This window comes from Ambystoma mexicanum, chromosome 5p (assembly GCF_040938575.1).
Source record: "Ambystoma mexicanum isolate Mex_15411 chromosome 5p, UKY_AmexF1_1, whole genome shotgun sequence".
In the NCBI taxonomy this organism is placed as follows: Eukaryota; Metazoa; Chordata; class Amphibia; order Caudata; family Ambystomatidae; genus Ambystoma; species Ambystoma mexicanum.
Window position 1 is genome coordinate 1,184,112,529 of NC_090930.1, and position 72,089 is coordinate 1,184,184,617.

Here is a 72,089-nt window from a genome sequence, read left to right on the forward strand (position 1 = left end):
TAGAAGGTAGCAGAGGACTGTAGAGAGCTGCTAGGCCGAGAACCCAGCGGAAAAGGTAGGTAGTAGGCAGCGAAGCGGGATAAGCTGCAAAGTAGGAAGGCCCAGAGGACAAGGGCTGTAGGTTGCCAGAGAGAGGTAGGCTGCAGAGCAGGGAGCCCCAGAGGACAATGGCTGAAGGCAGCCGGAGTGAGGCAGGCTGCAGGACAGGGAGCCCAGAGGACAAGGGCTGAGGCAGGAAAGCTGCAGAGCGTGATCAGCTGCAATGTAGAGGGTACGCAGGGCAAGGGCGGAGGCTGGAAGGCAGCAGAGCGTGATCGGCTGCAATGTGGAGAGCCCGGCAGGGCAAGGGCGAAGGCTGGAAGGCAGCAGAGCGTGATCCGCTGCAATGTGGAGAGCCCGGCAGGGCAAGGGCGGAGACTGGAAGGCAGCAGAGCGTGATCGGCTGCAATATGGAGAGCCCGGCAGGGCAAGGGCGAAGGCTGGAAGGCAGCAGAGCGTGATCCGCTGTAATGTGGAGAGCCCGGCAGGGCAAGGGCGGAGACTGGAAGACAGCAGAGCGTGATCCGCTGTAGTGTGGAGAGCCCGGCAGGGCAAGGGCGAAGGCTGGAAGGCAGCAGAGCGTGATCCGCTGCAGTGTGGAGAGCCCGGCAGGGCAAGGGCGAAGACTGGAAGGCAGCAGAGCGTGATCGGCTGCAATGTGGAGAGCCCGGCAGGGCAAGGGCGAAGACTGGAAGGCAGCAGAGCGTGATCCGCTGTAATGTGGAGAGCCCGGCAGGGCAAGGGCGGAGACTGGAAGACAGCAGAGCGTGATCCGCTGTAATGTGGAGAGCCCGGCAGGGCAAGGGCGAAGGCTGGAAGGAAGCAGAGCGTGATCCGCTGCAGTGTGGAGAGCCCGGCAGGGCAAGGGCGAAGACTGGAAGGCAGCAGAGCGTGATCAGCTGCAGTGTGGAGAGCCCAGAGGAGCAGGGCTGTGAGGCAGGGAGCCTGGAAGGCTATGGCTGGAGGCAGCAGGTTGGAGCAAGGAACAAGGCAGGGTCCAAGCAGGAGTGAAGGTAAACAGCATACAAGATCCGTAGGAAGACGCAAAAGGTGGAGGAAGGACTCTCAGATGCAAGAGGCTGAGCCACTGCAGGCAGCAGCCTTTATACTGCCTAGCCCAGCACAGAGGCAGGCTAATTGGTTGCACCTGGCTAAGCACACCTGCAGGCAATCGGCCACCTCCCTTTCTGTTCCTGGGCTGGTGGAAGCAGGGCAAGTCTCTAGGGCTTCTGGGGGGTGTAGTTCCATTGATAACCAATAGGAACAGCCAGGAATCGATGCTTGTAGCCAGGTGCATTATGGTATGCGTAGTTTGTTGAAAATAATAATTAAGCAGCAAAGTCTCGCAAATGGGAAATAAAGTTTCCAAAGTAAATATAGATAGATCCAAGAGTCTGTTGTAAATAAATGATAAACATATAGTCCAAATTGAGCGTAAATGGATGCGCCCATGGCGCAGGCATGACAGGTTGTTGATGTGAACTGACCACCGTGTCTGGGATGACATCTTCATCCACTGCTGCCAGTGCGTCATCACCTGCAACATAAACAAAAGAAACATGATCACGCATGTCAGTAGCACATACCACACACATAGGATCACAACATTGACAGCCAACTAATGAAGCAGCCATGTCACAGGCAACTCAAACCCCAACATGCATCCAGTGGAATTGCAATGCAAAGGTATCCCAAAGGCAGAAAAGGATGTGTGAAAAATGTGAAGGCAACACATGCATTGCATGTTGCACATCACCTGCATCACACACAACCTCTAGCAGGCGCATATCCAGGGCAGAAATGAGAGATGGCAACAAAAAGATGGCATGTAGCATAAGCATGGGGGAACACACAAATAGCCACAGCGTTCAATCAAACCAAACACACCATGACACATGTAACATTCATGTTCACGTGCAGCACTCAACTACCATCAACTATGCAGAGTACATGTGTCACAGGAGGCACCTACGCTAGTGCGTTTCTATACAGTGAAAGGAGGGACATGGGTACATAAATGGCAGGTCACTATCACACAGACGCATTGTGTTGGCATGTTGAAGGGCTGAACTTGGCACAGGAGTGGATGTGTGCAGTGCAGTGCATGTGTAGCCCCACAACTTCCAACATCAACACATACATAGTGATGTCAATCTCCAAACATGACGGCAGTGTAAGGGCAATTGCAGCCATCATGTGCAAATGGCATGCACCATGTAGCTTGGATGCCGTGAAACACCCGCCCTCTAGGCAATAGCAGGGAGGCACTGCCTGGCAATGAAAGGTTCCCCCCAGAACTGTGCATCGGCAGACAGTGTTGGCATGCATCTATTGCATGTCATCAGTCAAATGTCACTACAGCCGATGAGAAGTGGACATGATGCAGGACAGATGAGGAACCATCAATAGTACAACCATGCATGCAGAAGACACAGCACCAGTTGAAAAGAGGCAGTGGGCCTGTAACAGGGGGAGACATGTGCATGACACAGATGTGGATACCCTAAAGTCGTGCGTGATGACACACAGACCCACAGTGAGCATGAAATGGCTGTCCAAATAACATGACACTTGGATCATCCTGGAGACATACTACAATGAGCAGGCGGTCAAGGACACCTAGGGGCACACATGGAATGCACATGGAACATGAATGTGCACACATGTGCATGGGGAGCCACTGCCATCAGCACAGTCAGAGTGAGACACACTGCACCAAGGACAAAGGATGTATATGACATGATATGACATCTCATCAAGTTGCACTCGTACACAAGTGGCTCAGAGCGCAAACAAGCAAAGGGAGGGGCACAAGGGAGAAAAGGAAATGAAAACTATCGTACTGGGCACAGTGACATTTCAAACATGCAAGTGCATAAAGAAGGATAAAGGGATGAAGACCCTGTAAGAGGGAGAAGTGGAACATGCCAAACAGAGGAGACCAAAGAAGGAAAATGAAGTCCAATGATAGAATAGGCATTCAAAATGTGGTAGCGCAGCCAGCAAGTGGCAAGTGCAAGATCATTTGGATAGGGCAAATCTGATGAGTGCAGAAGAAGAGTGGGGGACTGTATGGGTACACATACAGGACCCATTTCAATTGGAGGCCTGGAGGAAGTGAAGCATAGAGGCAGGGTGAGCAGGTACCTGGGCCCGAAGGACGGAGGGTTTGCAGTTGCACAGTGCCAACAGAGGAAACTGTTCAGCTGGGGATAAGAGGGGCTAATGCAGGAGCAAATAGGAAGGTCTTGAGGTGCTCCCGGAAGTAGAGATGTTTCTCCTCAAGCTTCAACGTGGCCGGTAGGCTGTTCCAAAGGGAGCTCCTAGCCGTAGACACAGATCTGCCCCTAGCTTATTTCTTCAATTAACGACTGACCTGGAGGGAGTGTGAGGTAGAGGAGCAAAGACCCGAGTATTGGCAGAGGGATAGTTGAAGGTATTTTGGACCCAGACCCCAAAAATCCTTGTGAACAATGCAGAGGGTCTGAAGTATCATCCTTGCATCCACTGGTAAACAAAGAAGGGATTTCAGAGCTGGAAAGATAGGATCCCAGGGATTGAGGTCAAGGACAAGTCTTGCAGTCCTGTACTGGATTAGTGGTAGAGGGCGGAGTGTGCAGGCAGGTAGAATATTGAAAGAGCCTGTCACAGTAGTCCAACCTTGAGACAACCAGAGCTTGAGAGACTGTGAGCATGTAGGTGAACGATAGGATAGGCACAGTACCCCTGAGGAGGTTAGGCAAGAAGTTAAAATAGCTCAAGAAACGTCAGAAATGTGTGTGGAAACGGAATGTGTGGAGTAGAAGGTGACCCTGAGGTTGTTGGCCTTGCAGGTGGTGGTAGGAAGAGGGCCAAGGGGGGCTGGCCATAGAGTGATGGGATAGGATGGTGAAGGTATACCGATGAGGAGGATGTCAGTCTTGCTGGCATTTAGACAGAGATCGTTGGCAGTACACCAATTTCAAATGTCAATTAGGCTATCAAAAATGAGGGAGGGAGAAGAGGTGGCCAAGGGCAGCCTGGAAATGAGTTAAGTGTCATCAGCATAGCACTGGAAGTCGTAGCAGAAAATTAAAATGTAGTTGGCGAGAGCTGCCAGGTGCTGTTTGTAAAGTCAGGCCGAGAGGTCAGACCCTTGGTGAACACCACAGGTAGAGAGGGAGATTGATGAAAGGAAGGACCCAAGTTGTAGCTGGGAGGGTCACACATGCCAAACACACATGTCATTAAGTAACACGCATCAATACTCACCGGACAATGTATCATGGGCCCACAAGCATATCGCGTTGGTGTTCCAACACGTGGTCCAAAAGGAAGTCCAGTTCCTGCTTGCCAAAAGGCTTCTTCTTCAACATGCCGGAGGCCGAAGCCATGTCTGGGGTCCCAGCTTCTTGCACAGGAGCACGCTTCCTCCTTTTGGGCGTTGGTACTGACCCTGAGTGGCCAATGTGGCCCGGATCAGTAGGGGCAGTGGCGCTGGTGGACTGGACCAAGGCAGTGGGTGTTGGAATGAGGACAGAAGGTCTGACTTGGGTCTGACTCACTGCCGGGGTGGTTTTGGCTGCAGCTGCCCATGCAGTTACCACCAGCTGGCTGCTTGGGGCAGCAGATGTCATAACTGCCCCAGATACGTGTGCCCCAGTCACAGCTACACTGGACCAACATGACCCGCACCTCCGGACAAGATGGAAATCGTCCTGGGAGTCCTCGTCATGCAATGCAACATGTGCTGCCTGACCCTGAGCCCGGGTGATGGTCCCCACAGCTGCACCTGCAGCTACTACCACCGGTGGGCCTGGGACAGCAGATGTAAGTTGCTGTTGGGTCATATGGGCACCAGGTTGTGATGCAACAGCTGCATCTCCAGGAGCCACAGGGTGTGGTGGCATGTCTGCACCAGCACGTGGCTGGGCATCCCACCCCAGTGGGGCACCCCTGCCTCTTCCCCCTCTGTAGCCATCCTGGCCACCCTGCCCCCCCTGGTCTCTGCGCCCACGTGCCCAACCACACACTCCCCTGGGAGCACGCCCAGCTTTGCCCCCCCTTACCCTTTGGTGGCTTCCCAACCATGGCACAGATGGTAAATAGCCAATGGGAGGTGCACTCAACAATTGTGCTGGGCAATTGGGTAGAAGGGGGCAGGGCACTGGATGGAATAGGTACCCCTGTGCTTCTGCAAGGCTGTTTGTGACCCCTGGGAAAAAATGATGAGTCTCTGTGGGATGATTCACCCCACTTGTTGCTCTGCCATGCGGCATCACTGTGTTCTGATGGTGCCAGAAACATCAAAATGGCCGCAAAACCCTTGTGCGTGCCAAAACCACTGAAAATCTCGCTTTGCCAAACACAAAAAGATGGCTGCCCAATCTGCCATGCATGTTGTCAGTGGTGGAACAGAGATCTCACTTCTGAAACATGTCACTGGGCTCCATAACATGTGACAATGGAGTACAGAGGGAAAGGCAGTGCTCTGCCAAAGGAAACCCCAAAATCTAGCTTTAAATCCTTATTGGTTCCTTGGTTGCTGAAACTACAGAATGCCGGTACAAAACACCCTCAAACATCCATAATTCATGCTGGGTGCTACAATTCACTTAGTATAAGAAATCATTGTGAACATACAATGTCCTGAAAAGCTGAAAGCATCAAAGAAACATCCACAGCAAAAGTTGCCTGCGGAATCTGTCAAAATCTGGGCGCAGTACCCTCGGCTGCCTGAATGACAGCTGTCAGAAGCCTGCATGATAAACTTTAAAACATATACATAAACTGAAGCCAAATGATTGAAATCAAAGTGGCCTGTTCCTGAGAATAACCTATGTTGTAATCTTTTGAGCCAATGGTTTAGAATCTGAAATAAGTGTTCTAGCTGCTAGTTTGAAATCACAAGTTTGTTTTTAAGCTAAGGAAAAATGCAACAGAATTAACATTTAAATTTAAGCCTGGCTAAAAGCCACCCAAACTAGAATAACAGCTTTCCTCACAGAAACAACGCCTCTCCCCCCAGCTCTCTCCAGCAGGAAATCACACCTAAGTGATGATTATAGGGTGGGGGAAGAATTTGGTTTGCAATGGGGAAGAAGACAATGGACATGCTCCAGCTAAAGGAAATGAGAAGTGTGAAGGGTTGTAAATGGCCTCTGCCCAGAAGAAACAGGGAGGAGATGCTCCTGGGTCCCATGGGGAGACCAAAGGGGTGGAGCTAAGCAACCATTTGTTGCTTAACAAGGACAAAAGATACCTTTTAAAAAGACTGATAACTTACTATGTACAATTGGCAAAATATACAAATAACAGCATTGTTAATGTAATTTCTGGATGCACGGTTGAAAAGGCGCCAGAACTCTGTGACATGTTCTGGGAAGAAATGGCAGAAAATGTGATATTACACAAAATGTATTTCTGATAGAAGTATGAAACTTTATACACGTATGCCCATGTTCAACGCACACATTTGTAGAAATGTGCTCTTAAATTGGACATTGTGTTCTGGATGAAAAGGGCAAAATTCCGTGAAAAGCGGACACAAGATCCTACTGCGACGGGTTTTGATAGAGTATCTGCTACACAAAATATGTAATCTGTATATAGGATTTTTATAGAGGTTGCACATGTGGAAATATGTATTGTACCAAAAGTAGATTTTGTGTTCAAGGAGCTCGGGGGGGATTCTAAGCCTCATAAACCCACACCATAAAGGTGACACCCTGTTTTTCTCCTACTATCAAGGAAGAGGGGAGACCTTCACCAATCCCTGTGAAAGGGGTGAGCTTAGGATAAACCAGCACACATACCCCTTTATCATAAGCATAAATAGAGACATCACAGCACTCAAAAACACAGACAGATTAACCCACTATCTGAATGCTGGCGGAGCACCCTGCTGCAGAATTACCCATCTTACTTGCTCCAGACCATTTTCAGCTAGGCCTTAAACTTCCAGAACCAAGCCCAGAAATCTAAGTGGAGCATCACAAAAGACACCCGGGCTGTGCTGTACTGCTTGCCTGCTGAACTAATTATCATCAGAACCAAAAGATCCAATCCAGTCCTGTGCCATGCTGTGAACAGACCCAGTCCGATCCGGTGTGCCCAGCAGTCTGTTCTGACCAGAATCCCTGACCAGAATCCTGACGGTTCCATTGGAAACACATCTAGTGAGTATCTATAGATAGAACTGTGTCACTAGCCTATGTACCTTGCTTAGTCCAATCCTTACCCTAAATCCATCCTATCTTGTCTTCAGAACCTGATATTCTTAGGAGTATTTTTGAATCATCTAAACTCGCTATCCTATCCCTCCTATCTTCCTCCTGTGTTAGTTTTGTTAAAACTATCTCTGCGCTGATCTTTTCTCATCTGAAGAAGGTGGGACCACTGCAGGAAGTCGCCCTGATCAAGTGGCTGTGTTCTTGTGTGGTATCCGTTTATTCATAGTCATCCTCTAGTGTAAGAAATCCTTTTTGCCACTTTAAAAGCACATTCCTGTTTTCCCATTCTTGCGTCTATCTCGAAAAAACGACCTCCACTAAAACGTCCATAACTTCCTCCATTTTTTGCTAGAAACAGAATTTCAACTTCTGCTTATTGCTAACATCCACAGCTTTAATTTGGATCTAAAACCATATCCCAAATCCATGCGGTTCTCCCGTAATCGCGATTTGCCGCAAATTTCATTTTAGGGAAATTCTGACACGTGTAAAACAGCTTTTGATTGTTTTCGACCTTAATTTCAAGATTTCACATCATTCCTTAGTATCAAATCATTGCTAGCGTTTGTGTGCAACTATCCAAAGCGGCTCCCATGAGAATGGAAACAATTTCAGCAATTTAAACCATATTTAGTGCTTTTACCCAATCCATTCTCAAGATAACTTTAAAACCATTCTGACCGCTTGCCAATCAATTCTGTTTTTCTCTTGTGTTGCTGGGGGGAAATTGGGATTGATATTTTGTTTTTGTTTGCCATTCCTGAATACCTGCTCTCTCCTCCTATCTCTCTACATTGCCTGTTGGGGGTTGAGGGGTGTGCAGAGGGAACTAGTAACCACACTGCTATTTGATCTGAACTCACATAAAAGTATTATTTCTGTGCTGAATTGTTTTGCTCACTATTACTCCTTGTGTATTAAAGAGATTATTTAGTGTTATATCACCCCCTTGGAGATCATTGTGTACCCATTAAAACATAGTGTGATTGAATTGTAACTACATAAATAAATAGTTTAACTTTGCAAACCAGCCTGATTACTGGTTCAGTGTGACCGGGGGGGTTCCAGGAGAGGGGCGTGATATGAGTGGTACATCGTTCAGAATAAAATAACTTTTAGACATAAATAAATAAGGATTTCAGTTGCGCATTACACGCTAGGCATTGACTTGGGTGTGTGCCGGATTGAAATCACTTTCATCACGCAACACGCAGGTCCCCCCAAAAATAAAAAAATAAAAAATTGACAAAAAATGAATACAAAAAATAGTAAAATTAATAAAGAAAAATGTGCATGTGACCCCGGCAGCCCACGTGCGTGGATTTAACCTCCAGCAGTACGGTGTGGCACCCAGGGACACAAAAAACATGTACGCATGGAACACACGGGCCACTATGACCTCGAAAACGGTACGCGATGCACAGGGGGAACCACAGTGGGAAAAATAGCGTGCGTGACTCACCGCCTGCCTTGCATGGAAAAGAAAAAGAAAAACACACGCGCTTGTGCACGTAGGCAACACCCAGCCAAAAGAAGAGGTACGAAGTTCAAACGCTGTGAAGTAATTGCGTGTGATTCCAGACCAGTAAACACATGCGTCAGTCTCCACAAACAGCACGTACAAAGGACTGCTGGCCCGTGCTCACCTTTAACTCGTGCTGAAGGAAACACCCACGCACGTAACATCACTGGCGTGCTTACGCACTAAGGCCCTTTCCTTACACGCTGACGTGCTGTTTTTTCATGTGCCAATTCACTCTGCATCAAGCTGGCCACGCAACAACACACAGAAGACCACGCTCCTGCCCAGAAGGCCATTTTCCTGCCCCCCAGACCTCCGGGGAGCCTCCTACAAGCCATCTGCTGCTGCCTGCCTGCTGCCAACAGTGCCTTGCCATTTGGTGCCTGCACATAAGCCATCTGCAGGGGTCCAGTTGCTGTGACCACCCCTGCTGGAACAGAAGACTCCCGACTGATATCCCATCGCTCCACAGCCCTGCCCCAGGACCCAGTTGCCCACCCACACCTGCCTCGGGGGTTGCCAAGTCTGACACAACACCATCCGGCACCAGTGGCAACCCCCCAGCAGGGAGGCAGAGGGCTGCCAGCTTCAGTGCTAATGAAGTTGGCATCTTGGTGGAGCAAGTCCTGGGGCATTATGATGCCCTCTTCACACCATTGTGCGCCAACAAGGAAGGACGGAAGAGGATCTGGAAGGACATAGTGGGTGCCATCAATGCGGAGGGGGTGGCACCCCGCAACATCACACACGTCCAGAAGCGCTGGGAGGACTACAAGTCCATTACCCTCAAGAAGGCCGGCACCTCTTGGACACAGCGGATGCAGTGGGACGCTGGGTCCACCTTACCACCCAGCAGATGAGGGTCCTGGAGCGCATTCGCCCAGTGCTTCATCACCAGATCCTCAGGATGCAGGCCCGTCTGGAGTCGAGCGGTAAGTGCCCATGCATTCCCGTTTTGAACAGTGCATGTTGCAGTGTGCTAGTAGTTAGCTACTTGGCTGTATTTGTGACATGGGTCATGTATGGATGTGTATGTGCAGGAACATGATGGTGCTGCATGTGAGTCCAGTCAGGCATGACCCACATGGATGATGTATGTGTTACAATGCATCATGCGGAGCAGCATGCGGAATGCACACATGTATGCATGCCTGTGTGGGGGTGTGAGAGATGGGTGATGCTGTCATGGACATGCATGGTGTACATGTCCATGTATCTGAGTAGTGTGTGAGTGACTGGTCAACGCCATGGATGCATGACACATGTCCGTGATAATGTGTTGATTCACTGGTACAGCCTAGTCATCCTTGTATCCACTGTGTCTGGGGGTATACTGGGCCAGATGTAAGACCCTCCGGTGATGTGTGTGCATGCGATCAGCATGTCCTATGATGCATGTGAGTTTCAGGCCACCATTGGATGTTGGACATGGATGCAAATGTTTGTTGCATGTGCCATGCCTGTTCCTGCATGTGTGTTGCATGCACTGACCCATGTGTTGTGGAGGGACATGATGGAAGTGATGTTTGACAGTGCCACTCATGTGCTATTGCTTTGTGTCTAGGGGACTATTGTACAGTACCCTGATGCTTGTGTTCAATGTCTCCCTTTACACAGCGGCGAGTGAAGAAGAGGGCGGAGATGGCGCTGTGGAGGAAAGCGGGAGGGATGCCTCCACCGGCCGGCGATGCAAGGCCCAGACATCTTCCCGGGAAATTCATTCATCCAGTAGCGAGGGGACTGGTGCTGTGTCTGCCACTACGGCTGCAGCGGAAGGGGTGGGTGAGCCCCACAGAGGCTAGCAATGGCGGAAGACGGTGCAGAGACATCCAGGTTGGTGGTGTGTACAGAGGAGGAGGAGGCCGCATCCAAGCTGCACATGGGGCCTGGCGGAGTGATACCACTGGTGCAAGTGGTGCAGTTCAGGGGCAGGAGGCAGCACAGGTCACCGCAGAGGGGCCTGTGCATGTCATTGTCCCTGACACTGTGACTGCATCACCATGCACCAGCAGGGATGCCCCATCCCAGGCCCGTCCGCAGGTAGGGGGGAGGTCCACATCATCTGGCACTCCTCTACCTGTAGACGTGGGGACACGTGACAGGATCAAGTCCGTCCTCATTGGTGTCGCATTGCGCACCCGTGTAATTCGTGATGACGTGCGTGCTTCGTGGGAGACCACGCAAGTCATCACGAAGAGATGTGTGCCAGCGTGAACCAGTTGAGAGGGCTCATGGTCGGGGGTTTCCTCCATGTGTCGCTCTGTCTTGCGGCCCTCTCCTCCTCTGTGCACACTATACGCCAGTCGTTCTCTGTGCCATCTTCCGGCCCAGATGCCATCAGGGCCCCCTGTGGACCTGCCCCAACCAATGCAGCCAGCCTGGTGGAGATCCCATCCCTGCCACAGTCGGGAGTCGGAAGTCCAGCAGGGGTGGCCACCACACCAACTGGACCCCAGCAGATGGAGAATGTGCCGGCATCATCGGGCAGGGCACGTGCATGACGGCGCCCGGGGATTCCATCGGCCTGGAGGTCATTGTGGTGGCAGAGGCAGTTGCGTCGGAGGAAGCAGCAGGCTCAGCTGGGAGGCATCATGGTTCGGGGCCATCAACACTGCGGGGGCAGGCATAGGCCGAGGGGCAGGAGGACCCCGGACTGGGAGTGTCTTTTGTGTTGCAGCGGTTGGGCTAGCAAATAGATGCAGAGAGGTGGCGGGCGGAGAGGGCATGGCTCAGGATGGTCAGAGCGGAGAACTCCATGCACAGGGCTTTGAGGCGGGTGGAGGGCCTCGAGGAAACTCGCAGGGAATTGAGGGATTCCATGGCTGCATCCCTGCGAGATCTCGAGGCCAGGCAACAGGCCCGCCTCCGGAACATCGACGTGGAGTTCGATGATGCCCTGGCACGGAACATCGCAAAATGAGCCATGGGACTGGCCCGCCGCCTTTGTTAATAGTTATGTATGTGTAGGTTTCCTTTCTTTTTTCTTTTTCTTTGGGGTGCATGGACTATGCCCCGTCTTTTTGTAAATAGTTATTCATTAGGTAGGTTTTTGGTTAGGTTTCCTTTGGATTGTTGGGCTCATAGACCCTTGAATATTCATTTGTATATAGTTATGGACCTGGATTTACTTTATTTTTTGACCCATATAGGAATGCTTTGCTTTTTTTGGAACTTTGGATTTTGTTTTATAGACTGATGCTTTAGAGCCATTTTACTTTGGATTTTATTGTTTTCAGCCTTCATTTTTGTTGCTTAATTTTGGACATCCAGACTTGGATTTATTTTTTGTTTTCTTGTGTGCTTTCATTTTATTCATTCAGTTTGGTATTTAATACATTTTTATTTTCTACTTTATTTGTGTGGTCTTCTCTCATTGGTTTCGTGCATGTCACAATGTGGGTTTTTTCAGACATGTGTCGCCATTGTGTGGGTCTGACGGACATGCATTCATGGGCATGCTGATTATTTGGTATCTATCATGACATGGGGAATTATCCTCAACTTTCTTAAGTCAGCTTTTATGAGATGCGGGCATTACCTCTTGGGCATATAGGATCCCTGGGATGATACATTTACAGTAAACATCCAACATCCCTTCTGTAGAATAACCACATTCATAGATGGCACACTTGATTGCCTGTCATTTGCGAACTGCTTTAGGGGGGAGCACATCTGCCTAAACGGCTGATGAAGGAAGGTTTCTCAGTGGTAGGCCCAAATAATTGTAGGCGTTCACAACTTTTAATATAGCACCACTAATGAGCCAGTGGTAGGCCCAAATAATTGTAGGCGTTTACAACTTTTAATAGAGCACCACTAATGAGCTAGTGGTAGGCCCAAATAATTGTAGGCGTTCACAACTTTTAATAGAGCACCACTAATAAGCCAGGAGTATAATGATTTGCGGGACTTTGTCTTTCTAACTACCCTTACATTTACCATTGAGTCGGGGCCTGCTGGCAGGGGCCCGTCACTGGGGGAGGGGTGGAGGACATGAGTCGGGGCCTGCTGGCAGGTTGCCGTCACTTGGGGTGGGGTGGGGGACATGAGTCAGGGCCTGCTGGCAGGTGCCAGTCACTGGAGGTGGGGTGGGGGACATGATCGGGGCCTGCTGGCAGGTTGCCGTCACTGGGGGTGTGGTGGGAGACATGAGTCGGGGCCTGCTGGCAGGTTTCCGTCACTGGGGTGGGGTGGGGGACATGAGTCGGGGCTGCTGGCAGGTGCCCATCACCCAGGTTGGGGTGGGGGACATGAGTCGGGGCCTGCTGGCAGGTGCCCATCACTGGAGGTGGGGACATGTGTTTGGGCTCATGTGGGCTGCCTGCGGGGCATGCCCAGGAGTGATGGCCTGGGTGAGGGGCATGCCCAGGGGTGTAGGGTGGTCCGCTGTGGTCTGGGCTGCCTGTGGGGCATGAGGAGGAGGGGAGGGCACACCTGGGAGGGCCCGCACTGCCAATTCGCATGTAAAGCACACTCGTGTACCCCGGAATCCACGTACCCCGCTCGCGCAATGCCAATTGCGTGTAAAACTCCCCGTACACCCCTCGGAATACACTTAACCCACTCGCGCCAGGCTAATCACGTGTAAAGTGCACTCGCATATCCCCATATTTGCGCACCCGTGTGGTGAGGAGCCACATGCACCCCCTGCAGGCAGCCCACACCAGAGGTCAGCCACCTACAACCCTGGACATGCCCCACAGGCAGACATCCACCCTCCCCATACCCCATAGGCAGCCCATCATCCCTGGACATGCCCCGCAGACAGCCCATGAACCCTCCCCATGCCCCACAGGCAGCCCATCCACCCTCCCCATGCCCCACAGACAGCCCATCACCCCTGGACATGCCCTGCAGACAGCCCATCAACTCTCCCCATGACCCGCAGGCAGCTCATCCACCCTCCCCATGCCCTGCAGGCAGCCCATCCACCCTGCCCATTCCCCACAGGCAGCCCATCACCCCTGTACATGTCCCGCAGACAGCCCATCAACCCACCCCATGACCCGCAGGCAGCCCATCCACCCTCCTCATGCCCCACAGGCAGCCCATCACCCCAGGACATGCCCCGCAGACAGCCCATCCACCCTCCCCATGACCCGCAGGCAGCCCATCCACCCTCCCCATGCCCCACAGGCAGCCCACACCACAGGGGGGACTTTTTCCATGCAGTTTACCTGGCACGAGCGGGGTACGCATATTCCAACGGGTGCGCAGGGAGTTTTACATGCAATTTACCTGACACGAGCGGAGTACGCATATTCTGAGGGGTGCGCAGGGAGTTGCACACGCGATTGGCCTGGCGCGAGCGGGGTATGCGTATTCCGAGGGGTGCGCAGTGAGTTTTACATGAGGAGTTTTACACGCGATTCCTCTGGCGTGAGAGGGGTATGCGTATTCCGGGGGGGACGGGGAATTTTACATGCGATTTCGCTGGCGCGAGCATGGTACACATATTCTGAGGGGCGTGAGGGCTGAGTGGCGTTTTTAGCGCATTTTTGTGGTTGGGGGGCTGTATGCTGGTCCACTGGCCTTTGCGCCATGTAGGTGATTTGTGTGATGTTTTTGGCGCATGGGGCGGTGTTATGGGCGTAACTGGCGCTGCTGCAGGGTCGCTGTGCCACTCTGCGCCACGGCTGGTTATGGATGTAAGTATCCATGAATACCCTGTGTGTGTAAATGGGTTTTGGCGCACGCAGCTAGTGCACGCTGGCGCACGCTCCCTCTCTGCGCTGCCCGCATGTGCTGCTTTTGCGCTAAATTCTATGAATTACCCCCTTTATTAAGTGCATATAACTTGTAACACAAGCCTTTTACACTGTATAAACACATATATAACACAACAAATATACATAAATAAGATGCAGTTAAAAAGTTATCAGTTTTGAAACATATATCTCAACCTTGCAACATGTTACTATTAACACAACATGACCTATGTACTATTCCATCATTTTAGTGAAATTTACCCATACATGGTAAGCAGTGATGACTAATGACTCTGCCCCAAAGATTGCAGACCATAATTGATCCGAGCCAGGATTCAAAAACCTTTCATACGCTCTAGGATGTTCCTCAGCAAGACATGAGCATTCGTTAGTCTATCTGGCTGTTTCAATGTCATGCATACAGAGTCTACAAAGTCTGGCCAATATAGGAATACCCTTCCAAGCACCAGTGTAATCCACCACTGGTAGAATGTTGAAACGCAGGCATGTAACAAATCGTAGCAATGTTTTTTTTTTTTTGTTAAAGGTCATTAAATAACCATGAGAACATTCAGAAAAGAACCCTGACTAACATATTGCGAGTACCGGGTCTTACCAGCTGGTTTGCTGGGAGATTGTGTATGATGCCAAAAAAGTGTCTTATCTTTCAACCTAATCAAGAAGGAAGCATCTTCAGAATGACTAGGGAGGGCCAGCCCTACGTCCTTAGGTGGGTATACACAATAACTAATCATTTGCTTTGGGACATGTTACTGGACTTAATTTATGCATGCACAGTCGCAAGGCCCAGTAGTGATGAAACAGAATGGACAGAAAACAGAATTTTAAGAACAGCTTGCCCCTTGACACTTTCCATAAAGAAAGAAGAGAGGGCAGGCCTAATTCCAGCCACGGTGCCTCCACTTGGGTTGCAACCGGTAAGCCTAACAAGGACCGAAGTGCCTTATCCTCAACTTTCTTAAGTCAGTTTATATGAGATGCGGGCATTACCTCTTGGGCATATAGGATCCCTGGGATGATACATTTACAGTAAACATCCAACATCCCTTCTGTAGAGTAGCCTCACTCATAAATTGCACACTTGATTGTCATTTGCGAACTGACTTAGGGGGGAGCACATCTGCCTAAACGGCCGATAAAGGAAGGGTTCTCAGTGGTAGGCCCAAATAATAGTAGGCGTTCACAACTTTTAATATAGCACCACTAATGAGCCAGTGGTAGGCCCAAATAATTGTAGGCGTTCACAACTTTTAATAGAGCACCACTAATGAGCCAGCGGTAGGCCCAAATAATTGTAGGCATTCACAACTTTTAACAGAGCACCAGGAGTATAATGATTTGCGGGACTTTGTCTTTCGAACTACCCTTACGTTTGTTTTGTTTAGATTCATTTTTAGCTGGTTGGAAGATGCTTACAGGTATAAAGCATCCAAAGAATACTGCAGACCGATAGGTGTTTGGTTTAAGAGGACCGTCATCGTACGAGAGCCAACTGATGCTCTCGTAAACGAGTTTAGGTGGATATTTACAAACAGCCTGCAAAGCGTTGTCCATATTGGCAACAGAGAGATTGAAGAGGAGGGGTGCTAATACGCCGCCTTGTTTTAGGCAAACGTTTTTTATCAAAAGACTTCATGTAGCACCCTCCTGCTTCAATCTAATCGTTACCGATTTGTCGGAATATAGAGCTTGATGAAATGCCACAAAAAGGGATCAAGCCCCCAACGCTAGACTGTCAAACGCTGCCTTGTAATCTACGTAACAAAGATATAACCGGCCATCCGTACCGTGAAGGGAATCTGACATATGAAGCCTGAAACTTTGTTTCTGGCTGTTCAGACTTCATGGGGATGGGAGGAATGCTGGAGAAGACTTGTGAAGGACGGTGATCCTACAAATGAAATTAAACATATGAATGCCGAATGCTCTCTCAAGCTAAATCACACAGATCATTGGGCGAGGGTGTTATACGATAGAATGTGCACCTACAGGAATTAAAAACACCATTGATAATTTAAATCATGCAGTCTATTGATGACTTCAGAATTTACAGCGGTGCTAATGGAGGTGAAGTACTTAATAAAATAAATATCTATAGTGAGCTAATTTTGAAGAAATGCCATGCCGTTAAATTCTTTTTTTTTTTAACCACTTTATTTGTTGTTTTGAGCAACACACAAAAGACAGAAAAGCAAAGACATCTTACAATCTTAACAATGGAACCAGATTGCAAAAATCATAACATTTTCAAGAGATATACAGTACTATACTCAACTTCATGAACACAAAGAAATTAATAGCAATCACAAAGTACCAATTTACAACCTGTTTATCAACTTTTGACGCTTAACAAGACAAGACAAGACAACATCGACGTGCACAACAGACAACTCCGAATAACCATTAAACCAACCCCCCAAATGATGTAACCAGACTAATATAAGTGGTACTGGACCTTCAACTGTACAATTCATCAAAAGACCCCCAAAGTCGATGCTGTTAAATTCCAATTCAATAAAAAACCTGTGTAAAACCTCAGATTAGAAATGGACATTTTTAGTAGGCCTCAAAGCCTGCTGGAGTTCAACCTTCAGGCCTCTTAGACTAGCCTTGAACGGTGAATTATCCATCAGGAGATTACAGATATGTTGCTCTGGTTCAATAGCAAGCAGTATTTGCACTAGGGCAAATTGTGCCCTAGTGAACAAAAAAACTATTCTTTTAATGCATTTTTCCACCAGGGCAAAGGCTGCCCTTGTCCTACTAGTGCAAATTTGCATTGAACGTGTATGTTTTTTGCACTCTGAACGTGTTTGCACTAGTGCTTATACTTTGCAAAACTGCACCTGCTCAGATGCAGAGTTTCTTTAAAACGTCCCATTATGTTACCACACTATGGGAGATGTATCATTCCCACATACAGTGTTAGTTGCCAGCCTGACAAGGAGCTTGCATCGAATGTGTCACGTGGAAGAAAACAAAATACGTATTCTTCTGTGCAACACTAATGCCATGAGAAGCTATGAATGGGCAGATCACTGTATAATAAATGTAGAAATTGTGAAAAGAGGAGTCCAAACATTGAATTGCGCATTTCATAGAAATTCATTCTCGTTACAATGCTTATAAGGACACTCAGGCCAAGAAGTGAAGAAGGGGCTTAGATTTGTAAGAGGAAGAGGGCGTGGTGGGCTGGTAATGAGAGTTCATTGCAAAATAAACATGGGAAAGAATGGATTTATTGGGGGTGTTCAAGGAATCAGCTGCTGCTGATTCTAACATGCTGACATGTCGACTTCCCATGTGGCTTGTGAATGGTCAAGCAGAAAGAAGGCTGAGTTTGTTGGGAATACCTGACACTCTTCCTGTCCCGACCCTCCCTAAAATTCAAAGCTCAATAACTGGAGTTGAGTTGTCATTTTCCTATGACCTGCATACTGCCTGCATTAGCTACTGCTCAAAAGGGACCTGCAGTTAGGAAAGCAAGAAGCCGATGAAAACCAGAAACACCTGAATAAAGTGGGGGTTCTGCAATCTCTAGTGACAGCCAGAGTCTGGTACTGTGCATCCAGCCTCCACCTACAGTGGTACTATTCAGAAGCAGTGACAATTCACAGATATAATAGATTAAAGGGTGTGTCTGGAATAGTGCAGTAGAAACAATACAATACCGACATGGTTACCATTGCCAGTACTGGCATTGTCAACACTCCGTATGAGAAAAAGTTGGATGAACACATCCAGCTAAGTCCGGCGCTCTCCGTTGGAGCTCTTCTGGAGCTCACTGTTCAGATTGTGTTTGTTTTAATGTTTAATAAGCTTAGAGTTCATCGCTCATGGATATCTAAAATTGTATTTAGAGCCACTTTAGAAAAATTTCAAGAGTATAATCCTGAATCTGAGGAGCATCAACAGCTGGGTGTTTTGCTAAATAAGAAGCAGACTTGTTTCATTTTGTGTACAGTTGTTTTAATGCCAATGCATTTCGGAGCGTATCTCCTTCTTCAGGGGGTTAACCATACCACTTATTGTAAATTCTTACATAATTATAATACGAGAATAAATGAAACTGTTTCAATCCACATCATGTGAAAATTCCAAATCAAAACAAGATTATAATTCCAATCAATAGTTTGACAGTTCAGCTGTGATGCCTTGATATTTGAAGAGCTAGGCAGTCACACAGGATAATGTTAGGTCAGCAGGACCCACTACTACTCCATCCCTCTCCCGGAAGGCATCCTGTACCTGCTGCTGCCTTACTTCTTCTAATCTCATCATCCATACCCTCATACTTCATGCCCACAGACAACCCTGGTCCTGGTAGAATGACATAGAAAAAACTGATTTGTTGATAAAAAGTATGTATTGATGCTGGATAGAATAAAAACAAAATATAACTAGAAAACAAGTAGCAATAGCAAAAGGAAAAGAGCAAAGGAATTGACCCAAAATATCCAATAGATCCAACACACTAATTTCCCCTAGCCTATTTGAACTGATGTGACATGTGTCCTCTGACTGTACGCAGACTGTGTCTAAGCTACCAATATCACAAACATTGAAACAGGCGATCTGGGTCCTGGGCTCTTGATGGTTGTTTTGGATGACCTAAGAGGTAGAAGCAATCACTTAAGTGCAGTATTCCCATCTTGCTTAGGGAAATGCCACAATCCATAAAGGCAAACCATATAACCCAGTACAATTACCAAAATACTTAAGAAAGATGTACGTGAAAAAGAAACATTAAAATTAGTAATCAAAGTGTTGATTGAAAAAGAGGAGTAAGCCACAGTCCTGAGTTGAACCCATGCCTGGAGGTATAAGAGTGGACATTATGATTGTGAAAACATTAAACAATCCAGAAAGTCAGTTGAAAGATCTATCAGACATACCTGATGGCAAACAAGATACATATGCACAATCACACCCATTGGCTGCCCACTGGCATCCTAGGGAATAGGTGATGAAATTAACCAAAAGTAAAATATACACATTTTATTGAGACAACAGCCACCTCTACGGAAAATGCACAGGTCAACATAGGATATATGCTTACTCCTGTAATCCTTTCAAAGAGGCCTAATAACAATTTTAAGGCCCCCCGCCTTGCCACCTGAAGTTAGTAGAAATGTGCACAGGGGCAAATTCGGAAATAGGCAGCCAGATAAACTGTACTTACAAGTCTCCCCCCCCCCCCTTCATTGGTAGGTAGATCCACCCAATGTGCAACCCTCACAAATTAAAGGAAAAAACAACCATTTGCTTTATTAATAAAGCCTGGCAATGGATGAATGTGCGGCTAAACCAAAATACCATTAAGCCCTTAGATATACTGATGACAGGAAATTAGAATGGGGTTGGGCTTGACAAGAACATCATACAGGGAGGTTGTGTTTCTATCAATTTTAGACAAACAGAGTTGGTATCCCCATTATTGAATTCTGACAGGTCTTCCACATGGAGAAAAAGAGTATATCTATGTTGCCAAGAGGGCTATGTTTTCCCCACACCCACCAACAGCTATACATAGGACTCTGGTATACATTTAAGCCATGCTCGAGAACATTGCCTTCACTCCAGCATCTCCCTCGAAGATGTATCTGTTTCTCATTTGCTGACTTGAATTTGGGTCAGAATCCTGTTTCTACCTTAGGAGGCCTGATTGTAATGACTGAATACAAAAGCAGATTGAAGTAGGGATTATCAACCAATGCAGCAAGAGATAGCCTGTCTGAGCACTTAAACACTTGTGTATTGGCATGCTATATATGCTATATCATATCATAGCAGGGGCAATAAGATGTATGGATGCATTTCATGGAATATTGTAGGCCCTGCAGCCAGGAATAGTGAGTAAAAGACAGTACTGGACATGCGGCCATTTGATGGAATAATATTATAAGTAGTGGGCTGTAGAACCATTTCCTATGGGTGGATATGAAGCTTTTTGTGCGAATGCCACTAATGCAACCACAGGTAGAAGCTCTGGAAGCCTAGCCGTCTTTACCACTCTGACTCCAGGGCCTACGGACCGATATCTAAAATACTAACTCAAGGACCTTAATGATATCAACCTGCCCCTTCATTGACCTAAGAAATTGATGGTAATGAGCTACCATGATGTCACCCTGGGGAGGGGTGGGGCCATAGGACCATGCTCTGAAGGAACTAAAGGGAGCCCCGAGTAAATGGTGGCACAAGGTTATCTTTTAATTCCAACCCTTCTCACTGAGGGCTATTTTAACTGAAGATCCGTAGAGGCACCATATCGGGCAACTGAAAGGATAAAGATGTGTTTGCATGTAATATCTCTCCCAACTGATAAGGACCTGAGTGCTAACTCCGAAGGTGAACAGTTTTTGTCATGTTTGCATTAACACTGTTTGATATTACTCAATGGAGAGCTACTCGGGGATAAGTTATGGAAGATAACGTTTTTAGGAAATTGGGGGTCCAGCACTATTGCTTATATTTTAATAAGGAGTTGGGATGGGGGCTGCTTCAGGACTCTTGTTATCCATGATAGAGGTGAGAGTGATAATTTCGTGTAAACAATAACCCTCTGTTGTAAGTCACGGCAGACTAATATAATCCAGGTTAAGAAAATCAACATGGGATCTCCCTCAATAAAAGGAGAACAAATAAATGGTCAGGCTGAAGTGTCAACAACAGTTTTGCAACATGAAATGTGCTTCGCCGGAGAAAGCTCCTCTGTGGCAAATTTCAGTGCCTTGGAATCGTTGATTAATAAAGCAAATCCACATCTGACAGCCCCCTGAAGGGAATTTTGTAGCACTAAAAACAGGTGTTTTTAACAATCAGCTAAGACAGCTAAAAAAAGTGAAGTTGAATATTCAATCCAAAAGGCATTAGTATAAGACTGCCTTAAAATCAAGTTACATATTGGGAACAGCTGTATTCAGCAAAGACAAAGACGGATGACTGATTTACAATTTAGTGGCCACATGTAGTAGAGGTAAGACTAATGGTAATGTGATCATTAATGGTGTTAATGGGGATCTGTGGGTGCAACATTCCTTTGATATAAGCTACACTAATGTGACTGATGAAAAGGGGAGTGTTCAGAGAACCATTATTGAGAGTTTAAAGAACACAGTAGGGACATTACTGATGGCCTCATGCCTTTAGAGGGTAGGAAGTAGGCAGGATCAATACAGTCACTCTTGCCCGATAAACACCTGGCCCTGATGTGCTAACAAGAGACATACCTAAATCAGGTATATCTCTCTGGGCCCTCATCTTGGAAAAGGTTAAGAATGCAGTTGTTAATACTGAGCACATGTCACCCATATGAAGACATGCCAATGTTATATCACATTTTAGCAAGAGAGACTGAGTAGAACCTGGTTGTTACCAACCTCTCTCATTACCTGACTTGTCCTCAAGATTTTTCAGAAGAATCATTTATACCAGACTTCAGGAATGGGTCAGTACCAACAACATCCTGTCCAAGGTATAATATGGTTTTCTTCTGTAAAGGGCATGTATTATTGAGCACATTTCCTTTCCAGTGTTTGATATGATTTTAAGAATTTAACCTATGTGTGTATAGAGTCAAAAATTATATTTATATTATTCTTTTTATGAAGACTAACGTATGAAGAATATTTAATGGGTGAAATACTCATTGATTACTAAAATATTACTAAACAAATACTTGTGTTCAAATCTTTTAGCATTACCTTGAAATATGAAAGAAGAATAAGTAATTTGTGTCAAGTGACACATGCCGCAGCACCACCCCATAACCATCATTGGAAGTTCAACTCCAGTTCAGAGCCCCATGATCAAAGCATGTGGGTATGCAACTTAGCTTAAATGCAAGCCCTTTTGCCCAAGAAAAATCACCTTTTTCTGTACACAGTTTGATCAACCAAAAACAGACAGTTCCCAAAGCTGCAGACAACCGTATATCAGGTTTCCCCCTTGCTAGGGATCATAAAGCAAGTATAGTATGACAGCTTTGTGGTTGGAACATTGGGGCATGTTTAGTAAACACCAGCAAAGTTATGGTGGGTTTAAACAAGGCTTGGAAAAAGCTCTTGCACCTGAAATGTGAAAGAAGATTAAGTAATTTGAGCCAAGTCACCCAAACCACAGCGCCACCCAGTAGCCAACGCTGAACGTTCTCCTCCAGTTGGAGCATATCTGCAGTGCATTGTGGGTATGCAAATTAACCCAAATGCAAGCCTTTTGCTCTAGAAAATTGAATAGTACATTAACACTTCTGACCAATGCTGAGAAGACTAAAAAAATATTCAAACAAGAATTTTCATCTCATAAAAGCCCATTGAGGAGGAATGTATTTGAACAATATGGATCTCTCCTAGGCTTATGAGTGACTTGATAAGAAGGTTTTATGGGAGACCATCGTCTAGGCCTTCCCCTGCCACTTATATTAATATTGCAAACCATGTACATAGTGCTGACAATATGGAGTCATGGGGAAAATACAAGAAGTACTCCATGCGGCTCTGGCACAAGAGAAGACTGCATAATGTATCTCATTACTTTTTAATTTAGTGGCATCAAGCCCAGATATTCAAGGGTAAAACTACACCTGATTCGTGTGTTGATTTACTCTGACAATATAGTTCTGTTGTCATGTACACAATTGCATCACAAAAAATGTTCAATATATACACACCCTATTTGCAGGGTATGAATTTTACAGTAAATTCCATCAGACAAAAAATGATGACTCTACCAAATATTGCTACATCCCCTGTCCCGGGGTCACGGATTGTCAAAATTACAAAACTGGAATGGGAGACCCATTTTTAATATCTTGCCATTACTATTAGCTGCAGACAGCACGTGCCACAACAACGAAAAGCACAATGGACAAAAATTTTAAAAACAATGTGGCTATTTTGAGATATTCAAGGTCATTGGGAAAGTAACAGCTGCATAAATGTTTAGGATTTATACCGAAATATCACTCAAGTTCATTGGTACATTACAGTACATGGGTCAGGGATTCAGGGTGGTTATCACAGTGTGGTACCTCACAGGCAGGGATTAAGGGTCGTTATCAGAGCGTGGTACCTTGGAGGTAGGGAAATATTTTATTTAGAAACATTCTGAACATACCCAAGAGCACGTCCATACTTGGCGTGCACGAGAAACTAAGAGGTGAATATCTGAAGGATGAAGCAGAGGGTGAACCACTATTATCACCCTGGTGAGGGGTGCCAGCCAATGAGGTGGCTAGGAACGCAGGCTCGAACCGCCGGTGAAAGCCTCCTTTCCATGCCAACTGTTGGCCGGCTCCCACTGCCGCCATCTTCCACCTATCTTCCATCCCATTTTGTTTTCACCCTCCCAACCCCCACTTACCTTATTTCTGCGGTGCCAACGGCTGCCGCCTCAGCTGCTCCTTCTTCATGACTCCCGTTGGCTGCCATTGAAAGGGAAGAGGGGCTCCGTACGGAGCCCCGCGTTCCTTTTCTATGGTGGCCATCTTTGAAAAGTATTTTCCTTCGTTCAAAGGGGCGCACGCAGCGTCCCATTGAATGAAGGAAATACTTATTTTTTAGCACCCAGAGTTACCGCTTTGGCTACCCAGGGTGCTAATAGCCTTAATCCCCTGTTCCAAGGGCTGGAACAAGGGTAACGGCCCGGGACCCTCGTTTTCCGCCCTCGCTTCGCTCAGGCTGATAACTTGAGCTGCCAGGCCGTTACCCCCTGTTCCAGGCCTTGGATCAGGGGATTAACGCCATATGGCTCGACTTTCCCACCATTAGCTCCACTGGAATGATAGCCCTCGGTCAACGTGCTTGTCTTGGAAACAAGACTACACTGAGCAGCACGGCTGCAATACCAGAGTCTTCCAAGAAGTGTGATATGAAAAGCCAATTCATTTATATTTATATAATAGAATTCAATAAACCTACAATGGGAAGCTACCTCCCACTGAAAGTAATCATTAGTCAACCTGTGTTTTAAAAAGTCTGATAGCTTTAATACAGGTAACTCTACAGGAAAAGACGCCAGAGAATGCCTCCGTCTGTGCCATGCTCTGTGGAGACATTCCTGCGCATATTTGTTTTAAGCGCTCCCCGATTTTAAACAATCCTCCCCGCTTTCTTTCTTACATCTCATGAATTGGAAGGCAATACATCGATATAAGACCTAATCCTGCTGGCTGATATGACGAATGAGTTCAAAAAGAGTTTTAATGGATGCCAATAATATTCCATGATGTTATCAAGTCTGTCTTGTAATGCTGTCCTGAAATGTATTTTACTGAAGAATAATGCACATTTGTAGTGAATCGTGTGACATATGAGTATATTTTCAGAAAATAAAGTGTATATTGATTGATTGATTGATTGGTTGCAGTAACAACCCATGACTATTTTTATGTATACAAATATAAAATATGCCCCATCGTCCAGTGAAGATAACACCTCTTTATTGCAGCTTCACTGGCCAACTCATGATGGCTAAGCCGTAAAAAGCTCTAAGGCTGGAACTGAAATTCACTACAAACAACTCAGCTTATTCCAGATTGCAGATAATTCAAGAGCGCTTTTTTTTATTCTCTCAACATATGTATATCCCACCTCACCATGAGGTAGTAAAATATGCTGTTTCTTCAGAGTAGAAAAGATTTTAGAAATGTAAAACTAAGCTATTTGTTCTGACTGCATGTAAACAAACTACTCATATAGAAACCACAACAAAAGTGTCCTGATGTGGTCCATGGCAAATAAAAAAAAAAAAGAGTAACCATTTAGCCTTGGGTGTGCCCAGACATGGGACCTGAGCCTGCTGTGCCTTTAGCCACAAGCTACTCCCCAAACATGGCACCGGATGAGGCTGAAACATGTCTCGGGCTGCCTGTGGTCTTGTGCAGAAGGGAGCAGCCTGACCTGCATATGGTTCTTCCCCTTCGTTAAAAGCATGGCAGGCACACCATCGAGGGTTTTGGAGGTTTGACCAGAGCAATTAAAGTAGCTGAGAGTCATTCAAAAACTTAAAGCTATCAGCCTTCAGTTTTGTGTATGTAAATTGAGCCACTCAAGCACCCAGGGCCACATTGCCTTTAGTAAATTCTGTGATTTTGCAGCCAATCAGTGCCAATAGCTGGCTGATAGGGAGGAGAACCACACGGCCTTCATTATCTGGCAAAATGTCTCATAGAGATGATTTTTAATACAATACAAACAAATAAAATACATCCCTGATTTCCCAAATAAATGAAAATGTAAAAGAATTCTGTCCGAAGGTTACCAGTGATTGTTAGGAACATAATTGTTTGTTGTATTATTATTATTATTATTACTGACTATTTTTAAGGCTGGTCTGAACTGTTCTCCTCTCCCACGTTAGGGTGCACAAGCAGTGTGAATATTCTGCAGCAAGCCAACCTCTGAGAGGCTGGTAAGACGGAATCAGCCACAAGACAAACGCTGGGAACATGGCCAGCAGTATTTCTCAGTCAGACATTCTCTGATTAAATCTTCCCCCTCTCAAAATTGAGAAACAGCTTTCGCCAGATTATTTTGTATAATTATGGGTAAGGTCACTTCTGGCTTCTCCGGCCAAATGTCTCAATGCCCCTATCTTGCAACACAAACCACCTGTATGTATCTTTGTATATGCAACTAAGCAACAAGTAATTCCTGTTGGGCCGCATTCTTGTAACCCTGAATCAAGCCTTCTTACGCTCCTTCATAGCGCCTTGATGCCTGTGGACTGTAGTGCACTCTATAAATCCAAAAATAAATAAATAAAAAACAAATTGTAAAACAAGCATTTCCAAAGCCAACCATTTGGGTTTTTGATTCGGTATGAGATAGGAATTTGACAGGCACTGATATAAATTTACTACCTGGCCATAGGGTTGCAAAAGCTGGAAAATGGTGCGATTACTTCGACATATGAAAACAGTTATTGTCTCTTTAAGGGTGCACGCACGTGGGGGAGTGAGGTTTGCACTCCGTAGCGTGCAGTATAAATAAATGGGGCATTCCCGGCCGCGTCAGTGCGCCAGGGGAGCCCGAACCATACGCAGCTGTGCTGGTGTGAGGCTGTGGTCGGGCGGTGCTCACGAGGACTCCAGTGGGTGCCGGAGAGTTGTAACAAAGACGATCTGACCCCTATAGTTGAGATCAAATTGCTGTCAATGCTGGTTTTTAACAGAACTTCACTACAAGTACAGATATTCAAGTGGCTGAAGCCACACTTGGTTAAGACATGTTTATTAAACCTGCAGTCATTTACAGCTGCAATTAAGACATTAACAGACAGCAGAAAAAAAAAATCTTAGGCTAAGGTTTGATGTTAATGCATGATAGAGGGAGCTCAAAGGAATTCTAGGAGTATTTGTATTCGGTTGGTAGGGGCAGGTAGTTGGTGGGAACAGCCATAGGGATACGCATGCCCAAGAGCAGTTGATGGGTAAATAAATAAATAAACTAACAACACCCACAAATGGCATGTCCCTCCTCATGTAGCATCCCACCTACCTGTAGTACAATGCAATCGTTTTGGCTTGTAGGCTGTGCTTAAGCACCACCTAATAGCCCAAACTAAAAACATATATTGAATCCCACACCTTCACACATCCTCCAGAGAAAGAGTAAAAATAAGAGCTTAAATTACCAGCTTAATCCAAGGTGTTTCACATGAAAGGTTTAAATTAAGCCAACCACCAAATAAAAAAATAAAAAACTTAAAGTTTCACGCAAAACCGATGAGTGATGGCTTCCTCTTATGAATTCCAATATCTTCGTGCATGTTGGCCCAATGTAACAAATGGACTAGCATACTTTCTAGAAGTCTTGCCTCAATGACATTTGACTGGAAGCCTTTGAGTGGAACATGCTTTTGCAAAGCAGTGTTCACAGTTGTTTAGGGATGCCAAAAAAGGAAACAACAGGTATGTGCAACCTCATATAACAAATACAGGCAGGTGAAGCCCTGGAGTGTTAAGGGCTGGAAACACTTTTTGGCTGTTTGGGTGGATGGGAAACGGCCAGACACCGTGGGGGTATTCTAATTGCACCCCAGCCCGATATACACAGATCACGCCTTGACCGGTAGTCATTCAGTGAAGCCGTGAGTCGGAGGTGTGGGAGTCGCCCAACTAGCGAACAGCAAGGTAAACAGATTCTACATTGATAACACTAAAAGTGGAAAATTGTTAGCCATTTGAACTAAAAGTGTGCGGCAATTCAGACTGAGGAGTGAGTCTAACTGCGAGCTGGGAGCATTGCCACTCAGCGCAAACTGTTTAGCTTATTGTGACTCTGACTGTGATATACATTGCGAGGAACAACCAACGGGTTGGCATTGTATTAGCGAGTAGTGCCTCCTAGTCTTGTTTGAAGATCTCTAATTTACGGTGTGAACTATACTTGCCCTCTAGGTATTTGGAGTGGTTTGATCGCTATAGCGGAAGCGGAATTAGCGATGGAGCCAACAAAGCAAACTGGGGCTCGGACGCGTCTCCAATATAAAATGGGCAGTGTGGGTTTGGAAACCTCCCTGTTAAACCCAAGATCAGAATCTCCCAACCATTCCCAGGTCTAGGTCAATGATAAGAGCCTGGGATCTCCTACTCAAACAGAAACGCCTAGTGGAGTTGATCAGCCTGCTAACGCAAAAATGAATGTTAGCCCTAACAAAAGCTGTAACTCTAACACTGATATTATTAATGGAAAATAACTCTCTGCACTCTCTAATTACGAATTAGCTGCAAAATTAGCAGATGATCTGTCTACATTGTCAGAAAAAATAAATAGCCAAAGGAGGAAAGGTTTGTCCTTTATAAAAGACAAACTGGAGGTGCTAAACAACTTCCCAGAGGGGAATAACAAAGGTGTTGTTAGGGAACAATTGGAGCCCCCCGTGGGGGAGTGTCCACCAATAGATTCCATATCACCAAGGTGTCTTCCAATGTTGCCATTCGGCAAACCGCTAGAGAAACCGACTAGATTGAAGGAGAGTTTACACTCTGATGGAACACCTTCCGTGTTCAATCTGAGCAATAATGAAGCAGCCTTCAATAACAGCAGTGACTCAAGAAATGGCTCCTCAGTAGAGGATTCAAGCTTGGACTCATCTGAGCTGTACTCTGAAAGGAAGAAGACCAAGAAGGAGGGCCTGTCGGTGGCAGACTGTGCAAGCCTGAAAAATACAGTAATGGCAGCCCTAACGATCTCCTTAGTGCCATTCTGTAAACTATATGAGTCTATCCACTCAACAATGCAGGAGCAAGTCACGATAATACAAGTGTGGGAGGCGAAATGGAATAACATGGTGACCCTAACAAAAAAATTGGAAGAGCGACTCGACGTAGAAGGGGAAAAATCCAACCAACGGCAAAGAAGACTCTGCGACTTAGCCAGGAGTGAATCAAATGATAAAATGCTCCTAATGTTGGCTCTCGTGGAAGATGGGAAATGGATGAGAGCACATTGGAAAGAGGCTGATCAACTTCGCAGAGAGACTATGGTGTCCAAGGCAAGTAAACTGGAAGAAGTTGCAAAGGAGGAACCAAAAGTGGCGATCAACCTAACGGATAAAGCCGCAGAATGCCCCAAAAAAAGCCTTCTCAATTTTTAATACCCCTTCAACTGGAGCTGCAAAGAATGAGGGCACGAGAGGCAAGAAAAGGAAGAGTTTGGCTTTATTGGAGAAAAAGCCAAAAAATATGAAAGCTGTTCAAAGGAAAAAAAATGGTCGGCTCGAGAGCATTTTGTATGGAATATACCGATCGCACCATTGGCACCTCCGATAGTGACCTAAAAAAAAGCTAGAAAAGAACTGAACTTGAATCTATACCCACTAGGTACGATGGATATGAATGCAGCCATAAGTGGGAATACAGATGACAGCAGCAATGATACATCATTTCAAACAGAGGGTGGTCTAAGTGACCTGGTGGAATTAATTGAAGAAGAAAAAGATGCGCAATGGAACAATATAAACACCTCAGATTGGCAGGAGATAGACAAGCAAGAAGAGCTAATCTGCCCAAAACAAAAAGATCTAAGTAAGCCGCATCCAATAGAGAAACCAGCTCCATTCTTTTTTTTTTTTTTTCTTTATTGTTTTTTTGAACAACAACAAACACATAACATACAAACAACTTTAACATAGTTGGCTTTTTGGCACTTCATGCAGATCTTGTCTTTTCCATTGTGGTTTCATAGTTTCCCCAGCGACCATATCAGTTCAGTCTGGACCTCCCGTGGAGTCGAGCACCAGGTCTGGTATGCACAATGTTCTATTCTTGGGCTTCGTGCTGGCCTTACTATTTCACCTACGGATCCTCTATTTCCAAGGGATCTTCAGAGCTTCCTTCCTCCGGGTGGCCAAAGAGGTCTTGTATTAGTGTGTTCCATGCAGACAACTTGCGCGCAGTTTCACCTTCCCTTCTTATCACTGCTCTTGCCCACACCACTGTCTCTGCCTGCGCCCACTTCTGAAGGTCTGACCACCATGCCTCCACACGCGGGCCCTCCTTTGACTTCCATGTCATTGCTATCCGTCTCTTGGCCAGTATACTTATCAAATCTTTCATCTTTGCAAATGTGAATCATGCTTACCCCCTCTCGAGAAGAGGCCCAGTAGGTACTTTTCGGGATGTTCCGCCTGGATTCGAATTCCACTTCCCGCTATCTTGAGTCTGATCCCGTCCCAGAACTCCTGTATCACTGGGCAGGACGGGAACATGTGTACCATGTCCGCTTCTTCCGACGAGCAGCAGGGGCACCCGCTCTGAGCCCCTGTATGGACTTTATTCATCTTCTTGGGTGTGAGATATGCTCTATGCGTTACGTATAGCTGCGCCTGCCTAAACCTTGCATTTCTGGATACCTTTTTTGGGTATCGTAAGGCCCTAGTCCATTCTTGATCGCTGAGGGGCCTCCCCAACTCCTCCTCCCAACGCTGCCTCGTGTGTTGTTCCTGTGGGTCCTTGCCCTTCAACAGCTGTTCGTACAACCTAGAGGTCGTGTGCGTTCCCTCTGCAATGTCATACCATACATCTAATGCTGTTTCCTCGTCCTGGTCTTCCCAATCTGGCCATCTTCCCGTGATGTTTCTCAGCATGCCGGTATATAGGATGAATTGACCCATATGTACTTCGTATTCATCTACCATTTCGTTTAAGTCCGCCCACCTTCCCTCCCTTCTCAGGTCTCCGATTTGTGCTACCCCTTTAGCTTCCCAGTGTGCTCGGTATGTTGCTAATGTATTTGTGTTCCCTCCCAGGAGACCCGCTAGTGGGATTTGCGTTGACTGAAGATCCTTTACCCCTTGCAGTTTCCACACTCTTTTCCATAAGTCCACTGCGATGTTAAGCATGTTCGGCAGGGTTCTGAGCCGGGGTCTATCGAGCCATAGTATTTCCCTTAGGTAATACTGTTTCAATGCAGGTTGGAAAATGCGAGTGTCTATTGTTTCGTCTTCCCCCAGCCATTTTACTGCAAATTGCAGCTGCCCCACTAAATAGTACTTCTGAAAGTCCAGTAGTCTGATACCCCCTTCTTCATAGTCCTTCTGCAGGGTCCTTGTTGCAATCCTATTTCTCCCTCCCCCCCATAGGAATGAACGCGTTATTGTATTTAGCTTGGTGAAAAAGGCCCTGGGTATGTTGTATGGGATGTTTGTGAGGAAGTATAGTAGGCGGGGCAGCACCACCATTTTCAGGAGGGCTGCTCTTCCCATCATTCCCAGTGGTAGTGTCCCCCAGAAAGTCATTGACCGCTGCGTTCTATCTAGAGCGACGAGCGTGTTGGATGCATGGGTATCAAGGGTATTATGATGTATCCCTATACCCAAATATTTAAAGGTGTGGGGCGCCCAGGTCAGACCCAGGTCCGGCAAACAATGGGGGGGGACGTGTTTCAGACCTGCCAAGGGGAAGAGGAGGGACTTCTCTTTATTAATCGCTATGCCCGAAAGCCTAGTGTACGCCCCGATCGCCTCTAGGAGGCAGGGTAGGTTAATGGTTGGCTCGCGTACGAATAGGAGCATATCGTCCGCGTATAGCGAGATTTGGTGGAGCACCCCATCTATGTCCAGTCCGGTATCTCTATATTCTGCTCTAAGGAATACCGCAAATGGCTCTAGAGCCAGGATATATAACATTGGCGATAGCGGGCACCCCTGCTTGGTTCCCCTGTGTATCTTCCACTCCTCGGAAATGAATCGCCCCGTTTTCACCCTTGCTCTGGGTTCCCTGTATAGTAACCTGATCCACCGGAGGTAGCCCTCCCCGATACCAAAGTGGGCGAGTACACCCATCAGCCATTCCCAACGCACAGAATCGAAAGCTTTGAAAGCGTCCAAAGACACTATTACACTCTCGTCTTGCAGTCGATTTTTCTCATCTATCACATGGTGAAGTCTGCGGAGGTTCCAGGACGTGTTCCTTCCCAGAACGTAGCTCGTTTGGTCCGGGTGGATCAGTGTGGCTATTACCTTTTTAAGCGGTTGGCTAGGACCGCCGTTAATATTTTGGCATCCTGATTAATAAGGGATATTGGCCTATAGGAGGCGCATTTCCTGGGGGGCTTCCCTGGTTTGAGAATCGGGACAATTATCGATTCTGACAGGCTTGTCGGGAGACGCATGGTCTCGTATGTGTCTTGGAATGTCTCAAGCAATTTCGGGGCAATGGTCAGGGCAATGGCGCTCTTGTACGTCTTGTAGAATTCCCCCGGAAGCCCATCCGGGTCCGGGGTTTTGTCGGTGGAAAGCTCTGCGATCACTGTCTCTATTTCTTCCACCGTGAGGGGTGCATCCAGCAGCTGGGCCTGTTCCTCCTCCAGCCTCGGCAACCCTATTTCTACCAGTGCATCTGTTATGTCCTCCGGGTCTATTTCCGGATTCGGGGCGAACAGTTGCTCATAAAAACATGCAAACAGTGCGTTAATGTGCCCTTGGTCCCTGATCTCTGCCCCGGTGTGATCTTCTAACACCGTTATGGGATCTTTTATATTCTCTTGTCTGGTAAGCCAGGCCAGGAGCCTGCTAGGTTTATCCCCTTCCGCATGTAACCGCTGTAGGTACATCCCATAGTTTAGCCTCACTAGTTTTTCCCAGAGTAACATACATTTAGTCCGCAGCTCTATCAGCTCTCCAGGTTCCTCCCCCTCTAGTCTCGCTCGTTGTTCTCTCAATTCAATCACCCTCTCGAGTTCATTCAATTCCCTCATGGCCGCCCCTGTCAATCCTCCTGTTTTGCCTATTGCCGCTCCCCTTATTACCACCTTGAATGCGTCCCATAATACGGCACCACTCTCAACACTGCCCTCGTTTTGCTCAAAATAATCATCGATCACCTTGCGGAGGTGTTCCTCAAACTCACCCTCCCTCAGGGCCTCTGTTCGAAGATCAGAGAGTGTGCGTGCTTTAATGGTAATTCCTGTGATATCTTGTAGTGATTCCCTGCTCGCGAATATGTAGTCTATACGTGTAAATGTTCCATGTGGTGCGCTGTAGTGTGTATAACTGTGTATCTCTTCCCCGTGTACCTGCCTCCATACGTCTTCTAGCTGTAGCTGGTCCAGGATCCCACACAGTTCTTTGGCTGGAGGCGCCGGCTTCTTGTATTTATTATCAGATCTGTCGAGGAGGGGATTCCAGATGCAGTTGAAGTCGCCGGCCCAGATGAACGTCACCTCCCTATATTGCGCTAACTTGGGCGCTAGCTTTCTGAAGAAGTCCGTTGCATCAGTATTCGGTGTGTAGGTGTTGACCAGGCATACCTCCTTGTTTTCTAGCATGCCGTGCACCAATACCAGCCGTCCCTCTGTGTCGGTCTCCTGCTTGAGTAGCTGGAATGGGACCCCCGTGGCAATCCATATTAGTACACCTCGTGAGTAACTTGAATGTGTGGCGCTGTAAATCTGCCCTCCCCATTTCTTGTCCACCTTGGCCTGCCTGTCTCTTGTGAGGTGTGTCTCCTGTAACATCGCTATCTTGATTTTCATCCGGTTTAGCCAGGCATAAACTCTAAGTCTCTTGACATACGCATTGAGTCCTCTCACATTCCAGGTGACTATCGTCAGTTCATCCGGTTCCATGATCTCCTTTGTTTGCTTGGCTTCCGTGTCCCACTGCCATGTCCTTGCACCCTGCGCTTTATTCCTCTAGTGCCCATCTCCCTCGGTGTCCTGGTCGTGGATCTATGTCTCTCGATGCAGCGGCTGCTACTGCCACATGGGTCCTGTCCCATGTTGCTCCGGTCGCTTATTGTCTGTATTATTTCAGTGTTCTCTACAATAGTCCTTCCGTAGTTTGTGCCTTGTACTGCCCATTCACTCCATTCAACGTCCATAACTTCAACAGAAACTGAAAAACTAACGCCCAGCCACCCTCCCCCTGCTCGGGCTCTGCCGCTTCTCTCGCCATGCTCCTGTAATGGGCGCAGACTCGCTGCAGCGAGATGCCTTAAAACTGACATCCAAACTGATAGTTCATTCTTCTCGGGGGCGCCGCTTCTCTCAGCCAATGCAGCTAAAGTGGGGCCGATTGCTCCTCCATGCTTACTGCTAGCTCCATTTAACTTACGTAATGCTTATTTTCTTGTTCCAGGTTGCCTTTGTTACTTCTCATCGGGGTCTATTTCCAGGATTATTAGCGTTTCTCTGCCTCAACTGGGGGAAGCCTTGTGAGTCCATCCATCTTTGGACTTCTTCAGTGGAGTCGAAAAAACATGTTTTGCCTTGGTGTATCACCTTGAGTTTAGCGGGGAACAGGAGCATGTATCTCACCCCCGCGGTCCTGAGGCGTTCTTTTGTTGGGCCGAACTGTGCTCGTTGCCTCTGTACCATGGCCGTATTGATCCTGATACATTGTTATCTTGGAAGAGTTCCTGATGATTTCCCCCCCCTCCTTGAGAACGCTAGTATTTTCTCCCTGTCTTTGTAGTTCATTATCCTAGCAATCATCGCTCTCGGGGGGGGGGCACCCGGTTGGGGTCTTCCAGTCAGGGCTCTGTGTGCCCTTTCTACCACAAAGCCCTGGGATAGCGCACCTACTCCAACCTCCTGGAGGAGCATGTTCTCGACGTATTCAGTGGGGTCTTTGCACTCCTCACCTTCCGGAATTCCAATTATGCGGATGTTGTTCCTCCGCGCTCTCCCCTCTGCGTCTTCTGCTCTCCTTTCTAGAACCTTAATTCTCTGTAGTACCTCCGACATCTGTGTCTGCGTTACCGCAACCCCCGCCGTATTTTGCTGCACCTGCTGTTCCGTCGCCGTCACTCTTTCTGTTAGGTTCCTCGCATCCTGGCGGAGAAGGCCCACATCTACCATTACTGTATCCAGTTTATTTTCTAGAGATGCTTTCAGGGCCCCGATTGCTGTGTCCATTTTGTTTTCGAGCGATTCTTTCATGGAGGCGATTGCTTCCAGTATCGTGCCTTCGTTGGTGGGTTCCACTGGGCGCGACATGTCATCCGCGGCTGCTGCTTTGTCCGCCGACGGCGACAGATTATGTCCGGACGCCGTCGTAAAAGTCTCCATGCTTACTTGCTTGGTTTTCCCCTCCGCTTTCTTGTTCGGCATCGGGGGGAGCCGCCCTCTGCCTGCGTCGCCGGTACCGGTCTTGGCTGCGCTCCACGTGCCGTAGCCCCTGCTTTTCCGCCGTCCTGCTCCCGGTGTTTTACGGGTCTCTCCTTATATTGGGTTTATTGCACTCTTCCAGCGGGTGTATTCGTTAGGCCCTCACGGGTGTCGCTTCGGGTTCGGGCCTTCCCGTGCTTGCTGCGTATGTCGCCTCAGCGTGTCAGGGGCCTTCCCACTTCCACGTCCCACTTCCACCGGCCGTGCCGATCTCCGTCGCGGGGTTGACTCAGGCTCGGGTCTACCCCGCACTTTTTGTTATGCGCGTGATGTGTCCCTCTCCTGTGGATTCACCAGTTCATTCTGTATTACGCGGCCGGGGTCCTCCCACAGCTCGCGCGTCCGCCATTTTGATTTCGCAGGGCGATTGCTCTCCGGCGGTCTATCTCCTTTTCCACCGCCCGGTTTCCTCCGGGGGCTTCGCCGGGTGGGCAGCAGGTGTTCCTGTCTTTGTGGGGAGACTTTGGCGGTCTTCTGGAACCAATTTATGCTAGTTTTTATCGGATTTTGTCAGGATCGCTCCGGAGCTCCTCGGCAGCGCGTCTCACTACATCGGCCGCTAAACCACGCCCCAACCAGCTCCATTCTTCCAAACAATGGAAGAAAAAAGGACGAAGGAAGATCAAATAAGAAATCGAGATTTGGAGAGCGAGAAGCGAAAATTCAGGGAAAGACCTCCTCAAGGAGAAACAATTTGTGCATACCGAAAAACTAAGCCATACTGAGAAAGATCGAATAACTATGAATACAGGGATGAAGGGAAAAAACGAAATTGTAACCAAGATAAAGAGCTCAAAGCGAATCAACATTCAATTTATGAGAGAAATCAAAATGGGACCTCCAGGAATAATCGAAACAGTGACTTAAAGTTACTTTGGTTAGAAGATCTAATGATAAATCTTTGCTCCTGAATAGGAGTAATGTGATGAAGCTAATCCGACATGTGCCAGCAATACGGCACATTACATCTGAGGATATAAGAGTTGTGGAATTTGTGTCAGAAGATCGGGGGGATAGAGTAATCTTGCACTTAAAATCTAGCAATATTAAAGATGATCTATTGAAACAAAAGGATTGATTATTGGCCTTGGGGTATGTCCTAAAATAATATGTGCAAACATCAGGTAGGGAAAAAAATTATAGGGAAAAAACATCCTCCTGGGGCATTTACCCTAAAGTAGCTCCAATTGTACTTGGGCATCTCAAGAAAATAGTCAATAAAGAGAAGAGGTCAAAACCGAGCCTTCCAATATCCAAAAAAGCAATATCAGAACTAGCCAATTTCACAATTCTAAATGAAGACTACGTAAAGACTGATCACTCAAACGCCAATAGAAAGAGGAAATCAACTCATGACCATCAGGATTGGTCTTGGATAGCGGAAAGCCTAGTCAAAAGAAATGTATAGACTTTGGATATTGTAGTGGGCGAAGAGTTAAAAGTGTGCTGTTAGAACACCCAGTGTTTAGAATTTTTGTTCACCGATAAGGACCTCATACTGCGAAGTTTCAACATTATTTCACTTCAAGAGACGTGGCTGATGAAAAAGCCTATATGTGATGGCTATGAGGTCTATTGGAACTCGACATTGAAGGGGATTTGGGGGAGACCTTACTCTGGCCTACTGACATTGATAAAAAATGATGGTGATATAAAAGTGACTTCTCACTGCACTCCTGACTCCTATACTCAAATACTGGAAGCGGAAAGATCTTCAAAATTGTGTTCATCTAAATTGCTGTTGATCAATGTCATTAGAGGAATGAAAGATCTAACGATTGAGAGTTGGATGAAAATGATTGTGGAGAGAATGGACTCATTTTTGATAGAGGGCAGTAATTGTGAAATCCTAATTTGTGGAGACTTCAATTTCTGCCTTCTATCTGGGGAGGGTATCCCTATTAGTCGTGAAAATCTACGGGGGTTGGCTGCGCGATGGCTGAATGAGATGGGATCACATGTCATGGAACTGGTGAACGGCTCACATGTGGGTGATCAGCCAGGGAGTAATACCTGGAGAAACGGCAAGCAGGCAGTTTGCCTGGATTTCTGTTTTGTCTCTTCTGCTTTGGGGCAACTGATATCAAAATTTGAAGTGGTCCCTGTGCGCCAGAGTGACCATGACCTCCAAGCTATTACTATCCAGACCCATGTAGCTAGGACCATGATAACTCTGATGCCTCCTGTTGAAAATAAATGAAGGCTTGAATAGACTAAAAATTCCATTGGCCGCCACTCCGGTCTTGTCTGATTGGCTCGAATAAGAAATCGTTAAAGATGGAAACCTGGTAGAATATGCATGGACTCTGGCAGGCTTTATAAAAAAAAATGTCTCAAAAAAAAATCTTGATACAGCCCCAATACACGCATATGACACAGAATTAGTAAATTGGCGCTGGGCCTATCGAGCAGAGGTTAGGAAATTAAAACAAAGTAACCTCCCACAATCAAAGGTTCTTTTTTTAAAAAGTAGCCAAACGTACAAGAACTGGGTGAGGAGTCATAAATGGATATCCAAGCAAAGAGATGCAGAAAAAATGCTGCATACTATCTGTAGTAATAACTCCCGTAATCTATGGGAGTTAATTAACAATACTGGTGGTGGCAAAAAACATCTTTTATTTGGGGGAGTGACTGAAGAAAGCTAGGTGGAATATTATACCAAACTGTTCATGGGCCAGGTGGCTAATCCATTAAAATCGGAGAGAGGGAGAGTAAATGGTTTGCGATTTATATTTGACAAAGAAGATCTGTTAATTATGATCAAGAAGCTTAGAACATCTTGAGCCACTGGTCCCGATGGGTTGTCCAACAGTGAGATGAAGAGAAATCCAGAAGCATGGGCTAATTTTGCCTTTGCCCTATTCACCCTGATGATGTTAAATCGTAACATTCCTAAATCCTGGCGACAAGGATGAGTGGTTCCCATATTCAAGAAGGGCGATAGGACTGATCCAAAAAACTATCGTCCTATTGCACTCTTGGACTCGAGAGGAAAACTTTTCGCCTCACTAATACTCCGGGACCTAAATAGGTGGGCTCTGTCAAAGGGAATTTTGGACCCTAGACAAGCCGGCTTCCTATAGACAGTGGGGACGCAGTGGAATCACCTTTGTTTTAAATCTTCTTAAGAGGATAGCGTTAGACAACAATACTACAATCTTTATGGCTTTTTTAGATTTTCACCAAGCCTTTGACGGAGTAGACCGAAAGTGCTTATGGGCAAAATTGAAAGCTTGAGATTGCCCGACCGACATCATAGAGGCAATTCAAACCCTATATTTCGGGACCTCCATAAGGATCCGACTGGGCCATGATGGTCGTCTGTCTAGAAACATGTGGACCTTCAGGGGATTGAAACAGGGGTGTTCGCTGGCCCGTATCCTATTCTGTTTGTATCAATCTGACTTAGGCATTTCTCAAAATAGCATTAGCACCTTTCCTCCAAAAATGAATGCAAGTGAAATAGCATGGTTACTTTGTGCAGACGATATTGTTTTTTTAGATCTAACAGAAATCGGCTGCAAGGAGAATAGTGGCCTTTAATGATTACCTAAACACCAATGGTATGAAAATGAATGTTGGAAAGTCTTAAATCATGGTCATGTCAGCGGCCAGGAACAGGAAGATCACAATGTTCTCTTGGATGGTTGGCAACCTGCGTATGGAAGTTGTGGATGTAATTACATATTTGGGTGTGAAAATGAATAGAAATACAAACAAAAGCACCCATGCTTCTTGGCTGAAACTAAAACTTGTAGCACTTACAAATCAAGGAATTGCCATCCACAAATAAAATGGGGCCTTTTCCATACTACCCCTCTTAAGGGTCTACCGCCAAAAGCGTATACAAGTTCTTACCTAGGGGGTGGAAACTTTACCGAATTTAAATAAAAAAATGTGGCCCCAAATGGAAGGCCATTTTTGGTGGAAAATATTAAGACTGCCTACTAGCTTATCAACAGCTAACATTTGCCATGAACTAAGACTATCATCAATGGCATCCATCGTTTTGTGGAAGGAAATGTCTTTTTTCAGGAAATGAATTATGCAGGAACCTGCCAGCTCATATTCCATAGCATGCTTCGAAGGGGGCGTTAAAGAAAAACTGCTAGAAAATTGGTTTGTAGATATGAATGAGATCTTAGAGTTCTGGCCTTATTAAAGGAAAATACGTTAAAGGTGAAACTGTGCCTAGAAAGAGCTGATTGGATTCAAACTATTGAAGCAAGGCCTATTCTACCAGACACCTTCAATTGGTGGATAGAGAAGAGAGGTTTAAATGAACCCCAGAATATCTTTGTAAGTTTCCATCCTCATTCTACAGAGATTTACTTCTCCGGTTGTCAAGGAGTTCCCCCCTTCTCACCTGAGTTCGATCTTTGCTGGATTTCTTGATCAATGCCTTCTTGCGTAGTGCTCGAGTCTTGAATAAGGCTGCACGAGTCTCTTCCGACTCCAGCGTGCGTTCAAGTACTGGATGCAGGGATCCGGGAATCCAGGAAATAACAGGAAATAACAGGGTGCGCAACTAGCAAATGAGTCCAGGAATCAAGAAGGGAAGGAAAGGGACTAGAATTGGGTTAGAGTGGAAGAAGCAAGGGAAACAATACCGCGAGCTATGGAGCACACGTCTGGTCGCTACTTCGCAATAGCATTGAGACGCGCTGGGCCGCGGGGGCGTGGCATATTTATGGAACGTACTACGTCTGCCGTGAAGGCTGGTGCAAGGCATGTCACGTGATACGGCCATGTTGGGAGAAACAACGAATGTAAACCCCGCCGTGACAAGGACCAGGGTGTCCAGAAGGGGGCGCGTTCTGTGGGTCATGACAGCATGCCTCCTCCAAAAACCTGTTCCACCAGGTTTGCCCGGGTGTATAAGGTGAAATCTTCTGAGTAGTTGAGGGGCCTTGAGATTAGAAAGTGGTTCCCAGGTTCTTTCACTAGGAGGATATCCTTTCCATTCAACCAGGTATTGAAGCTGACCCCGTTTATACCTGGAGTCACATATTCGAGATACTTCATATTCCAATTGGTTGTCGACCAGTAGAGGAGGAGGTCGGGAGGATTGGTGGTAGGGTTTTAATAAGGATGTGTGGAATACTGGGTGAATTTTCGCCCAAGAGTCTGTTAGACTAATCCGGTATGAAACTGGATTGATAATTTCCTTGATGGTAAATGGACCATAGTACCGAGGGGCCAACTTGTTTGGCCGTAGATGCCGGGGTAGTAATTTCGAGGACAACCAGACTTGATCACTGATTGCATAAGAAGGACCTGGTCTCCTTTTCAAATCCGCATACCTCTTAGTCTGTGTTCTGGCCTTCTTTAAATTTTCTTTGGCCTCTTGGTGTACGTTGATGAGGGTTTCAAACCAGGAGTCGACAGTAGGTACTGGTGTAGGATGAGGGTGAACAGAGGGTAGAACTGATGGATGGAAACTTTGGCTACAATAAAAGGGGCTGGTCTTAATTGCTGAATGTTCAGAATTGTTGTAGGCGAATTCAGCCACAGGTATCAGGAGCGACCAGTCCTCCTGAACCTTGGTGGCGAAACATCGAAGATACTGTTCCAGGGTCTGATTAGCACGTTCTGTGGCCCCGTTGGTCTGGGGATGATAACCAGATGAGAGGGCGCGTTGGATTCCCAAAATGCGACAGAGATGTTTCCAGAATTGAGAAACGTACTGAGGTCCTCGATCAGATATGATCTTGGAAGGGAGTCCATGTAAACGAAATATGTGTTCAGGAAGATTCCAGCAAGTTCGGATGAGGATGGTAACTTACACAGGGTGTAAAATGAGCCATATGAGTGAACAAATCTATGGTAATCATGATGGTGGTGTACCCTCGGGAAGGTGGTAATTCCACAATGAAGTCTGTAGCAATGAATTCCCATGATGGCAGCGATGGTTGCATTAGAAGACCCACCGGTCTCTTGTTATCATGTTTGTTTTGACTGCAGAAAGCACAAGCTTTGATGTACTGCTGTACGTCGATCTTCATTCCAGGCCACCAAAACTGTCTTTGTATAAAACGGAGGGTGTTGGTTATGCCACGATGTCCGGAGTGAAGGGTATCATGACAGAGGTGAGGGTTATCATTCTTTGTTGTAATTTCTGTGGTGGAATGACCAGCGCATTGTCCTTGAATAAGTATCCTTCCTTAATTCTTAGGTTCCATGGATTCTTCCTTGAAATATCCTTCCAGAGGATTGGGTTTGTACTCAAATTTCTTCCAGGAGGTTGACTGCTTGAGCTACAAAGATCGTGTGGGGAAACATCTTAGGATAGGCCTTGTCTTCAGTAGTTACATAGTCAGGACGTCGAGATAAGGCATCAGCAATCATGTTTTGTGATCCGGGAACATGAGTGATTTGTAATTGGTATTGGGCAAAGAAGTAGGCCCAACGCGCCTGACGACTGTTCCTGCACTCCAATGATTGTAGAATTTGAAGATTCCGATGATCCGTGCGGACCTGAACTGGATATCTGTTACTCACCACTAGTTGAACAGGTCGGGGCGTTGCTCGACCTTTGGACACTAGGGTAGAGGGAGCAGCTCCGGTAAGCCTTCAGTCTAAGCTGGTATGTTCAAGATATTGAACTCTCCAGAAACCAGACCTCCTCAACCTGAGGAGCTCTTTAATGCAACACACCCCTTTGTTGTTTGAGTTAATACAAGCAAAGGAATTGGTTACCCAAAAGAGCGGAGATACCCACACCGCTATACCAAGCTGTGGAAAAAAAAGGAAACACTGTTACAAGGCAATGATTGGGTAACATAACACAAGCACGGTGTTTGCAAGAGAGAACAATAACTGAAAAGGAGGCTTGATAAGGGTTGGAAAAGGTATCAAGAAGAGTAGTCGAGAGGCAACTACTAAGAAAAGAGAAAAAGAAAAATGTTGGGTTAACCTTAATTATGCCCGTACAGAATCCCAGAATGTACAGTATATAGTGGGACAGCTTACCCTAATAGGAGAGAGTTAGAGATAGGAAAATCAATGTCAGAATAAAATAAAAAATAGATAATTAGTATGGGATATTACCCCGAACGGCACGAGGGACGCAACTAGGTCCGTGATGGTGCACTGGTTCAGGATAGCGTTCAGGTGCACAGTAATCACTTATGATGTTGAAGTATTCCAGTTAAGTTGATCCAAAGAAAAGCAGGGCAGGCACAGTAACTTGAATCTCAATCCTGAGAAAAATGCCCAAGCCACGAATATACAACAGTACTGACAAAGGAGATAGATAAAGAAATAAGAACAGTCTTACTTTAGGGATGAAAGGCAGCAGTTCTTCTTAGGCAGCTATGAAACTTGATGAATAGAGATTTCTGGGCGGGTGGGAGTTCACAGCACAGCTTGCACAAGGCTGGAAGGGATTGCAGTGATAAGGAAATACACAGCGGAGCCAGCGGAAGGGAAGTGTAGGATGGGGCCCGGAGGCAAGGAGTTCGGCAGACGGACGAGACCACTGTCGAAGAAGCCGAGTCGACAAATCCAAAGAACAGGCAAAGAAGGGTCGATGAAGGAAATCCAAGGTCAATATACAGATCAGCACAAGGTAAGTGAGTCCAGTAAAGTAACACTAATTAGAAGCAGCGTTCTGGTCTCGGTGTGCTTTTTTTGAACACCTCTTAGGTGTAGGGGGGCGGAGCCTATCCCGCCGTAAACGTGACAGTGAAGTCACATGACTTCCACGGAATCGGGACTGTGAGAATGGGAGTCCCCGTCTCCATGGTAACCTCCAGCGTTGCCATACGGCGGAGGAACCGAGGCGAGGGGATTTCGTAACAATATCTAGCACCCAGAAGTAGATGTCACCATTCAGTGAAGGCCTGGCGGATGGCTAACAGTTCCTTTTCCAGGACGGAATAGTGTGTCTCACTGGGAGTCCGGGTTTGTGAGAGGTAAGCAATGGGGTGTTCCGCTCCTATGGCGTAGGTAGAGGCATCCGTTTCCACTTGGAATGGGTGATTTATGTCTAGTTGGGCCAGGATGGGGGCTTGCGTGAACTCTGTCTTCAATCGTTGGAATGCTTTGTCTTGCGGTTTAGACCAGATAAAGGGAGTGTCTTTCTTCAAGAGAGCAACAATCGACTGGACGATCTCGGAAAAGGTAGAAATGAACTTCCGATAGAAGTTGGCAAACCCCAGGAAGGATTGAACTTGTTTCACGGACGTGGGAGCAGGCCATGCCAGTATGGCCTTTACCTTTGAAGGGTCCATACCAATTCCTTCTGGGCTAAGGATGAATCCCAGGTAGTGAACAGAAGTAACGTGGAACAAGCATTTCTTGGGTTTGGCTAAAGGTTTGTGTTCACGGAGTCGTTGCAGTACTGCCTTTACATGCTCTTCATGCTTTAGAGGATCCTTGGAAAAGATCAATATGTCATCCAGATAGACAATGACAAAAAGGAATAACATGTCAGAAAACACCCTATCCATAAAACGTTGAAAAACCGCGGGGGCATTAGCTAGTCCAAAGGGCATGACTAGATATTCATAGTGACCAAAGGGTGTTCTAAAGGCTGTTTTCCATTCGTCTCCTTCCCGGACACGGATCAAATGATAGGCACCCCAGAGATCCAACTTCGTGAATACTACGGCGCCTCTCACAGCTTCCAGGATATCCGAGATCAGGGGTAGTGGGTACCGATTTTTGAGGGTGCATTGATTTAGTTCCTTGGTGTCCTTCTTGGGAACAAATAACAATGAAGCACCCGCTGGAGATTGAGGGTCTTATGGTGCTGTTTTCAAGGTTGGTATCCAGGTATTCTCTGATGGCCTTTTTCTCAGGTTCAGAAAGAATGAACATTCTGCCAAAAGGAATCACTGCTGAGGGATCTGTATCTATGGCACTGTCTTCAGGTCTGTAAGGGGGTAAGGCCTGGACTATGGCAGTTGAAAATACATCAGCATATCCCTGATAGGCCTCTGGGACTTGTATGATATTAGAAACCATGAGTGGTATTTTCAGGTCTCTTGGTGGTTCTTTACCGGGTGTCGAGGAGGGATCCAGGATTAGACAGTGGGACATACAAAACTCTGAGCCTAGTAATAGCGATCGGCATACCTAATACCATGGGGTAATGGGCTGACTTAATGATGTCGAATGTAATACGCTCTTGGTGATGGTTTATGGAAAGTTGGATATCTTTTGTCTGCAGGCTTATGGATCCTGAAGAGAGGGGTCTTCCGTCGATTGATTCCATCAGCTGCATGGTGCTTCGTGTCTCGTACGGAATATGAGCAACAACCCAGTCTTAATCAATGAAAATTCCCATAGCTCTGCAGTCCACCAAGGCCAGAATGGGATAGGTCTTATTCTTGGAGGGCGACAGGAAGGCTTGTAGTATCACCAAACTGTTTTGTCCAGGAGAGTTCAAGGATGGAATTGATGTGGAGCAAACATCTCTCCCCCGAAGCCCTGCTCCATCTAGGATCGAGAGCTGGCGTTTCCCGAACGCGGAGGAGGGGCCAGAGGACACTCCCTAACCAGGTGTTTGTCTGAGGCACAATACATGCACAACCCCGTATGAATCCTTCTCATTCTTTCTTGCTGGGATATATGTCCACGGAAGGGTCCTATCTGCATGGGTTCTGGTTCCGAGATTGAGCCTGGGTTTGTGTCCGTCTTGGTGGTACTCTCAAAGGACCGCTTCGGAGGATTAGCTTTAGATTTCTTCTTCTCTGCCTTCCTTTCCTGGATATGAAAATCTATTTGCATGGCAAGGTCCATTAGTGCCTGGAATGAGTTTGGGCAAGCCACTCTGGCCAACTCATCCTTAATCTCCTCATTCAGTCTTCTCCTGAAAAGGGTCAAACTCGCCTCCGGGGACCAATCAGCTTCCTTGACTAACTGCTTGAACCGGGTAACATAGGTGAGCATATCCTGGGATCCTTGCTGAAAGTCTAACAGGCGTTCCTGGGCACTATAGACCGGTTCTGGACGGTCAAACATGGTCTTAAGGGCTTGTATGAAGCCATCATAGTCATCTAGAAGTACGTCGCCGGAATTAACGAGGGGCGTGGCCCATGTTAAGGCGTTTCCTGAAAGGTGGGAAATTATGAAGTCCACTTTAGCCCTGGGAGTTGAAAAGTAGTAGGGCTTAAAAGTAAAGTGAACCAAACATGAATCCAAGAATCCTCGAAGGGTTTTTGGTGAGCTTTCGTATTTGTCCACTATACCGCCCAGCAATACACTTTCTTTTGTGGCAGAATCGCGGGATAGAACTAGTTGTTTGAGAGCAGCGTTTTCCACCTTTAGATTCTGCACCTCGGTTGATAGCTCTTGCATGCCACGCATCAGGTCCTGGACGGCCGCTTCCATGTCCATATCGAGTTCGGTCGGTTGGTGTCTCAAACTGTCAAGGAGTTCCCCCCTTCTCACCTGAGTTCGATCTTTGCTGGATTTCTTGATCGATGCCTTCTTGCGTACTGCTCGAGTCTTGAATAAGGCTGCACGAGTCTCTTCCGACTCCAGCGTGCGTTCAAGTACCGGGATGCAGAGATCCAGGAATCCAGGAAATAACAGGGTGTGCAACTAGCACACGAGTCCAGGAATCAAGAAGGGAAGGAAGGGACTAGAATTGGGTTAGAGTGGAAGAAGAAAGGGAAACAATACCGCGAGCTACGGAGCACACGTCTGGTCGCTACTTCGCAATAGCATTGAGACGCGCGGGGCCGCAAGGGCGTGGTATATTTATGGAATGTACTACGTCCGCCGTGAAGGCTGGTGCGAGGCGTGTCACGTGATACGGCCATGTTGGGAGAAACAACAAATGTAAGCCCCGCCGTGACAAGGACCAGGAAGTCCAGAAGGGGAGCGTTCTGTGGGTCATGACACCGGTGTGGAATGAATATTATGCCAACAAGAGAAATCCAATTCAAGCTGCGACAAAAGGGGATCATAAATAATAACTGTTGATTCTGTAACAAAAAGGAAGTGTCAGAATCCCTTTACCATAATCCATGGTTTGTGAAAACCTCAATACTGAAAGAAGAGCATATATGGGAGAGTTTAGGAGGGGAACTCTAACCTCGGAGGAATGTTGGGACCGGATTCTGACAGGCTGTCAAACAGGCCCGACCTTGGCAATGCTGAAATTCATAAACGCTATGCTAGCCCAAGAAAAAGAGGAAAGATCAATAAATGTATAATGGGGAAACCTGTTGTATAGGAGGTCAGGTGTTGGGGAGAGAATATGTAGAAAGTGATGATAATGGATGAAAGTGGAGATTGATGGAAAGAGGAGTTTTAGATCTCCTTGTCTCTTTTTTTTTTTAAAAGAAGAAACTGTTAAGGTTTCGCTTGTACTAGAATTGTATATGTTGATGTAGCTATCTCTTTCTTTTTTAGTTTGAAACCAATAAAACCTTTAAAAAAATACAGGAATTTAAAAAAATGTACTAATTCAGAGCCTGGTGAAAAACAGGATCTATTCTATTTTGGAAGATGTGCAGGCACTGTGCAACCAACCACCAGAATGGAGAGCAAAATAATTCGAAGGGGAGGTGACAAAAAAACAGGAGGGGGGCAGTGCAAGCAATCAAACAAGCAGCACCAAAAGATGCCAGCCAGACGATGGTGGAGTATAGCATGGTAATACCCCATGGTAGGAAGATGTAGACAATCGTATAGCAGGGGAGTGCATATAGGGATCCTTGTCTGGTAGCGGTGAAACCCTCCAATAAAATAATAAACCAATTCACCTGGAAATGTTTAACTTTAAATGACTAAGAGGCTGCATAGGTAACTAAGAGGTATCACCTTCATAAAACAGTTTGCCAATGCCAGTCCTCTGCCAGTAGCAAGGTATGGGGACATTAAGAAAGGTAGTGACTGGAACGATTTGAAGCCTAATTGAATCATGGTTGTGACTGGACCTTTTTTCACCCAGCCACTCTAGGCAATATGTGATACCCTGGGGTCTGGCGCGCATTACAAATAAATAAATAAACAAACAAACCAGATTTCACCAAGCCAAGTCACATATATTTCCACCCTTTTTCCAGTTATTGATAATGATCATTATGCCCTCTACTCTAACAAGGAAATCACACAACATAACCTCTATTTCTAGTTTGCCTCTGATGAGTGAGCTCACCAAGCTACATACTGCTGCGAGTGACCCTGACACCATGTTTGAAACTTATGATCAATCCCTGTTGCTTGCCATCAATACAGTGGCCCCCATGGCCCAACGTAAGCTAAATCTCTTGCAAATCTCAATTCCTGGTTCAACCAAGACCTCAAAGCACTTTGTGCCAATAAATGAGTGGCGGAAACCACCTGGAGGAATAACCTGTCTGTGTCTAACAAGCACTCTTCACCTCCTTAGTTAAGGCCTATAACAGGCAATACCTCTAGCAAAGAGCTCTACTCTATAACACAAGAATTGACAAAGCAAATTCTAGTTACTGGGTGCTCTTTGCAATTCTTCAGGAGTGAGAATAGGCCCCCCAAACAAACTGCATCAAAGACAGTACTTGGTGCACCAACATACAAAACGCCTTGCTAGATAAAATTACCACATTGCAAAAGAAGATCCTGTCTAAAGGAAAACACACTGGCCAACTATTCAGACTACCGTTTCGAGGAGCATTCAACCCTTCCACATAATTCCAACCTATTTAAATCTAAACCAGTCTCAGAAACTAAGGCAATTCATATCATCAATGGTCTTAAACTGTACCGATGCCTAAAAGACATCTGCCCTGTCACTGTCATTAACGACTGCGCCGAAGCGGTTGCACCCTTCATCTCCTCATTTATTAATGCCTCGTTCTCTTCTTGCTCAGTACCAACTATCCTTAAGGTAGCCTGGGTCTTACCAATGCTAAAAAATGCTCTTGACCCTGCCATCCCCACTAACTGTCAAAACTATTACAACTAACCTTTTCCTCCTTAAAATCCTGGATTGAGCAGCATATCTTCAGATTTAATCATATTTTGAATCTAAAAACCTCCTTGGCCTGCGCCAACCTGGATTCCAACCAGGCCACGGGACACAGAAACTGCATTACTCAACTTAAAAATTCAACTGGATGAATACAAGGATACTGGCAAGATAGCCCTCTTCCTTCTGCTCGATTTATCAGCTGTATTTAATCTGGTGGAGCACCAGATCCTTTGTTAACATTTATACTCTGAAGCCCATTTCTCCTGCGAAGCTATCACCTGGTGGTAGAATGGATTTCGAAACTTTGCTCTGGTGAGCATAGGTTTAGGAGGCCACCCTTGTTAGTGAAACAGTGGACACTTCTGGGAAGATAGCCTGACCAATTCACGGTAGCTTGGAGAGCAGTCATGGCTAAGTCTCAGAACGAGTGATATGATCAGAGTGTCTTTGATGAGCACACACAGTAAGACACCAAGGATTACCATTAGACAGAAATATACGAAAATATACAATGTATTAGGCCCAAGAATACACACTAGTGAAAAATGAATGCACACCAAAAACACCACTCAAGCAGCACATTTTGTAAAATAAATACAGTCACTAGTGTGAATACGGTAACGATCTCAACTCTGCCAATACCTGTGAGGGAAAAGGGGCAGGCAATCTTTATAGCATAGCACTCTTAGGAGATGGACAATCCTAACTTTATAAGTCAAGCCCTACAATGAATGGAGCCTTGTGCTCAATGTTCGATGCCCGCATAAGAGTGCTCGGTCAGGCATAAAGTCACAAAGTACAATTTCTAAGGAGGTGGCAAAGTTAGGGACAGGATTCTGAAGGGTGAAAACAGGTTCCAAGAGTCAGGGGAGGATCTGCTATGATAAACAAAGCTATTTCCATCTTTCAAAATGCCTTAGGAAGCAGGGCTACCCAAGCCAAAGAGAGGACCATGAGCGATCATCAGTGCGTAAGATGCAATGGATGAATAAGGGGCCACCGGCAAGTGGTTTCAGTACTCACCTCTCTTAGCTCGGTTTGGGTCCAAACGTGGCAAGGCTTGAGGGCGTCATCAGAGGTTCGATTTTCCACCCTTGTTTCGGCTTCAAAGTGAACAGGCGCTCAGGGGCAGATGCAGGTCCAGTTTGCAACAGGAGCTGTTTCTCTTGTCTCAGTTGAAGAACAAAGAAAACACTGATGCAGCTGGTCTCATAGCACAAGAAGGAATGCGGGAAAACCACCTTCAGTGACCATCACTGTCACACAGTGATGTAGGGGCACCCCAGTCTTGTGCTCTGAGATGCAACCTTCTGTCTCGTGGCCCCAACTGCTGGGATGAAGAAATTCAGTGAAAAGGTGCTTTGCAGTGCAAGCTAGGATTCCCCAAAGTTTTGAGGCAAAACTTATGCATTGACACTCCTGCATGGGTGCCAGGTTTCGAGCTGGAAAGTTCACTTTATGGCCCAGGAACACTTCTGAACAAGGTCAATTGCAGGGAAACCAGGAGGCATCCAGGGTGTTCCTTCCAACTACTCCAAAGGTTCAAAGCACATTCGCAAGACTTTTGAGATCAAGTGCAAAGCAGGACTCTACCGGGACAACAGCGGGCTCAGGGTGCCAACCTTCTTCTGCACAGTTTTGGATAGTCTTTGGATCTGCTCAACTCTTCTGGATATTTGGCTCCGTCTCCAGGTGAATTCAAACCTGGTGCTGATCTGCTGGTCTTCTTTCAGGACCCCCCTCCTCATATTCACAAATTCGGCAAGTGCTCACACCCAGCCTGCCAATAAGAAGATCTGCTACACTCATGCACGCCAGCAGTGGTCGAATCAGGGAACACTGAGGATCTCATGCCCTCGCAGACACCAGAGATCCTGGCACCAGTGGTGTGGATTGGGACCAGACAGTCCCATCCCAATTCCTGGTTACCCAGACATGACCTGTAGTAGTCCACGAAAGAAGCAGCTTTCGGGGGCAACTGCATGCCTGAATAAGGAAGTCCTGGGTCACGAAGACCAAGGGAAAGGCCAACTGAAAAACTGGCCAAATGAGTAGACAAAAGACCACATGGCATGGCCATGACAGACACTAGTCACAGTTATGAGCCACACGTGATAAGCGTGGTACGGTTCGGTTACTACTAACATACACGAAAAAGCTTCTGCTGCGATCAGTCTACTCCTAGGCACATTGCATAGTAACAGAAAATTCCTCGGTGGATGTCTAGGGCCCAAAAACACAAGGACCCCATTGCACAGTACTGTAAGGTACTTTGTACCATGATAAAATGATAACAAAAGTGGCAACAAAGTCATAAGACTAAGAGAAACAAAGTTACTCAGTACTGAAATCCTGAAGGAAGTGGCAGTTTTCCCGTAACAATGAACAAAAGCCCAGGGGCTTGCAGCTGAAGGCTGTGCTCTACTGCCAAATATCAGGTCAGGATGCTGAAACAAAAGCAAATAGTTTGGGGGGGTCCACAAATATACAGGGGAAGTTGCCTTTCGAGACATTTTCCCTAACACTTGCCCCTCCCAGACTAAGGACAGGGGGAACCACCTGAACTAACATGAGAATCCACCCCTGGATGAGTCTCATGTTCAGGTCAGTTACGCATTTTGGACAACCCATCAGCATTGCTATGTTGGATGCCTGGCCTGTGCTCAATAGTGAAGTCAAAGCCTTGGAGTCTAATGAACCAGCTGAGCAACTTAGGATTTTTACACATCATGTTCATCAGTCACTTTAAGGGCATATGGTCAGTCAAACAGTGAAGTGGGTACCATAGAGATAGAGACTCAGCTTCCTAAGGGCCCACACTAATGAAAAATATAATTTTCCACAGTGGACCACCTGAGCTCTCTGTCCTTCAGCTGGCAACTGATGAATCCAATAGGGTGTTCCCTGCCTTTCTCATCTAGCTGTGATAGAACTGCACCTATCCCAGTGTCAGAGGCATCTGTCTGTACAATAAAAGATTTCTGATAGTCAGGGGCCTTGAGGACAGGGGCCTGGCACAAGAAGTCTTTTAAGCCTGGGAAGGCCTTCTCACACGCCTCAGTACAAGTTACCTTCTTGGGTTTTTTTGGAGTGGTGAGGGCAGTAAGAGGGCAGCTATGGTATAGTCTGCCATTATGTTCCTGTAATACCAAGTGAGACCCAGGAAAGCTCTCACTTGGGTTTGGGTTGTGGGAGTAGAACAGTCATGTACTGCCTGTACCTTATTCGGAAGAGGCTGAAATGTACCTCACCAACCTCATGTACAAGGTAGACTACTGAACCCTGACCAAATTGACACTTGCTGGCTTTTATGGGCAAGTGGGCCTTCTGAAGGGCCTGCAACACTACTCTGAGGTGTCTCACATGTTCTTCCCAAGTGGGACTGAAGACTGCTATATCATCCAAATATGCAATGCAGAATTCATCCAACGCATTCAGAACATGGTTGAACAACCTTTGGAAAGTGGATGGTGCATTCTTTAATCCAAATGGAATTATTTTGAACTGGCAAAGACCTTGTGAGGATGAGCGTGCAGTCTTCTCCTTGGCATCTTCTGTCAGGGAAATGTGCCAGAACCCTGCAGTGAGATCAAAGGTGCTGAGGTACTTGTCTACAAACTCATCTGTTCTTGGTAGGGGGTGAACATCTGACTTGGTGACAGGATTCAGAGCCTGTAATCCACACAGAACCTCAGCTCCGAGATACCTGTATTTGGCACGGGCACCACAGGTCTGGACAACAGACTATTGGAAGGTTCAATCACCCATAGATCCAGCATTTTGTTGATCTCTGACTTTGTGTGGGACCTTACTTTGTTTGACATCCTATAGCTCCTACATTTGGTAGGGCACATTATCACCATTGTTAATTTCATGTTTGCACCAAGGTGTCAAACCTGAAGTGAAAACAAGGCACAGAGTTGCCTCAACAAAGTTCTCATTGAGGAGCCATTTGGGCACTGTCAATGGTGCATTCAGAAGGACTGCCTTGGAACAGATCAGGGAGGTGTCAGATTCCTCCTCCTCTATGTCTCATGCCAAGAGCAGAGCAGCCATTTTAATCCCAAGGATGAATGCCTTCAGCCTATTTACATGAAACACTTTAGGTGCTTGACGAGGATTCCCAATTTCCACTTAATAGTTCACCTCCCTATGGGATGGGATTTATGATCAGGACTTCCTGGGCTGGGGGAAATGCACACGTGAAGCTTTCTGGTCATACCAATGTTTGACCAATTCCTGACCAGCCTTCAACTTGTCACTGGCCTGAGCCATCAGTAAGACCATCCTCTTTCTCAAACCCAGCACATAGTCCACCACATTTGTAGAGGCAAGAGGAGTGGAGAGCTCCCATCCTTCATGGATTATATACAGTAATCCCCTGGCAGGGTAACCAATGAGAGTTTTAAAGGGACTGTAACCAACTACTTCTTGAGGGACCTCTCTGTACGCAAAGAGTAAGCATGGTAGATGATATCCCACTTTCCCCTCTGAGGTTCACCAAGATCTCCAATCATACTTTTGAGAGTTCTGTTAAACCTCTCAACTAAGCCACTTATTTGTAGATGATAAGCTAATGAAAACCTATGGGAGACTCCAAATTTGTTCCACATGGCTTGCATGTAGTTGGACATAAAGTTGCTGCCTCTATCAGACACAACCTCTTTATGGAAGCCAGCCCTGGTGAAAAGGCCAAGCAATGCTTTAGCAACTGACATGGCAGTTCCTGTCTTTAGTGCGATTGCTTCAGGATGTCTGGCAGCATGGTGAACTAACACCTGAATAAACCTGCTGCCAGAGGATGTTGGAGGATAACAGGGGCGAACAATGTCAATCCCTATGCTCTCAAATGCTACACCGACTACAGGGAGTGGTACCAATGGAGCCTGAATTGTTGCAATGCTTTTACCAGAGGGGTTCCATGTCATTTTTCGTGTTTTTTTTACCACAATTTCTTTTACGAAAAAACCCATCAAACCTTTTAAAAATGATTTTTGGGGGGTTCCCCCCACTAACCCCTCCATTCCCTTTGATATTTTATGCATTCCCAAACACCTGCACCCCAAATATATCATTTCCTAACCCCCCTAAAAAATGTGATGGGGTTTTTGTAAAAAACATTGCAGTAAAAATCCGTGCGAAAAAACATCCTACGTTGAAAGGACGACATACCATAAGAAGTCATTGATGAGTACACACAATAAGATACCAAGGATAACCATTAGATAGAAGTATACGAAAATATAAAATGTATTAGGCCCAAGAATAAACACAAGTGAAAAATGAATGCACAGTAAAAACACCACTCAACACACTTTGTAAAATATATAGAGACACTGGTGTCAATGCAGTAAAAGTCTAAACTCTGCCAATAACTGTAAGGGAAAAGGGCAGCAATCTCTATAGCATAGAAAATCTTCATAGATGGACAACCCTAACCCTAACAATATAAGTCCAGCCTACGACAAATGGATCTTTGTGCTCCTTGGTTCGATGCTGCTTGAAAGTGCTCAGTCATGTGTAAAGTCAAAAAGTACAATTTCTAAGGAGCTGGCAAAGTTAGGGACAGGATTCTGAAGGGTGAAAACAGGTTGCAAGAGTCAGGGGAGGATCTGCTGCAATGAACAAAGGTATTCCCCACGTTTGGAGGGATTTAGGAAGTGGGGGCTACCCAAGCCAAAGAGAGGACCATAAGGCATCCTCTGTGCGTAATATACAATGGATGAGCATGGGGCCACTGTTAAGTGGTTTCAGTATTCACCGTCCTTAGCTCGGTTTGAATTCTAACTTTGCAGGCCTGGAGGGGGTTGTCAGAGGTTCAATTTCCCACCCTTGGTTTGGCTTCAAAATGCACAGGCACTACTGGTGCAGATGTGGGTCTAGTTTGCAACAGGAGCTGTATCTCACGTCTCAGTTGAAGAAAAAAGAAAACACAGATGAAGCTGGTCTAATGGCAGAAGACGGAATGCGGGAAACCGTCTTCAGCGAACGTCACTGTCACACAGTGATGCAGGGGCACCCAAGTCTTGCGCTCTGACACAAGGTTCTCTCTCATGGCCCAAAGCAGCTGGTGACAAGGTGCTTTACAGTACAAGGTCCGATTTCCCAAACATTTGAGACAAAACTCAATGCTCCTGCGCGGGTGCCAAGGTTTGAGCTGGACAGTCCACTGAATGGTCCAGGAACACTTCCCAACAAGCTCTTTTGCAGGGCAATCAGGAGGCTTTGAGAATGATTATTCCCACCACTCCAAAGGTTCGAAGCACCTTCGCAGGTCTTCTGAGATCGAGCGCAAAGCAGGGTTCTACCGTGACAACATCGGTCTCAGGGTGCCAGCCATCTTCTGCATGCTTCTGGATAGAATCTGGATCTGCTTGGTTCGGCTGAGCTCTGTTTACAGGTTGATTTGGACATGTTGCTGATCTGCATTCAGGAACCCTCCTCTTATCCACAAGTCCAGCAAAAGCATGCACCCAGCTGGCCAATGAGAAGATCTGCCCCACTCATGCACGCCTGCAGTAGTCCAATCAGGAACCACTGTGACTCGCATGTCCTCGTGCACACCAGACATCCTGCCACCAGTAGTGTGGATTGGGACCAGACAGGTGACCTGTAGTAGCCTGCGAAAGAAGCAGCTTTTATGGGCCACTGCATGCCCAAATAAGGAAGTGCCTGGTCCCTAAGACCAAGGGACAAGGGACAAAATGGCCAAAGGAGTAGACAAAAGACCTTGTGGCATGGCCATGATGGACACCAGCCACAGTCATGAGCCACACGCAGTAAGCACGGTATGGCTTGGTAAAAAGTTACTAAAATACACTAATAATCTTTTGCTGCCACCAGTCCACTCCTAGGAACATTGTCCAGTCACAGAAAATTCCTTAGTGGTTGTCTAGGGCCCCAAAACACAAAGACCCCAATGCGCAGGTGTGTATGGTACTTTGTGCAATGATAAAATGTTGCCAAAAGTGGCAACAACATTATAAGATTAAGAGAAACAAAGTTTCCCAGTACTGACAGCCTGATGGATGTGTCAGTTTCCCCGTAAAATTGAGTGAAAGCCCAGGGGAGCGCAGCTGAAGTTCTGGATGCTGAAACAAAAGCAAAAAGTTTGTGGGGTCCACAAATCTAGAGGGAAATGTGCCTTTAGAGACATTTTCCCTAACACCTGGATCTCCTCTTTTCTGACTAACAGATCCATGAGAGTCTTCTCACCTATTGCCTCAACCCGTCCAGCCCATAGCACTTGTGGTGTACCCCAAGGCTCATGCGTGTCACTGACATTGTACAATATATTTACCAAATCCCTTTTTGAGCTTCTAGATGACCAGGGCATATCTTACACCAACTATGCAGATGATACACTACCCCTGCTCATTTCAGGTAACTATGCCACTGCCTCAACCATATTGCAATCAATCTACCAAACCATCCAGACATGGGTGGCCTCCCATATACTATGCCTTAATGATGACAAGACAGAAACACTCCTGGTTGACTCACAATCACTAGTACGTAAACTTGACAGAGCCTACAACTCCTTTGTCAATCCTGGCAATACCATTCCAGTCCCGGGCAATGTCAAACTCTTAGGCATCCACCTAGACTCTACTTTGTCCTTAACCAGGCATATCGACACCATTGCCTCTTCTGTGGCATACACAACCAAACTAATTAATGCCTGCAGAACCTTTCTCTCTTCATACAGTCACCTCACCAGTCGCCTCATCATTGCTTGCACCTTTATTGGCTCCAGATTGGATTACTGTAACGCCCTACTTGCAGGTACTTCCTCGTGAAACATTAGCAAGCTACAGGTCATACAAAACAATGCTCTCAGGGCTGCCCTGAATATCCTGAGACATGAGCACATCTCAATGGCCAGAAGAAGCACACACTGTCTTCCGATTTATGAGTGTATTCTCTTCAAGACCCTAACCGATCACACACACATGCCTCTCAAACAATGCCCCAAGATAACTCTGGCAAAAGTCCACAAATGTGCATTCGGTGAGACCACCCCCTCATCACCTTAAGATTTAGACTACACAGATCTGGGGGATTGAGCTTCCCAGTCATTGCCACTAAGAATTGGAGCTCCCTACCATTGACCCTAAGATAGGATCAATCCTAATGGACTTTCTGTAAGCACATCAAGACCTTGCTATTCGCCTCAGAAGAAACAACTCTGGGGAGTCGCATTTCCTAAGAACTTTTCACGTCATGACTCAAAGCTGTAAAACACTGCTGAACTGTTTCCTTGGCTGTTGTCATGATTTTAAACAGCGCCTTGATGCCTCTGGGTTTGTTGCACTTTACAAATGTCAAAATGAATAAATAAATACAGTCAATGCCTACAGATAGCTGCAGATTCAGGAGTTTAAGGGTGATAGGGTATACGATGAATTGCCAGGATTTTTAGAACAACATTAGAGTCTTAAGTGATACCATGTCATCAGACACAAATGAACGGGTCAGTAGAACAAAAAGAAACCGACCCCTTGAGCACGTGGGGGAGAAAATCACACAGATCAGTTAAGATTACACACCTCAATTGTTTCAAAATTCTTCATTGTAGTTTGAAACAACCACATATAAATGTCTGCTGGGAGACACAACACAGAACAATATTTTTTACATTTATAGGGTAATGTGACTTACAATAGGTATATCAGCAAGATACATTGCTTGGATTGAAGTACATAAAACCTACACAGTACATATCCAACTGTCAAGGTATGGCAAGACAGGGGTCATGACAGATGAACAAGTACAACATCAAGTGCAAATTGACATAATTGCAAGAAAAAAAACAGTGAATATTTAGCAACACTGCGACTACAAAGTCACAGTGTTTCTAAATATTCTCAGTTTTTTCTCGCAATTATGTCAATTTGCACTTGATGTTGTATTTTTTTTGTTGTATAAACTACAGTGGAACTCAATTTTCTATAGCAGGTTCTTTAGTTGTTTTATTTTTATTAAAAAAAGTTTTAAATTTGTTTTCTCATGTCTGTTGCGCATATATGCCAACATTGCTGAATATCCTACATGATATTTTTGTGGGTTTCAAAGTATTCCCAAATCCAAGATCATAAATTGCCAAATGAAATTGTTCCAGACGTAGGCATTTTATTATGTTGTTTTTGTTGATAACACTGCTTGAAATGCTTTTATCACTGTCAGTACTAGGGACATTTTGTTGTGATGTTTGTTCAGTAGTTGAACTTTCCAATGTATAAGGTAAAGAAGTACCAGTAATAGGTAAATAATCTTTTTTGTTCGGTGGACCACGCCAGTTTTACTTGGTAAAATACTACTAATTGAAATTGAAGAAGTTGTAATTCGTTTTTTGATGATGTTGGAGGATTTGGCAGTGGCCAATCACCTGTTTTATATTTATAACACATAAGTGTCTATAGCAGACACCTGTGTCAATGCTTCCTCCAGACAGATGGTCACTGACATTCTTTTTGTCGTTCCTTCTCCTTACCTGTGGACTCCCCATACAGTCTCTGTCACCTCATTTTTTCCTCACCCATTAATGGTGGTACCAGATGGGAAGTGATCTTGGCTCACTTCTCATCATCAATTTTTATCATCAATGTCTATCGTAATGGCACTCTCATAGACCAAGGCTCTTAGCCCAAACTCCTCCTTCTTGACAGACGCCTACTGCCTGCCTCTTTTCAATTCCCCTACTCCCTTCCTTCTCCCCTCCTTGCACTACATCTGGTGGTGGTACCTTGCCCCTGTACCCCCTCAGAAAAAGTTTAAAGGGGGCAATCAGCTTCACTTAGCTACCCTCCATTCTCGCTCCGCTGTCAAACACTCCTCTGATATCTGTTTCCTTCTTGAAGACCTTGAGCTCAACGTCCTTCTCGCACTGAGATGTGGCTCAAGGCCAGCTGTGTCACTCTGATACCCTTCTCCCCAAGGGCTACAAGATACTTTCCAACCCTAGGCCCGCTCGGTCTGGGGGCGGAGTAGTCCTGATTTTCCCTGAGTGGGTTCAGGCCTCCATCATTTCCACTCAGTCCTACTCCTCCTTTGAATGCCTCGTCTGCAGGCTGCCTGGCTCACCTACCCTCTCCCTTACTCTCACCCTCACTCTCACCACCATCTACAGGCCCTCGCCTCTTCATCTCAGAATGGGTGCACATCTCCTTCTCAACCCTGGCCTCTTCCCCCAAACCTCTCTTCCTGGGGGATTTTAACATCCATTCTGACTCTCCTGACTTGGTCTTTTGTGACTCTCTTTCCCTTGCAATTTTTCACTCTGGCCCAACCCACTCTGCTGGACACACTTTGGATGCTCCCATCTCATCTGATATCTCTCTCTCCAACCCTCTAACTACTCCTCTCCCGTGGTCTGGCCACTTACTCCTCTCCTCCCATATTAAGCTTCCTGGCCTCCAGACGATGCCTCCACCCGCACTGCCACTCTTCTTTTCTGTCATTCAACTGATGAAGCATGTGTCAGTCGCTACATTTGCTGCCACTTTCATCCCACCTACTGCCCCAACCTCTGACTTTTCTACTGACTGCATTGGCTAACTTCCATCTCTCCATCTCTAACACTCTCGGCATCCTTGGCCCCTGCCATGAGGATCTGCATGAAGCCTGCCTCCAAATGCAACGTTTTGGAATGACTCTGACCTGGCAGCTTTAAATGCAAGTGCAAAGCTGCCAAGCGGAAGTGGCAGGCTTCAGGTACATCCTCTGACAAACTGGCCTGCCGCCTGCTTCAAAAGCAATATTGTCTTGCCATCCATTTCAACAAGAGAGCTTATGTCCAAGCCTGCATCGCTGGGGCAACTAACAACATGGCTGAACTTTTCGAAATCTGCAAGGAACCTGCCAATCCCACTCTCCTCTTCCCTCCCAGGAACACTACACTGCACTTGCCTCCCACTTCTCCACCAAAATTCAGGACAACCAGTCCTCACTGTCATCTACTCCCCTCCCAGCCCCTCTTCTCCTTTCAACATTGGCCCACTCTACCCCTGCCCATTCTTTCCTCCTTCCCCCCATTGCACCAGATGTGATCTCTAGAGTAGTCCTCTCTATGAAAGAAAGTCTCCTCCACTCAGGTGCTCCCCTGCTCATCCAGAACTATCAAGGAAATCTCCTCTCTCGCCCCCGCCTTGGTTAATTTCTGTAAACACTCCTTTGCCACTGACTCTTTCCCACAACCCCTCAAGCACTCCCTTGTGCATCCTCTTCTAAAAAAGCTTTCTGCAGACCCTTAATGACCGGCTACCTATCGCCCTATCTCTATCACCCCTTTCTTGGGAAAAATCATGGAGAAGTTGGTCATCCCTCAACTGACTCTCCACAATGCATCGGCTGGCTGTCTCCATGACCGCCAGTCTTGCTTCAGAGCATCCAAGGGCATGGACACTTATCTCCTGAACACCCATGAAGACCTGCTCCTAAACCTTGACTCAAACACCCCCTCTTTTCTAATCCTTCTCGAACTTTCCTCTGCCTTTGACACTGTCAATCATGCCATCCTCATAAATCATCATCGTGATACCCTTGGCATCACGGACCGGGCACTGGCATGGCTGATCTTCATCCCCTCAAACCGTCCCTCCCAAGGGCAATTGGGCCCTTTCCTTTCCGTCCCTCAGGACTCAATCCTATCACTTTGGCTTTTTAACATCTACCTTGCAATCCTGGCCCACTTCATCTCCACCTTCTCTCCTCACTTACAGTGCTATGCTGATGACACTTCGCTTTCCATTAAGCTTCCACCCTCTACCTCGTCTCCTGCCTCTCTCATCCCTGTCTGCCTGACTGATATTCCGGCTTGGTGTCCTGCTAACAGTCTCTGCCTTAATGCCAGCAAGACTAAGATCTTTCTCATTGGGACACCTGCTCCCTGTTCCCCCCCCCCAACTCTCTGGCCACCCTCCTTGGGTCCCCACCCCAAACCCTCCTCTGAAGCTCTTGGGGTCATTTTCCATTCCTCTCTCTCCTTCTCTCCGCACATCACAGACCTTGCCAAGAATTCCAACTTTCAGCTTCACCTCCTCAGAGGCATTCTCCCTTTTCTCACCTTCCTCCAGAAGCTCAATGTCTCCAGAGCTCTGGCTCTCTCTAGGCAGGACTACTGTAACAGCCTCTTCTTCAATCTGCCTCTTTCTTTCCTTCGCCCTCTCCAACTAATCGAGAATAGACCTGCAAGACTTATCCTATGCCTCAAGCCCAGGGACCTCATCTTTCCAGCCCTAAAATCTCTCCACTTGGTCTTGGTGACTGCAAGGATCACATTCAAGACCGTTTGTATCATCCACAAGGCTGTCTGGGGCCGGACAACTCTCTATATTCAGCTTTCCTTCCCTAAATACCTCCCTGCCAGAGTTCTTTGGTCTTCTAGCTCCAACTATCTGCAGGTCAGACGCTTCTCCAAGCAGAGAGTTGGAGCCAGATCCCTTTCCTCGGCAGGAGCCTCCCACTGGAATGGCCTGCCAGCTTCCCTCAGACTTGAGCCAGATCTCCTTAAGTTCCAAAAACTGCTCAAGACTCTCATTTTCTTCTCCTCCTTCCTCCCCCCGTGCTAATGTCCTGCTGCCGCTGCGACTGGCGCCTGGTACCTTATGAGTTCCACCTTAAACAGTCCCCCCAGCATCCCTGCAGCACTTTCCTTTGGGCACCCTTCCCGGACTTGCCTGATTCTGGTCCACCCCTTCCTTTTCACCTTTCCCTTCTCACTTCCCCTGCACTTTGCCCTTGTAGCTCCCCTCAGCACTCCCTCCACACGCCTGCCACCTACTAACATTCCTTCCCTTGCACTTTGTGTTCTTTGCACTTGCTCGGTAAGAACATCACAAGGCCTAGTACAACCATCACTGTTGTTTTTTCCCTATGCTTCCCGCCTTTTATTGTCTTGTGGCACCCGGAATCACTTGTGTATAGGCGACATACAAATGTCCAATAAATAAATAAATAGGTATACAAGAAGTTTTCGTTTTTGAAATACAAGTATTCAAGTACTATGATGTATTTTGTTTTTTTTGGCTGAATAAAAGTACTTTGCACCACTGAAACGGTACTGGCAGCAATAGGTAATACATATTTGTTTGCATCTTCTATAATGACAGTTTGTACTTTTGAAATAGTACTAGTAGTGGTATCGGAAAATGGATTCTTGTAATTTCTGGGAATATGTAGACTTTGAACTGTTTGAATTAATTTTAATGTTTAGGTGTTTGGGATGCGGAATGTAATTAGAGAGGTGTATTATGGGAAGCCTCAGTAGTAACGTTGGGGGTATTGCAAAGTGTATTTGTATTTTCACTTTAAAAAAAATCTTTTAAATGACTGTGGACACTGAAGGAAATACACTGTTGTTTCTGCATTAACTTGTTCTTTTGAAAGTATATCTTCAACTACGTCTTCTGTATCATTACTAATAGTTTGTACAGTTGTGATGTCCTCAGTATTTTTTTAAGAAATGTGTTTGAACTTCCTGCTCGCTAGTGATGTGTTTGCTTTTGTGTTCCTTTTTGGAGGAATGTTTGTGGTGTTTTTTAGCTTTTTTTCATCACTTTTTTTCATGCTTTTGTTTTCCAGTTCAAATTAAATTACAAAAGACAATTTTGTCTATTAAAGTAGGATTTTTACATTTTTATTTTTAAAATTCAATTGTGTTTTTGTTTTTTGGGAGAAACAGCTATTTTGTTTTATCTTTGTTCTGATTGAACATGTTAAATAACAAAGCTCTTTTTCCTAATAGAAGAATTACATTTGACTGTTATTGAATGCTTAAATGTGTTGTACTAAAACACAATTGGACCCAAATGACTAACTATGGCTTTTTTGTGTGTACATTTAAGATAAAACACATTTAGGCGCATGTGCAGTGTACGTTACGTCCAAATCGCATATTTAAAAAGTCAGACACAGCAATCTGGCGGACCGCACACCGTGCACAAAATCAGACTTAAGTCAAACTTGATTCACTAAGATAAAGCACGTACAACCAAAATTACCCCATGTAACAACAGTTGGCAGAACTCAAACCAATGCAACTGAACACGGCAAGGAAAGCTTAAGTTAAATATGATGAATATATGCATATACCCCCTGCGTATGTTTCAAACGTGCACCCACTCCCTTTTGTCAAACATCCTGACATCACTGAACTAATCAACAAACTTACCTGCATTGTGCACCATCCTTACACCTTCAACTGCAAAGTTTTACTTACAAGACTACACAAACATGCCCCAAAATCTGCTTTTGCATAGTGAATGCCCTCTGAACCTACAGCCTTTTGGTGTCACAGATGCTGAGACACACTATGCCCTAGCAAACCAAGCAAAGCACAGACAAAACACCCACAAAAAACAGACACACACACCCACTGACATGCCCACAATTCAATGGACACACCCGCAGAAACATGAATACCACATGGCCAAGAAAGTCAGAATAAATGCTAAAAGCACACCACTGACACATGCACATTACGTGCCAGACATCCAGACTCAGACATTACGCCAAGGAATTGGGGAACATACCCCCAGCTAACCACTCCGACAATGACAACATAGCCAACACAATGCAAAATTGACACAGAACCCATATGACAAACACTTCACACAAACACATTTCAACACATACTAAGACACAAATATACAGGACGCACAGAGCTAGCCCACAACACAACACATGTGACACAATCAAGAACATGTGCCTCCTGCAACCCAATTCCTACACAAACTAGATAAGCAACACACAAGTGGCATAATACCTGCTTAGGTCATGATGTCCAGCAAAATGGAAGTTGCCAAGGAGGTCTGGTGCAAGATGAAATTCACTGAAGGTAAGGTGGACCTGATGGTGGAGTTCATCTACAGCCACCAGACTTGCATGCTCGCCATGTCAGGACACTGCACCACGTGGAGTCAGCAGCATGTACAGTGGCTTAGGCTCATGGAGTAGGTCAAGACCCTGATCCCAGAGGAGGTGTGCACTGGTCTGCGAGGCACAGCGACAGTCACAGTCTTCCATTGTAATCATGCCACCCATGCGCCCCCACCCATGTCCACATCTGAGACGCACACACAGCATGTGCACAATCCATGCAAACAGGTTAAAAGGCAACACAACATGTACGCACACCTCATAGCACGAAGGTCACGCTATAGATTGCGCAACCGCCCCAAACGGACCCGGATGCACATGTCCATAGAACACAAGTTGCCCTATTACATGGTACACAATGACACCACTAGTACAGACATCTCAGACTCCATTGAACCCCCCCCGACACTTGGACGCATCTGTGACCACCAATGGCAAAATACCACTACCTCATCTGCCACCTGTGCACTGGGACCATGAAACAGGTCCCACTCCACCACTACATGTGCAACAAAACCCCCAACAACTTTTGGAAGCACAGCCACATGCACGAAGGGGACACAACTTCTACATGCAGCACACCATCAACTGCATGCATGCACCTGCAATGAATCATGGAGTAGTCACCAAACCAATACGCACATAGACCTCACACATCGCCACCTTGCACACACATGCACCACCAATCGGCAATGGGAGCATGAATCTGTCCACATGGTCATCCATACAAGGGCGACAACAGTGGGTCGACGTCGTAATAGGAAGAAGCCTCAGGGCCACCTGAATGCTAACACAGAGACACATGTTCTATCACAAATTACTCATATCATCAAACATCATACCATCATATCAATGCCATGGACTGACATGTCTCCTTTCCCTTCCACTGTGCATCTCTGATGATGGAGGAAGAGGCCCCTGTAGAATGCTCCAACAGCAGTGAAGAGGGAGGACAACACCTGGCTGACTATAGTGCACTCACCCAGGAGAACCAGAAGTAGGAGGACTGGGGTACCACAACTCCCCCAGACAGGAGGAATGCTGTCCAGCAGCAAACAGATAAAGACTCCAGATACATGCATTTCCAAATCATTCTGCCTGCAGAAGAGGTGATGCCAAAATTCCTGGCGGAGGACAGCATGCCCCTCGCGCAGGCTGGAGTATCATGAGCAGGACACCATCTGCGCATCACCTCCCCCCACTATTACCCGCAAACAAGGTATCTTGCCTGTGATGCACCCAACTGCCTGGGCCCGAGCTTCTGCATCCCTCACAGCCCACCATTAGGCTACACCAACACTGCAGCCTGCAGGACTATCAAGGTTGAAGCAACCCGAGTGGCTGCATGATTTCCTGCAGCGACCCATGGTGGACATCGTTGCTGAGGTCAGTCCCAGCATAACACGGGAGCTCGGAGGCCATGTCCATCCATACGACAGGCAATGAGATATCCAGGAACATCTTCGGGCACGTCCTCGATACCGAAAATGATGCACACCCGGAGTGCCGGGTAGGTTCAAGCAGCTGCTGACAACGCACAGTGCACCCATGAGATGGTAGATAGGGCTTTGCAGGCATCTGGCACCCCACCTCATGTGCCACAACCTGCACGCAGGCCCACCACTCGCCAGAATGTCACTCAGCCTGGAGGCAGCCAAGCCATTAGGCAGAGGCACAGCTTGGCCACCATGCATCCCAGGCTGAGCCAGAGGCCAAATGTTGACATGGGAGGCCCAGGAAGTGGCCCCTTACTCCCACCTCAGACTCATCTCATCCCACTCCTCCTCTAATTCTCGACCCTCACCCCCACCAACAGCGCCACTTCCACATGTGCCACCAAGTCCTGAACACCCCCAAATGAGCAAAGCATCATCACAAATACCCCTGCACATCTCCCATGTACAGCCCCACACACATGCACCAAACAAATGTATGCACAACACTCAATAAAGCATTTGTTTGCTACCAACTTGTCTGAGGTGACATGCATGACACAGCGAGATGGCTGTACATGTATGGATGGAAGTTTTGACTGTGTGCGTGGAGGCCAGCGTGGAGACACACCATGCACACATTCACACATCCATGCACATCCACTGCACATATGACATCACAACACATTCACAGACCGTCACATAGACAAACAACCACATACCCCTCAGTGTCACCAGCAGTTTGCATGTATCCATCCAACACAGACACACATTGGTCCAGTGATATAATAAGCTGAGTGGCATTGTAGTCACATACCACATGTGCCATGCATAACCTGTACCAAGACCATGGTGTGTGTGCAGACATAGGGATGCTGGTCATACACATGCAAAGCACATATCGGTGAAGTCACACATGCATGTGTCATGCATGCACAGACAGAGCCAGAAGCTGCATAGATTGGCCACTCCAGGACATCCAGGTGGCTAGGCCTCAGCACACCCCCAACACTGGATCACACTCAATGGAAAGTTCAGGTATCTGTATATTCATTCACCAGTCTGTGTGACATAGCCATCACGTAGATGACCTACACAGATGGATGTGATGCCAATCACGGCAGGCGTATTCACCAATGGACAACGTCTGCTGCACAACACTCATCACGGACGGTTAACACTTGATGGTACGAGCCATAGGTACACATATGGTACATGCAGAAACCTCCATGACACTGCGCATCACACAGGTGAACTGGTTTGTGCATACCATCTCATACCTCATTGGGAGGATGAAGCAGTCCCTGGCTTGTGCACAGGTCTAGATCATGGCACAGCCCTGCCTTCCCAATATGTACAACACAAACCGCTGCTGCCCAGTGGAGGTGTGAGCTACATCTGGCAGTTGGACAAGCCAACGCATGGTCACGGCCCTTGTGCATGTGTACGTGTGGCCACACCACCGTTCTTGTATCAGTGAGTCAAGGCTCCCTGCATGCTTCACTCCCGGTACACCAGTAAAGGGCACCAATGCACACAGTCAGACACTGATTGCCCAACACATGTCGTAACATCTAGCTCATCCCGGTGCCATAGCAGCAGTGAGCTCTCCTAGCAACATGGCGCTACCACGTCACATGAAGGCTGACTGTGTCAGTACATTTTGGTGACACCTGACATGGAAGGGAGCAGGAAACGCTGTGGAGGCAGGGACACAACAGACTCACTGGAGGGACCCTCCAGTATGTGTAGGAGTTTCATGAGATGCAGGCGCCTCAACCACCAGAGGTGGTGAGAATGTGAGGGCACCATGAGCAAGCTGAACACAGCCAGGTCCACTGGCACCGGTGCACCCTGCTGAGAACAGCGTCCACACTGCCCGTGTCGTGGACATCATAGGCACTCCAGCACATGGCAACCCCGATGAGAAGGAAGGGGAGGATGGGAACCTCCTTCCACATGTGACCTGTAGAGGACCAGAGTGACTTCAAACAATAACAACAATGGACCAATAGGATAGAGGATGACAGATCATATGCATTTATCGTTTTACAATACATGCCTTAATCCAAATTCAGCTTTCTTTTTATTTTTTCAATCATAAAAACAAATGATGTAATATATCTTCATAATAAAATACAATATTTTAAAATTTGACTCACATACATTCATTCCTACCACACATTTACACACACTCTCTCTTTCCACAATTTAATTTATACCTATATTCGTGACACACTTTGTCACCATAAACAATATTCAACATAAACACTGTTAGATTCCCTCTGCCTGTTGTCAGGTGATTTAACCTGTACACAATTTCCCACAGATATAATTGTTGAAAGCCAATTCAGACAACATGGCCTCCAGCCCACCGCAGGTCCTACCTAATGTACCTTCCGCCCACACACATCTCTTTAATTTCACTGCTATATCTTACCCTGACCTGGCCAACATGGTGAAGGGCCTCAAGCCATCCTGGTGTAAAGGAGATACCTTACCCCCACCTTGGTCAAACAATGCTTAGAACCACTCACCACCTTCTTACCAACATCATCAATGCCTCCTTTACTATAAACACTATCCCTTGAAGCCTCAAAGATTCCTGGATCACCCCATTGCTAAAATAAATCTCTCTTGATCCGACCATACACACCAACTATAGGCCCATCCCCACTGTCCCATTCCTATGGAAAATCCTAGATAGGTTTGCCTAAACTCAAATTCAGGTATTCTTGGAAGAGCACTCCATTCTCAGCCCCTGCCAATCTGGCTTTCTCCCGCATCACGGAACAGAAACGGCTCTCCTTCATCTGAAGAATCAATTTGACGATGCCAATGACGCAGGGACATTTTTCCTCCTGATGCTACTTGATCTCTCTCCTGCGTTTGATCTTGCTGACCACAAACCTTATGCCACCATCTGTCATCGGTAGCATATTTCTCACTGGAAGCGGTTAATTGGGTTGCCTCATTCCTTGAAAAGAGAACGTCACGGGATTTCACAGGCAAAGCCGCAGTCCTGCAGCCTCTGACTTCTTATGGTGTCCTACAAGGATCTTGTGTCTTCACAACCCTCTACAATATTTATACAACACCACTTTTCAATCACCTTGACTCCCTGGGGATTTCCTTCACCAACTATGCAGATGATACACAAATATACATCACGATGACATGATCATCTCACCAGGACTACACCACTGTAAATTCCATCTATAAAAAAACCGAAACTTGGATGGCCCAGCACATTCTTCTTTTGAATGTTTAGAATACAGAACTTCTTCTAGTCGGCCCACAACCCATCTTGCAAACCTCGACCCTGCATGCTGTCTCTTCACCATTAATGGTCACAATATTCCTGTCTCCACCTCAGTGAAAACACTGGGCATTTACCTAGATGCCTAATATGACCTAACAATATCGTCTCTGCAACAGCCTACACTACAAAACTCATACAAGCAAGTAGACCTTTTCTTTCCACCACTAACTGACTCACAGTTGTTTGTGCCCTTGTGCTGTCCAAGCTGGATTACTGTAATGCCTTACTCTGTAAAATCCCAGACAAGAACCTGAACAGGCTTCAGGTCATTCAAACAAATGCTCTCTGAGCAGCACTGGATCTGAGCAAAACTGACCACATCTCCGAAGTAAGGCGGTCAGTCCACTGGTTCCCCATCCAGGAAAGAATTCAATTTAAAGTCCTCTCGATTGCACAACACTGTCTGGCTAACAAAGCCCCCTCCTACCTTGCCCAGAGGACCACAAAATACTCACCAGCCAGACCACTCAGATCCTCCAACAGCCAGCTACTTCTTACCATCAGGTTTAGATGGAAACAAGCAGGTGGCTTCAGCTTCCCAACTGTTGTGGCCAACATCTGGAACAATCTGCCCCTTCACCTGTGATCTGAGACTTCCTACCGTCTATTCAGAAAAAAACACTTGACTCATTTGTTCACACAACTTCAGTCATAAACCATCTGTTTGGAATTTTACTCCGTACCTACCTATGTAACTAGCGCCTAGATGCCTGAGGGGTTGGTGCGCTGCTATACATTTAAGAATAAAACATTAAATAAATAAATGTGCCTTCCCTTGTCCCCAGATACATTGTTGCTGTCTGTCGCTGTTGCAGAATATTTGCCCTCGAAGATGAAATCTTCAGAGATGTGACGGACATTCACCTGCTGGTTGGCTGCTCCCTGTTGATCATGAACAGTGACATTAACGGGCAGATTCGCCTGCATGCTGTGCTATGCATGTTGACCGACACATTCGTGCTACCTCTGTGATGTGATGTGTGAGACTGAGTTGCAATAAAGTGCAGTTGCCCCTGGTGTGCCGTACATGGGCTGCTCTTGCACACACATGGCTACTTGCTGATTAATTCATGTGCATGCAGGTGGCTATGCAAGGGTGGTGGGTGCATGCAGGGGTGTGGAGAAGGGTGTCATTCCATGAGTTTCATGCAGGGGTCCAGTTGCAATGTACAGCTTGATGTGTGGTGGAGCTTAATGACAGGCCATCTGAGGCTGTATCCTACAACTGTTGGGATAGGTGCACTGATGCTCACACTTCTAATGTCTTGGTCATGGACTGTTGGGTGGAGAGATATGGGGGGTGCACTCTTATGGAGTAGGCTGTCCGCAGTTGGGTGCTCTACATTCGCATGTGAGTGAGGTGGAGTCGTTGCCATGGAGTGGGTGGACCTTTCTGTAGTGTCAAGGTTCTTCCAGGTGGTGCCCCCACTCCTGTTCTCTCATGCCAGGTGCTACAGGTATGCAGTGTGCATCAGCATTTGAGGTTGTCCTTCAAACCCTTCTTAAGAATATAGCCTGCCCTCGCCCTGCATTACCACAAAGATGAAGGAGGTATATATCTTAAGTGTCCCTTTTTACCTTTACGATTGTTTTGTGTTTTGGTTTGTTGAAGCGTGAGGGCTGAGTGGGCCATTTTAGTCCAACTCATCCTTGTACTCCTGCGAGGCAGTATCCAATTAATCACAAGCTCACTTTCAGTGCCCTGTGGGCAGTGTTGTAGTGTCATCATGAGTGGTGTGTACTCTGCGTTTACATGAGCTGATCCTCGCTGAAGTCCAGCTTGTTGTGGCCTGCAGTAAATGGGCCTCAATTTGTCTGTGCATCTGCTAGCTGCTCCTTGGTGACAGGCTTCTGAAATCCACACTCATCTCACCCGTGTTACCCTCCATCACCCTCCTGTCGAGGATGATGTGTCTGCCTCCCCACACAGTATTTATGGGACTACTGCACATCATTGTGTGCTTGGTGTCACCTCACCAGGCTGTGTTCTGTCGTGTCCACATCCCATGGTTCAGTCACACAGTGTTCCATGTGGCCCTTGTGCAACTTTGGGTGACAGATGTTCCGCCAGGGGATGGTGTACACTCCACTTTACACATAACATGACAAGTTGTCCAATGTGCCTATATTGGTCCTCTGGTGTGACATTTTGATCACAGCACTGGAGGGTGTATGTGTTCTGTGGGAGTGTACTGTGTTTGGGTCGCGATGGGGCATGCAAAATTAGTCATTGTTGTGGGTGTAAGATGCAGACGGCTGTGTACGTGTGACATGTCATGTGTGGTGGTGTGGGTGTATGTGTGGCTTCTGCTGCTGGGTACGGTGGTGCTGCGGGCTACATGGTGGTCTATGTGCAGTTGTATTTCCATTGATCCCTGTGCACTACATGGTCTTTGTTGATGGGATTCTGGGAATGTGAATCACTGGCGTGGTAGAGTGGCTGAATGTATGTGCCTTTTCCTTTGACATGCAGTGTGGGGCTTTGTGTGTGGAGCGTTCAGGTTTGCTATGTGTTGCAATGGCCAGATGTATGTTTCCTTGGGTGTCCCAGGCAGGTGAGTGTGTCCAGGTCGTGCCTGGCAATTGTCATTCTTTCATCATGGACATCGTCTCATGTGCGGTCACTGTTCCTTTCAGGCAGCATGCGTGCTCATCTAAAGAAGCTATTGACCAGCCACTCCCTCACTCACACTGCAATGTTGCACTAGCCACCCCCAGGTCAGTGGCCTGGCTTCTGGCTGTGGCCTGAGGTCAGGTACTAGGTCTACATTTACACCTTTGCACACTGCAATGTTGTGCAGGATGCAACATGCATGTTTGATGTTGCTCATGAAGTGTGGTCTGTACAGGAGTTCACCCTCTAATTTATCTAGGCATCTGGAGGCCTATGGAGCACACAATGAGGCCCCTGTGTGCTGTATTGTGCCTTTCCTGTTGCCTGGTGGTGGGCCACCTGTATGGTATCTTGAGGTAGGGCTTCAATGGGTAACCAGCATCACCTGCGTGGCTGGCGAAGGGCATGAATGGTGTCAGTGCTCCTTGGGTGTTCTTTCGTGTGTGGTGTTGGATGCAGACTTGCAGCTTTTGTGTGGATCCAGTGATGACTTGCATGTGTTGCATGGGTCATGTGCCTGTGCACCTGTGTGTGGATATGTGGATGTGTGTGTTGCAACGTGTTGGTAGTTTTTGTACTTACCTATCAGCCACATGTCCCTTTAGTGTCTGACTTCCAACTGTGCACAGATGCTGGAGACCCTGAATATGTGGCTGTCATGGACAGAGCCTGGGAAATTTGCATTTTTGGAATGCCAGTGGTGCCAGTTCGGAAACATGCCTACACAGTCCTTGGGAGGAGGGCATAGTGCGTCATGGGTACAGTTGATGGCACCAATGACCTGGTGGAGTTGGTGCATGCCATTACAATGCACGAGCCACCTGTCTCTGTTTGTCCTGGGTCGAGGGCACATGAGCATGGCATTCGCTGCATCATATGATGCATGCCACGACCTGGTGCAGGGCACGTGACTGCTTGGCCTGTGAGATGCCAGCAGTGATGCCACTGATGCCCTGGGATCCAATGGAAAAAAGTGCAGGGCGGCCAGGAGCTTCACTTGTGCCCGATGGCATGAGACCGTGCAGTGGTGGTGTGCATCATTGCTGTGGTGATTGGCTTGTTCTTGCTTGCCTCTGATGTTTTGCAGCTTTGTGTGTGGGGTTCAGGTGTGTCATGTTTGTTAGTGTTGTGTGTGTGTTTTGCATGGGGGTGTTTGTTTTTGAGATGGTTGTATTGGTTGCACGTATGATATGGCAGTATCTGTCCTGGATGTGTTCTGTGGTTCATTACGGGGCATCTGTTGGGTGTTGTGTGTCCTGCCTACTCTCTGGTGGCTTGGTGGTGATTGTGGGTGTTGTCATGTATTTTCTGGTAGTTGTCCTGCATTGATATTGATTGTTCTGTGTTTTGATGTTATTTACATGGTCTTGTATTGGCGTGACTTCTGCCTTTGACTGAAGTTCCGCTTTGACATACTCTCTTCATCTTGGCTTCCGCCTTTCTGTTGTTAAGTCTCAATTCCTTTTATTAAATGGGTGTCAGTTACCGCCACGTAAATTGCTTATCCTGTTGGGCATAGGTTGAACTTACGAGTCATGTCTTCCTTAGTATATCAGACCCAATTGTATTTTAAATTCATCATACAAAACTGAATTGGGTTTTACTTTTGTAAACTGTGCAAGTTTTTATTGTAAATATTTTTCTTTACAATATATTATACTTACAAGATGTATGATGTTGTTTATGTTCTTTTTTCTTCTCAATAGTTGGTTGAATTTTATTTTCATCTTCATTTAATGTTGATGTTTCTTTCACCTCTAAAACACAAGACATGCTGTTGTAATAGCAAACAAGGTGTATGTTAATGACAATGT